This window comes from Eucyclogobius newberryi, unplaced genomic scaffold, assembly GCF_026437365.1.
Source record: "Eucyclogobius newberryi isolate DKJ021-1_F unplaced genomic scaffold, fEucNew1.0.hap1 SCAF_11, whole genome shotgun sequence".
NCBI lineage: Eukaryota > Metazoa > Chordata > Actinopteri > Gobiiformes > Gobiidae > Eucyclogobius > Eucyclogobius newberryi.
In genome coordinates, this window is record NW_027315735.1 from 18096365 (window position 1) to 18167042 (window position 70678).

General features: G+C 40.3%; 6 protein-coding genes across 10 annotated transcripts; all 6 read left to right on the forward strand.

Moving 5' to 3' along the window:
• Window positions 1-2300: 2300 nt before the first annotated feature.
• maea (macrophage erythroblast attacher, E3 ubiquitin ligase) lies at window positions 2301-11283 on the forward strand. The gene is made up of 9 exons (XM_072436439.1): window positions 2301-2446; window positions 5252-5434; window positions 5516-5719; window positions 6939-7061; window positions 7337-7413; window positions 7508-7616; window positions 9548-9681; window positions 9834-10029; window positions 10107-11283. The coding sequence occupies exons 1-9, from the start codon at window positions 2378-2380 to the stop codon at window positions 10200-10202; spliced, it is 1191 nt and encodes a 396-aa protein (XP_072292540.1). The 5' UTR covers window positions 2301-2377; the 3' UTR covers window positions 10203-11283.
• A 1547-nt stretch (window positions 11284-12830) lies between these two features.
• Window positions 12831-15349, forward strand: LOC140350886 (heterogeneous nuclear ribonucleoprotein A0-like). 3 transcript variants are annotated; one of them, XM_072436472.1, is made up of 3 exons: window positions 12831-13956; window positions 14738-14885; window positions 15117-15349. In XM_072436472.1, the coding sequence occupies exon 1, from the start codon at window positions 12906-12908 to the stop codon at window positions 13794-13796; it is 891 nt and encodes a 296-aa protein (XP_072292573.1). In that variant the 5' UTR covers window positions 12831-12905; the 3' UTR covers window positions 13797-13956; window positions 14738-14885; window positions 15117-15349. The 3 variants fall into 3 exon arrangements, with proteins under 3 accessions (XP_072292573.1, XP_072292564.1, XP_072292555.1); XM_072436463.1 differs by lacking the exon at window positions 14738-14885; XM_072436454.1 differs by having other exon boundaries at window positions 14738-15176.
• A 1500-nt stretch (window positions 15350-16849) lies between these two features.
• LOC140350902 (heterogeneous nuclear ribonucleoprotein A0-like) lies at window positions 16850-18408 on the forward strand. Its single transcript, XM_072436483.1, has one exon. It carries the CDS (start codon window positions 16929-16931, stop codon window positions 17823-17825), a length of 897 nt encoding a protein of 298 aa, XP_072292584.1. The 5' UTR covers window positions 16850-16928; the 3' UTR covers window positions 17826-18408.
• A 495-nt stretch (window positions 18409-18903) lies between these two features.
• Window positions 18904-24460, forward strand: klhl3 (kelch-like family member 3). Its single transcript, XM_072436495.1, has 15 exons — window positions 18904-18987; window positions 19583-19717; window positions 19798-19904; window positions 19992-20113; window positions 20725-20887; window positions 20988-21097; window positions 21549-21665; window positions 21774-21923; window positions 21997-22114; window positions 22180-22377; window positions 22476-22577; window positions 22646-22774; window positions 22853-22993; window positions 23075-23218; window positions 23298-24460. Exons 1-15 carry the CDS (start codon window positions 18962-18964, stop codon window positions 23324-23326), a joined length of 1791 nt encoding a protein of 596 aa, XP_072292596.1. The 5' UTR covers window positions 18904-18961; the 3' UTR covers window positions 23327-24460.
• Window positions 24461-27044: 2584 nt separating this feature from the next.
• ocrl (OCRL inositol polyphosphate-5-phosphatase) lies at window positions 27045-44741 on the forward strand. 3 transcript variants are annotated; one of them, XM_072436509.1, is made up of 24 exons: window positions 27045-27304; window positions 27734-27813; window positions 28745-28836; window positions 34256-34294; window positions 34634-34747; window positions 34941-35129; window positions 35216-35435; window positions 35521-35679; window positions 35755-35856; window positions 35948-36062; window positions 36139-36255; window positions 36335-36516; window positions 36624-36735; window positions 39222-39331; window positions 39486-39621; window positions 39740-39850; window positions 39947-40112; window positions 40250-40485; window positions 41043-41066; window positions 42046-42165; window positions 42518-42602; window positions 43018-43145; window positions 43225-43336; window positions 43433-44741. In XM_072436509.1, the coding sequence occupies exons 1-24, from the start codon at window positions 27257-27259 to the stop codon at window positions 43555-43557; spliced, it is 2922 nt and encodes a 973-aa protein (XP_072292610.1). In that variant the 5' UTR covers window positions 27045-27256; the 3' UTR covers window positions 43558-44741. The 3 variants fall into 3 exon arrangements, with proteins under 3 accessions (XP_072292610.1, XP_072292618.1, XP_072292627.1); XM_072436517.1 differs by lacking the exon at window positions 41043-41066; XM_072436526.1 differs by lacking the exon at window positions 27734-27813 and having other exon boundaries at window positions 27070-27372.
• Window positions 44742-44838: 97 nt separating this feature from the next.
• On the forward strand, window positions 44839-56232 carry vimr2 (vimentin-related 2). The gene is made up of 10 exons (XM_072436538.1): window positions 44839-45121; window positions 45252-45396; window positions 45479-45631; window positions 45804-45923; window positions 48380-48475; window positions 49470-49601; window positions 50304-50435; window positions 53259-53369; window positions 53482-53606; window positions 55376-56232. The coding sequence occupies exons 1-10, from the start codon at window positions 45012-45014 to the stop codon at window positions 55416-55418; spliced, it is 1167 nt and encodes a 388-aa protein (XP_072292639.1). The 5' UTR covers window positions 44839-45011; the 3' UTR covers window positions 55419-56232.
• The last annotated feature ends 14446 nt before the right edge of the window (window positions 56233-70678 follow it).

The window sequence follows — 70678 nt, forward strand, 5'->3', positions numbered from 1 at the left end:
GGGAGACAAAACAGAGTTTTGTACTTCATTCTAAGCGCTGTAACCAGAAGATTCTTTGTTACAGTGTTTCTGAACAGCAGTGTTATGAAACACACACAAGGGTCTCTGTGAGAGTTTCTCAATGTAGCTGTAAATATAATTTGCTGAACGATAACAATTATACCAAGATAACCAATGTCATTGAAGCATAACAGTGTTTCCACACACAGATAACTGAAGAAAAAGGTCTTGAACGCATAAAATGGGTTATTGCATTAAGTGTTGAAAAGGCCTCTTAAATGATATGGCTCTTTAGTGAACCTTTTTTACAAAACCAGGAGAGATGAGCAGTCTGGAGGAGTAAAGAGATGCATGTGCGTTGTCTGTGGCTCCTTAATTTGGACTAGTTGTGCTTTATAAAGGTTTTTTGTATGCTTTTGGGTTTTTTCATATATTGATACTCTGAAGAGTATCCAACTGTGTTACTAGTTTTGTTATTGATTAATGTCTGATGCTTTTGACCCTACTCAACATTTCTGGTGGCACCACCTGCTTTTGTCCTTGGAGATGGATCATTTTAATGCCATACTGTGAAACTTTTAAGGCAACACAGAAACAAAAAGTTACATAGTGCGCATTTAATGATAAAAAGCTTAAATAAAATTCAACCCAACCTTTGGGTTGAACTACTACCATCGATCTCCTGAATTGGAGTTGCCTGTGTTGTTGTATTATAATTCTATTACACTATTAAAATTATTTCTTGGATGACAACAAATATATACACACATTTATCTAATCTAATATGCAATATTGCAGAGAAAATAAGCACGCATTATTATTTGTGTTCTAAAGAAGTATAGAGAGATTCTGGCTTGTGCTTTTCTTTTTGTAGAGATACAGTACATTTGTTCAAGTCTCACCATGGCCTAGCACCAAAGTACATACTCTGAGGACCTCAGAGACCGGCCTCCTGCTGGTGCCAGAGTCAGGACTAAATGTGGGGAATCAGCATTTCAGTTTTATGCAACCAAAATCTGGAGCAGTCTTCCTGAAGATGTGAGACAGGCAATGTTCAAATCTAAGCTTATGTTTAGCTGTGCTTTTTTCTTTTTCAAAGTAAATTCATTAATGTTTTTGTCTGTTTATATTGTGATTTGAATATAGAATACTTGTTTTAATCAACTAAAACTCAATATGCACAATATTAATTTGATTTAGCTTATAAAAGTATCTGTTCATATCAACTAACCCCCTCGCTATGAACAAACAATTAATATTTGTATTTAACTTATCCCGCACAATCACATATTTACATGATTTCCTACACTGTGTATAGATTGGTAATGATTTGTCTTCCTGCAGAGCACATTGAGCGCTCCTCTACTTATACACATATCTGTTTGTAAATTGTCTCTCATCTGTTTGTTTACTCTGACCTGTCTTTATTCCCTCTTTTCCCAGTCCCTAAATCTTTGTTCTCTTGTATTTTCAAATTATGATGAATTCTTTCAGGATCTTCAGCTTTTCCACCCTTCCTGCTCTAGCGTACTATCTAGTCATTGGTTCAACTTCCTGTCAGCAAAAGTGGAGGCCTGCTGAGCAGTGGAGCCCGCAAACGCCTTCAGACTGTTGGCCTTATCAGGAATGACAGCAGCCTAGCCTAGAGCTATTTCTATCAAACATGTAGACACAGACAATCACAAATGTGCACAGCCTTCATGTGTGTATGATGAATATCAGCAGCTGCTTGAACCCACGTGTCATTCAATTAAATTGCAATTGTTGTAGCAAGATTAAGAATATCATATGGCACTCTTAAACAGCCAACCACCAATGCATGCATCTAAAATGTGCAAACACAGGCGCAGGCTCTACAGCACATAAATTAGATTTATGCAGACAGTGAGCTGCAATGAGAACAACTAGCTCTCTTATCTACTACAAGAGAAAGAGGACAGGGCGGTACATGGAAAAATAATCAACTCTGTCTAGCAAGAGTGCATGAAATGAGGCACTGTTACTTTGTCTTATTGTTACTTGTTATATGTTGCACCTTAACACTAGAGCAAGTTCCTATGTTTGTGAATTTTGTTCACTGACAATGGCAATAAAGCTTTCTCTGATTATGATTACCATACAATGAAACATTTGGATTTATTTTCACACTAAACTGTCAAACTCTATGTGTTCGCGGTTTATCAGAATCAGATTATTTTATGTTTTAATGATTACAACAAAATTACAGTCTAATATGATATATACTACTGGTACGTTAAAACGTTCAAGTTTATTCTTTATTTTGAAGAATCAAGCGGCCCCATGTCAACAGGGGGCGCCAGTGAGCGCCACCATATTCACAGATGGAAACACAAACAACACAAAGCACAGACCCAAGATGGCGGTGCATGAGACTGCAGCTCAACTCTCCATGGCCCTCAAAGTCCAAGAATATCCCACTCTAAAGGTAAACCGTTTTACGAGCTGCCACATTCTGACAGTTTGTGAATGTGTTTGTGTAGATAAAGGGCATTGTGTTTGAATATAGCGTGCTAATTGCTAACTAGAGTCAGGAATCGTAAAGTTGGCAAGGAGGCGAGCGTTAACAGATCTTAGCTTAGCTCTGCGAGAGGATGTTTACAAAGCACACGGCCTTCAGACGCGACAGCACACTCACGTTTGGTCATTTATCAGAAACCAGCGGGAAATACATGTTCAGCGGGTTGAATCACGGAGTTGGACATAAAGAGCCTCCAGGCCTAGTGTGGACGGACGGTAGAGCTGCTGCATCTCGTTTATTTCGTAAATCAAAATGTAAAATACGCTGTGTGCGGTTAGATGAGTGGCTGCCACGTTTATTCAGATGCTGCTATATATTGTCTGCTCCGCGAACCTTTAAACTTGCCAGTTATGAGCTTGAAGACAGTGAAAGTCAATCCGCCTGTCACAACGAGCATATTAAAGGGCAGGACACGCAACAACATGGTCGCTCGTGTCGACAGCTGGCGTCAGGGATGATCAAGGAAACGTGACTGTCGGTGCAGCGCCTCATTTCAGTTGCAAATCAAGGTGTAGCAGTGATCAGATGTAGCATTGATCAGATGTAGCAGTGATCAGATGTAGCATTGATCAGATGTAGCATTGATCAGATGTAGCATTGATCAGGTGTAGCATTGATCAGGTGTAGCAGTGATCAGATGTAGCATTGATCAGATGAAGCAGTGATCAGATGTAGCAGTGATCAGATGTAGCAGTGATCAGGTGTAGCAGTGATCAGATGTAGCATTGATCAGGTGTAGCTGTGATCAGGTGTAGCAGTGATCAGGTGTAGCAGTGATCAGGTGTAGCAGTGATCAGGTGTAGCAGTGATCAGATGTAGTAGTGATCAGGTGTAGCAGTGATCAGGTGTAGCAGTGATCAGGTGTAGCAGTGATCAGGTGAAGCAGTGATCAGATGAAGCAGTGATCAGGTGTAGCATTGATCAGGTGTAGCATTGATCAGGTGTAGCAGTGATCAGGTGTAGCAGTGATCAGGTGTAGCAGTGATCAGGTGTAGTAGTGATCAGGTGTAGCAGTGATCAGGTGAAGCAGTGATCAGATGAAGCAGTGATCAGATGTAGCAGTGATCAGGTGTAGCAGTGATCAGGTGTAGCAGTGATCAGGTGTAGCAGTGATCAGGTGTAGCAGTGATCAGATGTAGCAGTGATCAGGTGTAGCAGTGATCAGGTGTAGCAGTGATCAGGTGTAGCATTGATCAGGTGTAGCAGTGATCAGGTGAAGCAGTGATCAGGTGTAGCATTGATCAGGTGTAGCATTGATCAGGTGTAGCAGTGATCAGGTGTAGCAGTGATCAGGTGTAGCAGTGATCAGATGTAGTAGTGATCAGGTGTAGCAGTGATCAGGTGAAGCAGTGATCAGATGAAGCAGTGATCAGGTGTAGCAGTGATCAGGTGTAGCAGTGATCAGGTGTAGCAGTGATCAGATGTAGCAGTGATCAGGTGTAGCAGTGATCAGGTGTAGCAGTGATCAGGTGTAGCAGTGATCAGGTGTAGCAGTGATCAGGTGTAGCAGTGATCAGGTGTAGCAGTGATCAGGTGTAGCAGTGATCAGGTGTAGCTGTGATCAGGTGTAGCAGTGATCAGGTGTAGCTGTGATCAGGTGTAGCAGTGATCAGGTGTAGCTGTGATCAGGTGTAGCAGTGATCAGGTGTAGCAGCGATCAGGTGTAGCAGCGATCAGGTGTAGCATTGATCAGGTGTAGCAGCGATCTGATGCGTGTTGGGCTGGTGGTGTCTTCTTCATGATGACACGTCTCTGCTGATGTGACGTTCACAGAAGGCTTTAAGTTAAAGCCATGTGATCACGTGCTGCTGCCGCTGACCGTCCGCGCTTCAAAATGGCCCGTGAGAAAACTCCGTGTAGCCTCTGCCACTGCCGCACACACGCTGCTCCCCCGCTGCACATAACTGCACATAACTGCGCCATCACAAGCCAAAGCAGATGTGTCTGGACCTTTCCCGTCGTACAATAGAGACACACGCGTCAGTGAAAGGCAGCCGTGAGTAGCCCGCGTTACCTGGTGTTTGTGCGAACCGTGCGTCTAATGTGGCTCTCGATGCATATGTTATATGTTATGTTTGTGCCTGAATAGGCCGGCTTTTTGCTGCAGTAGTAAATGTAATATCGTCACCATTTTAGCATCTTCACGGGGTCTTTGTTATCAGTTGTATGTAGCATCACGTTTGACATTTAGTTTGATATGCAGTTACCTTAGTGTTTATTGTAATGACTACCCCTCAAGCTTTTTCAATTTGTCCGTTTGCTCTTCAGTGCATTTAGTATTTATGCCTTATATTCATTCAAGTATTAACAATATTCAGTTAATTTAATTAGACCACTTTAATACTATTGTAAATATATTGAGTCTGATTAAATGGGTAATTAAACATTTTATTTATCAGTTTATTAGTTTGTAAATTGCTTCAAAAATCTGTTTCACAAAATCTTTATGAAACATTTTTTCAAAAATCTTTATGCTTATGCATCATATTAATCAACTAATGACATGAACTTGTGTCTGCATACATACATTTCTGGAAATGTAGACATCTGGTTACTTAATGTGTGGCTTTAGTTTTAAAAGAAGAGAAAACATAGTGAGGGTGATCCCTTTTTAATCAGGGATTTCTGATGTTTTATAAACTGAATGAGGATTGCAGATGTTGACTATAAATGATCAATTACTTTGTTAATTCTCTGCGGTATGTTTTCCAGGTGCCCTATGAGACTCTAAACAAACGATTTAGAGCTGCTCAGAAAAATATCGACCGGGAAACGAGTCACGTCACAATGGTGGTGGCAGAGTTGGAGAAGACCCTGAGTAGCTTTCCAGTGGTTGATTCTGTGGTGTCACTGCTTGACGGTGTTGTGGAAAAACTTAGTGCTCTGAAGCGGAAGGTAAGGAATTACTAGAAACATTACATAAATACTGATTTTGACTTGTGAACATTGTTTTTCTCAATTCTTTTTATGACCAAGGCTGCTGAGTCCATTCAGGCAGAAGATGAGAGTGCCAAACTGTGTAAACGTCGCATTGAGCATTTGAAGGAACACAGTAGTGACCAGCCAGCCTCTGTCAATCTGTGGAAGAAAAAGCGCATGGACCGCATGATGGTGGAGCATCTGCTGCGCTGCGGCTACTACAACACGGCCGTCAAACTGGCCAGACAGAGTGATATAGAGGTAGTTATGGCCTTTGTTGCTTCCATGGTAGACGTCAACTGTTTCAGCTACTCTTCCCCGGTCCCAGTTTGGGCATCTCACAAAACTAACTGATACTGGTGTCCTGATATAGATGCTCTTTAGAAAACAAGTCATCATATCACCAGATACAAATGAGGCTGGGCAATATGAGGATTAAAGAATTGTGCTCGTGATCTGATTTGTGTCCGTATGCTATATGGATGTGATTGACATATTGTGCTCAGCCTTCTTCGTGGTGTGCTTTTATTTCACTTTTCCTTATTTATGTACGGTATGTGTTATATCATAGACACGTGTTGAAAATACAACAGGATATATACTGTATGGTAGCGAGTGAGAAGATCTCTCACTCCCCTGACGGCACATGGACTTACTTTACTTGTGTCCTAATGAAAAATACTGATGAGCTACATGAACGTCTCTTTAAGATAAGCTAAGATAATTTTTTATTGTCCACACATGGGGAAATTTCATTGTTGCAACGCAGGTAGATACAGAGGAAAAGAACAGATAACTTATAGGAAGTTTGAAAAACACTCTCAATAGAAGATCTCTTATAAACAAAAACTCCTATAGACAAAACCTCCCATTTCCCAACAAGGGATGGAGGGGGAAATAATCAAGATAAAATAAATAAATACCATTGCATGTGATCACGACAGTAATTGCATATGAATATGTGTCACGACAGTAATTACACATGAATTGCACAGTAATTTACTGTGACTGTAACTACTGAATGTGAATGTAACTACTGTACAATTAATTGCACAGTAGTTTAACCAACAATGCAGATGTGCTCAGTTACCCCTTAATAGCAGATAAATGAATCATGCATACGTGCATGAATAATGATACGGTTAAAATAGTGATCTCAGCTCTTTGCATATCACCCACCCATCAAAAAGATTTATCGCAATTCAAAGTTCATAAACAAGGACAAGGCATACTTTGAATCAACCTCTTGTATCGTTTTAACTTAAATTCCCTCATTACATTACCTCCTCTAAAATACTTTTTATTTTTTATTAAAATGCCCGAGTTACAAATATACTAATTATAAATGACCATGCAACAGCATAGCATGATAGACCATACCTTAACATGATGCTTGATTCTTGTTGCGTTCTAATTAAAACTAATACAAAGGTTGTACTGTCTGTTCTATCCCTCTGATAAGTCTGTTTGACTTCTACAGGATCTAGTGAACATCGAGATGTTTCTCACAGCAAAAGAGGTGGAGGAATCCTTGGAAAGGCAAGAGACGGCTACTTGTCTTGCATGGTGTCATGACAATAAGTCTCGTCTTCGTAAAATGAAGGTATTGAATTTTCTACTTGTCGGAGAAAGCAAAAATATCTATTATGACACTTGTTGGCTTTAATTGGCATGGAATAACAATTAGGTTCTTACATGTACCTCGGGGTTTGGCCTACATTTGTATATATAATGCAAAGTTCAACTCACTCTTTTGTTCTTACCATTTTTGATGCTGTAATTTTGTTTAAATGATGTATAATTTCCTTTAGCCATTTATGTATTTGGTTAATGGCCAAGATCTCATACTTCTAACATTTATTTACAATTATTTTCCAGAGTTGTCTTGAATTCAGTCTCAGAATCCAGGAGTTTATTGAACTTATCAGACAAAACAAGCGAATGGATGCTGTCAGGTGATAAATGCACAACTGACATACATGAAATAATTAAATGCATTCTGGGATCTCTTAAGTAGTAAAATTGTATGGGTTTTTGTGTTCTCTGTAGACATGCCCGGAAACATTTCAGCCAAGCGGAAGGAGGGCAGCTGGATGAAGTTCGGCAGGTAATGGGAATGCTTGCATTCCCATCGGATACACACATTTCTCCCTATAAGGTAATTATCAGGATGCCATGTGTTTCTTGGTGTTTCATGGTGTTTTATTTTGTTTTCGACAGGGAACCAAAGACAAGGAGAGTTTCTCTCATTTGGTTCTTCCCTGTATAAATAAAATATTCAGTTTTTTCTTTTTTATGTTTCAATTCAGTATTACTAAAGAAATGTGGGATTAGATACAGTCAGTCAGAGAGTATGGTCAAACAACCCAAATTTGTTTTAAATATTGAAGAATGCTAACAGTAGCTGCGGGCTAATTGCTACCACATTGGTGGCGTTGCCCGTTATTGGATTTTAACATCTACTAAACAGTCTGTTCACTTGTCTGTGGTAACACCACGTCAACAACCTCCATTCACACTCCACTGTGACTTGACTTGAATTATTTGTGCTTAAAATACACAACATTCAACAGGAAACGTCTTAAAAGAGGGAAACGGTTGCATTTCCCATTGAATCAATGGAGAGTATACACCCACTTCCCCACGCATTGCTGACTGTATCTAGGAACCAAAATAGACCACTAGATGGCGTTTGTTTCAATATGTTATGCTTATTGTAATATGAAATGTGCACTGCATGGCTGTTCAAATATTTTAGCTCAAAATTTTAAATGGTCACATTTATACAGCGCTTTTCTACGGCACTCAAAGCACTTCAGGGCAAGATTCACTCGCACATTCTTACCCCAGTATACGCAGACCCTGGTACTGAGGCAATTTAAGTGTTTTGCCCAAGGACACAAAGCCTGTTTCCTGTTTGTAGAACCAGTGATGTCGGGAGCAGGTTTCTAACTGATCGATCAGTCAGCACCAACCTAGCAATTATTAAATACTAAAATGTATTAATGTTGTAACTGTAAATTTGAAACCCTAATCTGGATTTCAATACCACCTTAATATCAAATGTATGCACATTTTCTTCAGTATAAATATTTTGAGTATCAAGTATCACATTTTTGTCTACTATGACTTCTTTGTTTGCTCTATATGGACAGGCCGTGTCATGTGAAAGCTGCACAAGCACTGATTTATGATTGGCTGAAGGTCCTGGCCTTTAGGTTGTGACCATTCAGATCAGAGAGAGGACTTTAGGATTAAAGTGCCATGACAGTGTGTGTATATCTGTGTACATCGATCGAGCAGGTATTTGTGGACAATATGTGGACAATGACAGGAAGTGATATCACACTAGGGACACTCATTCCAGTCAACATTTAGGCATCATTTAGACAGAGAAACTAAAATGCCTTCGGCGCGCGCACGTTATCTTAATACCTGGCGGCATCTTTTGGGCATGGCGGGTGCCGGCGGCCGGATGTCTGCAGCGGATGTCTGCAGCGGGTGCCGGCGGCCGGATCAGCGGGTGCCGGCGGCCGGATCAGCGGGTGCCGGCGGCCGGATATCGGCAGCGGGTGCCGGCGGCCGGATGTCGGCATCTTTTGGGCATGGCGGGCCGCCATGCCAAAAGCCCTCAGCGAGAACACTGCATACATATACATACACATTATTGCTATTTAAGTTATCAGTGCAAGTTTACCAATTACAAAGACAAAATAAGTACTGCTTGGCCAATATGCATTTTTTTTTTTGCATTAAAATTTTCAGTAGATTTTTAGCATTGTGGGCATATTCATTGATGTCATGCCAACTTTTGTTGAGTTTAATGGTTTATTGAGTGACATTAGGAATTCATGGAGCATGCATCCAGACAGCCCACAAATTCAACAGACTGAGGTGATGAGATCACATGCTGACACAGGAAGACACATGTTAATGTCTCGTGTGAAAGGCAGCTAAGCAGCCCCTTGTAAAACAAACATTTCCAGTCTGTCTGGTGTGAATTAAATTAAGTTAGTAGCTGTGAGGTCTTGGAAATGTATTCCACATACAAAAAATAACCATGTTTTTCTCTCCCAAATGTATTGATAGGACCTTTTGGATCCTGCTCGGTGGAAGATGTTGATCCAGCAGTTTCGCTATGACAACTACAGACTTCACCAGCTGGGAAATAACTCTGTTTTCACCATTACTCTTCAGGCTGGTCTTTCTGCCATTAAGACACCGTATCCTTTTCACTGCATCTGTACAGTCTTTTACTTGCCTTATTTTATTACATCTTTGTCACACACAAATGTACCCCATAGATCTTTAGTCCTACATATTGACATGTTTTTAAAGCTTTAAAAATATACTATCCATAATTTTAATGCAACAGACAGTGCTACAAGGAGGATGGAACCTCAAAAAACCCAGACTGCCCTGTATGCAGTAAATCTTTAAACAAGCTGGCCCAGCCTCTACCAATGGCTCACTGTGCCAATTCCAGACTAGTGTGTAAGATCTCAGGAGAAGTAATGAATGAAAACAACCCTCCCATGATGCTGCCTAACGGTTATGTCTATGGTTACAACGTGAGTATACTCAGTAAATTTAATCTACCTTACGAGATGATAAGTGCACTGTTTATCATGTTTTTATCTCCTTTAAGTCTCTTCTGTCAATTCGCCAAGATGACAAAGTGGTGTGCCCCAGAACCAAAGAAGTCTTCAATTTCTCTCAGGCTGAGAAAGTCTACATTATGTGATCACATCGATAACCTTTACGGCCATATACAGCCATTTGCCTTTCACCTGTGACAAGGCCTTCTCAGAAAGCCGCACATAGAGCTGTGATCCAATGCCTTTTCTTCCCCATTAACAGCCCTCACTCATCTTCAAGTTGTCCATATTCGGAAAAGACTTTCCTCCATGCCGTTTTTTTGTACAACATAAGTTTGATTGGTCATCTATCGACTATCAATATTGTCTGAAAAATATATTAGGATAATAGACATGTGTACAAAAATAAATGTTCAATTACACAACTATGAAGAATAAGTGAGATTTTCCAGAACTGTTTTAAAGTTAAAAAAAAAAAAAATTACACGTGAAGACAATTTGGACATTCTTGATACAATGGGGTACGTGGGAGCATATATTTCTTTGCTGCATGCTATATTTTTGGGGGGATTCAATTGATTCCATTTTACTTCATTTTATTTCATGACTGTAGCGGGAGCCATTTTCAGGCTCTTTTGGTTGTAAATGATAGATGATAATTGAGTGTGAAGTTAAAATCGTTCAGGGCCACACGATTAAGTTTTAAGTTTATTTTGTCTTAAAATGACATAGACATTTGACGTCAGTACTTTCCCTTGTGTAAATAACAAGTGTAACCCTTGCAATACTGAATAGGGATTTTTTGTATTTTAATGCATTTCGGGCTTCCTTGTTTTTTGTTAAATTTGGTATAAAATGCTCAAGATTTCTGTCTTTTATTCTACAAGATCCTGTAGGCCCAATTGTTGTCATTTATTTAAACCTAAAAATGTAGGAAGATTTTAGTCGGTCTGCAAATTATACTGTGTTTCTCTAACCCCTTTTTCAAAAGAGAATCTTGTTTTAACTTTTGCACAGATGGTAGTTTGACTTGAAAAGATTACGGAGCATTCCAAAGCTGCTTCCATTTTTTACTTGTTAAATTTGGATTATTCTATATTGACAAGTTTCTTTATGTGTGTCCTTGGTGGTTTTGTGCAAGCTAAAAAGACTGTCCTGTGTTTATTGGTAGAATAGATCAATGAATTGTTTCATGGGCAGTTGTCTCATAAAGGTTTAAGTGAAAAGCGATGTAGTGCTTCTTCATTTACATCTCTACGGTCTTTCAAATTACCATGACACTATCCTTCAGAGTTTGAAGGTCGATGCTAAACAGATCACTACGGCTCTGTTGAAATGAAAATGTAATGTCTTTCGCCTGAAACTTCTTGTCTTTTCAAAGGCCCCGTCTGTGGGGGTTGACAATCTATGTCGGGCGTGTTTAAAGCAAATGAATATAGACCACTTTTGGCAGGCATGTGCGCTTGTGAGAATTGGCCCAAATAGCATAAGCACTTTTAGCCTTTTAACTGCAATTTCAACAATTCTCTACCACTAACTTTATTTACAAGAATTTTGGGGAGTGATAGGTGATTAGGTTTCTATTAAGTCTGAAAGTGTCATCTCTGATCAATGCAGAAATTATTCACATTTTCCACCACTTGATGGCCTTTCTTGGACATGACATCCCTTTATGAGGTTAATATGGTGACAGACATTTAGGCCACTGTTCTATTATGTTCAATTAAATAGAATAAATTAATCAAAATATACATTAAAAGTGGGATTTATATAGAGACACGGATCTTATCTTATCTTATAATGTTCAACCTTAGAATTCAGACCTGCCCTCCGCCCAATTGTTTATAATGTGACATTACTTGCACAGAATCTATCCATGGCTTTCAGTATGATGAAGACATTGCATTGGTGCCATAGCAATTAACAATTAAAAACAAAATAGTATACGTTTTGGATGAATATTCAAAAAGGCATGTATAAACAGGAAGCTGAAACCCATGATGTGATTATAATCACTTTTTTGTACTAGTGAGGGACCCATTGCTATTCTGATCTGTGTTATGGCTGATAAAAACATCCAATTATAAAGTGTTATCGTTGGTGTTATATTGTCTAGCCCAATGGGTCGGGATAGCATTGATCATCATTTGAATTCTACAATTTCTCATAATCTTAAACATACAATACTTTACATGAAAACTACACCAATAAATAGGAAATGTTTGGAATTCATCTAACGTGGATATAAGCATGGTGCTGTGGTGAACATGATGTGCCATTGGGGGTCGTTGCATACCTATGCCCCCCCCTTTTCTATGAGCGGGGGAGTTTAGGTTACTTTTAGGTTCTAAATCCCCAATAGTTGTGCATAAATGTATGGTTTTACAGAATGCAATATAGCAGCACATAAGCCCAACCCAGGTCTCGGGGAAAATAGGGCTGACCCCCTTTGGGGATATTTTTCACACTGGCCTCAAAAAGTTTAGAACCGTTCATCTTAACTTCCTTGTGTGTCACCTCAACGCCGCACTTTAACACGTAAACCAGTCTAGACTCACACAGGCTGTACGAGCTTCATCTTTAAACTTAACACTTTTATTTATTCATGTTTTCAGGTTCAGACCATGGAAAGGGTTACTATATACAGTTTCAAACCATAGATCCATTGTTTAGGTTTTTTTTTTTAAAGGGAGAAAAAAACTGAGCACGCGGGAGGCGGAAAGGGCGGGGACCTTATATGACGTCACTGCTGCGCAGTATTTATTTCAAAGCCGCGTTTCTTCATCCACCATTTTGAGGAAAGCTCATTGTTAGTTCTCATCCTTAGCGAAATCCTTTTGTTCTCAAAAATGAGTGACCAGCTTTGCAAACTTTTTGTCGGAGGCCTCAACGTCAACACAGACGACGACGGGCTGCGCAAACATTTTGAGCAGTATGGTACGCTCACCGACTGCGTCGTGGTGATGAACAAGGAGCTGCAGCGCTCTCGCTGCTTCGGCTTTGTGACCTACGCATCCCCCGAGGAGGCCGACGCCGCGATGGGAGGAAGGCCGCACACCATCGACGGCAATACCGTCGAGTTAAAGCGGGCTGTTGCCAGAGAAGACGCCAACAGGCCCGAGGCTTTGGCCAAGGTTAAGAAAATCTTTGTCGGTGGCCTTAAGGACGACATCGAAGCCGATAACCTGATCGACCATTTTTCCACTTTTGGTGAGGTAGAGAAGGCTGAAGTCATCTCCGAAAAAGACACGGGGAAGAAAAGGGGCTTCGGTTTTGTTTATTTCACTGATCATGATGCTGCCGACAAAGCCGTCGTGGTCAAATACCACAACGTCAATGGTCATAAGGTGGAGGTGAAAAAGGCCCTCACTAAGCAAGAGATGCAGTCTACACGCGGCTCCATGACTCCTAGAGGCCGAGGCCGCGGCGGCATGAGGGGAAACCAAAATGGCTACGGTGGAAGAGACTTCGGCGGAAACTACGGCTACGGAAATGGCGGCGGCTATGGTGGTGGCGGCTATGGAGGCTACGGCGCGCCGTATGGGGGAGGTTATGACCAAGGCAGTGGCTACGGGGGTGGAAACGGCTACAACGACTTCGGCAGCGGCTACGGTCAACACTCCTCTGGTTACGGCCCGATGAAAGGACCTTTCGGGGGCCAGAGAAGCTCCGCTCCGTACAGCAGAGGGGGTGGTGGAGGCGGATATCCCAGGGGGGGCTATGGTGGTGGTGGTTATTAAGTCAGAGACAATGGAAGATCGATCGCCCCATCCCCCATCTTTCATCCATCTGTTACCCGGGATCTGGATTCCACAAGCCAAAATCAGTAATGGGGCTTCTGCTGTGAAACCACTGCAGAAAAGACAGCCCCAATGATCATCAAGACCTGAGACCAAACAGGTAGGAAGGTCACTTCCCGAAACCTGGTAGTCAAAGCAGATGTTTGCCGTTTCAACTAGGACACAAAATTACATTCAAGGATCCCTTTTTATTCTGTATATACGCTTACAATGGGTAGGCGTCGTTTATAGTGAATTTTATTTGCCGTCACATGTTTTTGCATAGGGTTGTTTTATTTTCGACAAGCTCTTCATTATTTTAATATTTGCATTTAAAGCAAGTAGTATAGATTTTGTTTCCTGGTGTGGTTTCAATGTATCAATATGGGCAAGCATGTTTATATTTTAGTTGTTTGCTATACTACTTCTACATGTTTGACTGCACTACACTGGTTCGTTTGATAAATGACAATGGCAGGATCGTTTCACTCCCATATTTTGTTCCATTCACATAGTGTAGATTTAAAATATTGTTAGTATTCCATGCAGATATATTGTATATTGTATACTTTGTCTGGAGATCAAAACCTGTTTACCTACTTGCTTATGTATGTTCATTTTAAATAAAACCTTATTCCACTTAGCTTAGTTATTTTACTTATTTAACAAGACTTCTAAGTTGTTTCACAGGTCAATTTAAGTGATATCATCTTTTCAATTAGTAGTTACATGGATTCTCAACAGTTTATTCATTACTTCCAGGTGGGTGAAACCTGTATATAAGTAGTCTACCCACAGCCAATGCATGTAGGCTTGGAAGGGTTTGCTTGAATTTTAAACCTGTATATTATTTATGTGGACTTGAGGGCTGTTATTTACCTTTTATTATTCCCTATATTTAGGTGTTCTAACTCATATTCCTGTAGGCTATTGCCAGCCAAAATAGCCGTAGGAGTTTTTTTTAGACTACAGGACCCTGTTGATTACCTGGGGTCGCTTGTGATAGCAGTCTGAAATATCTCTTTAGGATATCTACATCCAGCAATCTAGGTATGTAAATCAACCTGTCTTCACTCTGTGTTGTTTTTGAGATGGTGCACAAATTATAATACCATTTAAGTTATTTAATTGTCATTTGCGTTTTATGTAGCTAATAAAGTAGATGGGTATGTGCACTCTGCCTTTTTAATATCCTGAACTTAAGACACTAAATTTGCTTGGTGTCTGCACAGTTGCACCAAATGTGTTCGTTTTCTTACTCTGCCTCTCTTTCTCTCCCAGGTTGCTATGGTAACCTGGATACAGAGCATCACTCTGCAAATCGCGGGGTGTCTCTCCATGCACTGAAGAAATGGAGGGATTGTGTCGCCTTCACCACAGGTGAAGTCCATGTTACAGGGATTCTGCACGAGAAGCTTTAAAGAAATCAATATATATACTGTTGGTATGATGGTACTGATGGTATGCTGTACTCTGAAGCCATCACCCATCATTGATGTTATATTTTTTTACTTGGGGGAAAAAAACCCAAATGTATTGCTTCTGTATTGCATTTGCTTTTAAAACTAAAATACAATTATATTTTAGGTCTTGGGGATACTTTATAATGCATCTATCTTTTGTGAATTAAATTATTTCATAGTGTTTTGGTTCTTTATTATTGACATCCTCATAGTAACCGTATAACAAACTTAAGATGTGGTCAATGCGCAATGAGTAAACTATACCAAAAAAGGTGTACCAGCAGTAATGGGAGCATTTAAGTAAGATGAGTATTATAAATGAAAACATGGCAATAAAATACGTAAGCTGTGGTTTTGGGCCAATAATATTTTACATTGGGCATAATTTTACAGAGACACTTTGATTCTTTTCTGCATTTCTGATGACTAACTGGAAGACTCACATTACCAATTTAATTGTTCAGAGCAAATACAACTAGCCAAGTGACATTAAAGCACACTAACATTTTTATACAGGATGGGCTATTTTGTTTGGAGTGGAAATTATGTGCTCCAAATAATTGAAGCGGTTGCAATTTACCAATTGTGCCATAGTTTTAAAGGTTTGCTTATTACTTTTCTCCGTAGTATCAGTCTCTGAGGGATCCTAAGACTTCTTACTTAGTAACACAAATTGTTCCATTTTCATGCTTCTCAATGTAGTAGATGTAGGTAAACAAAATGTTAGATACACATTGTTTAGAGGCCGTAGATGTATTAAATGGCATGATTTTTATGCAATTAAAACTATGACAACTTCTCGAGCAATCTTCCAAACATGGGTACAACATATTGTTTGGTTAATTTTATGGTCCATTTATGTTTTGTGCTAGACCCTAATCATCTTGATTGGGGCAAATTTTTGCACATTCCTGGTGCATTAAGATATTTTTTGTCTATCACCCACCCCTAATATTCCAGCTTTTAGAACCCTAATGCAAGTTCTGCAAAGTAATGATGGAGACAGCTTGTATTTTGCTTGCCCAACTGCTACCGAGTTCATATTTCAAATCTTAAATGTTGTCTGTGGTAACACATTTGGACTGTGGAAGTTAATCCTCAAAGTTGTTGCTTTTTTAACAAATCAAACTTTATTTCTTTGTAGGCTGTTTATGGACATCTTGTACAGAAAAAAGAAATCTTGCTGGCCAGGATTTCTAATTTACAATAAATTTATATTTTTATAATATGTGTTTGGAGTTTATTTGCTGCATGTTTCAACTTACGAAAGTGGTTTCAAATGTGCTATAGTTTGCTAAAAGGTGCATGTTAAGTCAAATGCTTTGTTTTACTTAACCGTGTAATTGTATATCTTGTGAAAATTCTTTTGCGGTCATAAAGCCGTAGATCTAATGTGTTCGAAGACAGAAACCATGCTTTTTCAAAAATGAAACGGCGTTTCCCCCAGTCTTGAAAGCGCCACAGCCGCAGCCAATCAGCAAGCGCGTGGGGGCGGTGACTCTTTTGACACAACCAATCGCTGCTTGACACGTTTCTCAAAGGCGAGCGTGCAAACGGCCCGCCCTAACGTCTTTCATTGAAGAAGAAGAGGGACAATCTCCGTCTTTCGCTTTCAGGCTTATATTCAGACATGTCGTCGAAACTTTGTAAGCTTTTTGTTGGCGGTCTGAACGTTCAGACTGATAACAAAGGCCTCCGGGAGTACTTCCAGCAGTATGGCAACCTTACGGACTGTGTAGTGGTTATGAACCAGAATCTAGGCCGTTCCCGGTGCTTCGGCTTTATAACCTTCTCTACGCCGGAGGAGGCCGACGTAGCAATGGCGGTGAAACCACATGTCGTCGATGGAAACACCGTTGAGCTGAAGAGGGCCATTGCACGCGAGGACACGAACAACCCTGATATACACGCGAACGTAAAGAAAATCTTCGTCGGTGGGCTCAAAGACCACATTGAAAGTGACCATATGACCCAGTACTTCTCACAGTTCGGCACAGTGGAGAAGGCCGAGATCATCTCTGACAAGCAGACCGGTAAGAAGCGAGGTTTCGGCTTTGTTTACTTCTGCGACTGCGACTCCGCCACTAAAGCTGCAATCCCCAAGTTCCACGAAATCGAAGGTAATAAAGTGGAAGTAAAGAAGGCCCAGACCAAGCAGGAGTTGGCCACTAGGACGCGAGGCCGAGGAAGAGGAGGGATGCAGAACTATGGCGGCGGCCGAGGGGGTGGCGGCTACGGCAGTTACGGCCAGAGCTATGGCAGCGGATATGGCGACAGCTATGGTTATGGCGGAGGATACGGAACCGGGAGCTACGATGCATACAGTGGTTACGGTGAATACGATACGATGGGAGGCGGGTACAGCAACGGAGACTTTGGGGATGGCTATGGACAACAGGCCTCCGGCTATGGTCCCATGAAGGCAGCCACTTATTCGTACAGGAGTGCGGCTCCATACAGCAGAGGGGGCGCCTCTGTTGGGGCTTACACAAGGGGAGCTGGGTTTGGTAGTGGTGGTGGCTATTAAAAAAAAGTTTTTGTTTGGGGGGGGGGAGATTCATACAACGAACTGAAGTCGCACACGTTACAGTCAGGTGGGGAGAGGGGGATTTCCTTCTCTGAAACGGAGGGAAGGCCATCACCCACACTGAATGAATGACTGCCTCTGAATCCTTGGAGCCCCCACCTGGACACCATCTGTCCTCCTATTCCACACATTATGGACTTTATTACTAAGAATTGTGTATTATTAAATCCTATTTTGTGTTTTGGGGAAAGACTTACTTTGAAACCATTTGTAAAGTCGTTAATCAGTCAGTCACTGCTTCTCAACTAAGAACTGGGTTTGTTGAGCCACAAACCAGCTTGATCTGTTAAATGTTGCATCATGAACTCAGGGTTTTTAAATAAAGTTGGTGGCAGTGTCCGGCATCATGGGACATGATTGTGTTAATTTTGAAACTTAGTGAAATCGTCACTTGTGTAAATTTTATTTCATCTCTTTATAGTCCCATTACAGGCAATTGCTTTGATTTTGTTTATACAATGTGTTCAGTTCACATTCTGTTTTATTCTGCTTTTATTAAAGTTTTTAAATGTTTTCAAAAATATTAGAATAGTTTTTTTTCTTGTCTTGCTAACAACCAGCCTACCACCAGGAGGTGCAATAAAAGCATATCGGGAACATCAGAATTAAAAGGATCCAGCCAAACGTGCATCTTATCCCTTATGCATGTTCTGTTAAGGGCTTTATATACACTCGGGCGGGTACGATTGAAACATTGCTGTACATATTTTTAGGTTTTCTTTTGAAAGTGGTAGAATCTTCACCATTTCAGGTTCAAAGCTAGGGTTTTTCTTGTTCAGGGATAAAGTTTAATGTAATCAGCCTAAACATGGTAAGTGTGTGTTTCTTTAAACGACACACTGATGCGCCCTTTCGGCAGAACTCGACACCAATACACGGGTTTCAGAATTAGTCAGAACCGTTGACCTAGAGATAAACAATTGAGCACAAGTCGTTATATCTCGTGAATGGGGGAAATATCCTCACAATGTTGCATCTAGGCCCACAGGAAGCTGAGGCTCATGGGCAGCATCAGTGTCCGTTCCTGCTGCAGTGGTTTCCTATGGTCGTCTGCAGTGGGCGCAGGCTCCGTGAGGATGGACCATGATGGAGGGAATGTGGGGTGAGTGTTCTGCAGCGCCGTGTGGACTTATACACTTTAACATGACGATACACTGGGTTAGAAATAAATATATATATTTGATGCATACATTAAACAAATCCGACTGGCGTTGCTCTGCTTGTGAGCAAGACGAGCTAATGTTAGCTTAATTTGTGGCTCAGCTGATGCACTATGTTGTTTTGAGCTCCGATTTAGCGTAACGTTAGAATATATATTTATTTAATCGCTGCTATGCTCTCTTCATTTAACGAGCTGTATGTGATGGAGTTTAGCATCTAAAGCGATGCGTGTACCATAAATCAAACTCGCTGCTAAAAGTAACCCGTTACACATTAGCATTGCTGCAAACTAGCCAGCCAACTTCTTTCAAACCCAAAACTTACAACCTCAAGTGAATAATGAACTATTTTCAACACTTTTACCACCAAATATCGCTTATGGTTTATTAAATATGACTTCAGTGCTAATATTCATCTTGATTATGGCATTTATAGCCTGCATTGCTAAGATAGTTAATGCACATGGAGTTAATTTTGTTAGTGCCTAAAGCTTAGTTTTAACTAAATCTAATAGTTTAACACATTTTGTTGTCCAGTCTGGAGGCTACACTTGCCTCGCAGCGTCCAGTCTGCAACACTGATTCAGAGGAGGACATGATCAGTGGTGGGCTGCACACTTTCAACCAGACCCACATGAGAAAAGCCTTCCATCTAATGAACGACCTTAGAAGGTAAACCGTTATTTGTGTGCTATGCGGCCTTTGGGTACTTCATATGACTCTGTAATTTCTAATACAATGTGTTTGGGCAGTAAAAAGCAGCTGTGTGACGTTCAGCTTGTGGCAGGAGGAACTGAAGTCTCAGCCCATAGGGTGGTCCTGGCATCCTGCAGCCCCTACTTCTGTGCCATGTTCACAGGTACAGCTACTGAACAGTGGCACGTCATATGGCACTCTACATACAACATGCCCACTGTGCCCACTGTCGTGTCTTGACTATCTGTAGGTGATATGAGTGAGAGCAAGGCACATCGGGTGGAGATTCGAGAGGTTGATGGATCAACCCTACAAAAACTAATTGACTACATATACACTGCTGAAATCGAGATTACAGAAGACAACGTTCAGGTATCCACTATTTTGTTTTTATTGGTTGTCAGTTTGTGATTTTAGTGTCAACACAAACATAAACCTCACCTAATGTGAATGTGCAGTCTGATATTATTTTAAGAGATGACTTAAATTCTGGAGAGTTTAAGCATGTACAATAGGTCTCCGAACCCGTCACCGTGAACCTTAGAAAGAAGTTTAAGGCTGGTAGAAACTTTCTGCAGCCTTACACTTCCTCCGATTATTAGTCCAGGAAATGTGCATGAAGAGAGGCAGGAAATACCCCCTACTGTTCTGGGAGTGAATGTTCAATTGAGAAACAAATGTCACATTTTACACTTTATAATTATTTTTGTTTATTTTTTGAAGTAGATGGTGCATACGTCTTATTTCAGATATAACTGCTTAAAAACTGCTGTAGGTTTCAAGCTGTATTCCATTTAACAACGTTTTAGTTGAGCTTTTGTAGTACAACTAGTAACCACAGGGTGATCCTGTCTACAACCACTCATTGAGTGCATAAGACAAATCATCTATGAACATCTTGTTATAAAGCAGTAGCAAATGGACCATTGTGGCTGTAATGTATTGTTATTATATTGAGTTTCTGAAATGCCTGTGTTCCTTAGGTGTTGCTGCCAGCTGCCAGTTTGCTGCAGCTTATGGACGTACGCCAGGTTTGTTGTGAGTTTCTTCAGTCACAGCTCCATCCTTCCAACTGTCTGGGCATAAGAGCCTTCGCTGACCTACATACATGTACACAACTTTTGAACCAGGCCCATGCATACGCTGGTAAGTTAATATCCTAAATATTTTTTCCCTTTTAGTAATGTTAAAATAGTCATCGCAAAATGTCATTATCTTCTGTAAAGTTTCTTTTTCTGTCCTCTAGAGCAGCATTTCTCTGAAGTCGTACAAGGAGAAGAGTTTCTGAGTCTGTCTTTGCAGCAGGTCTGCTGCCTCATCTCCAGTGATAAACTAACTGTTTCCACTGAGGAGAAGGTTTGACTACTTAACATTTGTTTTGATCTGTTTTTGTGTATTGCACAAGGACATAATATTCTAAAAGTAATGATCTATCTTATGTTTGATTAAATTAATTCTAAAATAACATATTTTGGCTGTACTAATTTCAACCAAATGAGTATGAATTGCTGCTCTTTTAGCCACAAGGAGACGCCTAAGTGTGAATAATTTTAACATACATGCATTATTTAAGTTAAAGGGTGTATTGTGTTTACTGAGTCCAGAGGGGGTAAAGTTAAGTCTATTGCTATTTTGTTATGGTGATGTCCTACTGGCATCCAAATTGAATTGGAAATGTAATTCTTTGTTTGACTCAGTTGGTGTGTCCTCACCTGAGTACCGCTGGAAAGCTACTTCATGCAACTAAATCAATTGGATAACGTAGTCTCTTAAAGCCTTCTTGAAATGCAGTCTTTTTGTCTTGTAGGTATTTGAGGCAATGATATGCTGGATAAAACATGATAATCCATCTCGTCTTGAGTATATGTCCAAACTCATGGAACATGTCAGACTCCCACTCCTTTCAAAGGATTATCTTGTTCAGGTAACCACTTTAGTTATTTTGTTAAAATGAAAATATGCTTAGTTTTTACTTTAATGCAAATAACAATGGTCTGTTATACCTTACTACAAATGCTAATGTATGTTTTAGATTGTGGAGGAAGAGGCATTGATAAAAAACAACACCACATGTAAAGATTTTCTTATAGAAGCAATGAAATATCACCTGCTGCCCGCAGACCAACGGCACCTCATCAAGACAGACAGGACCCGGCCGCGAACTCCAATCAGCATTCCCAAGGTAAATGGAAATGCCCTCCAAGTCGAACGCACGCTGAGGCGAAACAACTGTGTTAAATGCAGCCTTTTATCAGGTAATGATCGTAGTTGGTGGGCAAGCACCAAAAGCCATCCGCAGCGTTGAGTGCTACGATTTTCAAGAGGATCGATGGTACCAGGTTGCTGACCTGCCATCCAGACGTTGTAGAGCAGGTAACGTTAGCTTAATAATGTATATGAGAAAACATGATATAATACCATTTTGTGTTTGCATGCAGGTGTAGTTTCTATGGCGGGTCATGTTTACGCAGTTGGAGGCTTCAACAGCTCTCTGAGGGAAAGAACTGTTGACGTCTACGATGGAGCGCTGGATCAGTGGAGTGCAGTGGCCAGCATGCAAGAGAGGCGCAGTACACTGGGGGCTGCTGTTCTGGGAGATTTACTCTATGCAGTGGGCGGCTTCAATGGAAGCATAGGTGCCAGTATAAAACAACACAGAATTTTTTAATTTTTAGTTTTTCAAATGCCACATGGACTCCAATGACTTTCTTTACTGATATTTCTGTACTTTTAGGCCTTGCCACTGTTGAAGCTTATAGCTACAAAACTAACACGTGGTTATATGTAGCCTCCATGAACACCAGGCGCAGCAGTGTTGGTGTTGGAGTGGTGGATGGTAAGACATAATTGTGCTGACTTTCTCTTTCATTATTTTCAGAGAATCATTCGCCATTTGTGTTCAAGGTAAGCTGTATGCAGTCGGAGGCTATGACGGTGCGTCACGCCAATGTCTCAGTACGGTTGAAGAATACGATCCTGTAACCGATCAATGGTGTTACGTGGCAGACATGAGCACAAGGCGCAGTGGAGCAGGTCTCTAAATCCTTTGATCTTTAGAATACTCTCATAAATATTGTTCCTCTTAGCTTCACAATGTATTCTTTTGCTCAGGTGTGGGTGTGTTGGGTGGTCAGCTGTATGCAGCAGGTGGACACGATGGTCCTCTGGTCAGGAAGAGCGTGGAGGTGTATGACCCCCAGACTAACACATGGAGGCTGGTCTGTGACATGAACATGTGTAGACGAAATGCAGGTTAGAATGCCTCTGTTGCCTGAGAAATTTGAGATGCATACATTGTGGTCTTCATGGGGAAATGGTTGTGATTGTTTTTAGGTGTGTGTGCCATTAATGGACATCTTTATGTGATTGGTGGAGATGATGGTTCCTGCAACCTCTCCTCTGTAGAGTTTTACAACTCAGCAACCGATAAATGGAGCCTAATACCTACTAATATGAGCAATGGACGCAGCTATGCAGGTTTGCTGACAAATTGTACCCTTTTTATATATATATATATATTTTTAATTCTATTGTAATCATATATTTTCCTCTTTAGGAGTTGCAGTCATTGACAAGGGCGTATGACTGTCTAAACTTTTATTAAATGTAATGAAGTCTGAGGCTCAACAAACTGACAAAAACATTTCACTGGATGGGAGGCCTCCAACAAGAGTCTTTGACACTCGTATTACAATGGAGGCATACTGACATTTCATGAAAACATTGCACTACATAACAAGCAATAGCCACAGAAAAGCAGGATTTTAAGAACTTCAGCTGCTAAGCACAAATCAAACTCATCTGTTTAAAGTATATTGTTTGAGGAATATCGACCAAATGCAGGACAATGTGAAGTACCTGTACTGTTGGTGTTCACAGCTCACTAGTCTAGTTCCTGCAGCTGCAATCATGGAGAATATTACTGTACCTGCGTGTGACCAAGTGCCAGGACTCCTCAGTGCGTCATGGGAGACAGAACTCGACTCAATGCAGTGTGCGATGGAGCCAAGTTTAACTATGCGGACTGGACCAAGCAAGGCAGCTTTGCAAACAATGTTTCTGTTTAACCTGGAAAAGTTATAGAATGTAAAAAATATATATATATATATTTTTTAAATCTTTTAAGAAGCCTGATGTTTGCTGCTACCATCATTTTGTAAGGAATGCACTACTGATGCACTTGCACTGATTGATCCTGACCTGTCCTTGGTTCCCAGTGCTATTTCCTGCTGAAACAGCTATTATAGCACCACTTTTTGGATTTTATTCTCGTAACTGTTGGTGACAGCACATTACCGCAATCATGTTTAATGCACTGTAGTAGTAGTACCTTAAGTATCTTTTATAAGATACTTAATGTACTTGATTTGTGGGATACATGTTGTATTTATTTTGTTTGGAGGCAATAGTCTCTAGAATAAATCATGTCATCTTTTTATAGTAAATTATGTAATTATTCTATTATTTTTTCTTCATGTAACTTACAAATATTACCCACTCTAAATTGTGTTTGTGCAAAGAGATATAATTACAGATGATACTTTCCAACCGCTGGAGTTTACATGTGCTGTCATTGTAATGAAGTACTGGTATTTCGGAATTTGTCTCTAATCTCTAAATGTTTTCTGTGTTACTAAGTGAAGTGCACTGATGCCATATTGTATGTATGTATAGAAATGCATTTAATGCCATATTTTCTTAAAGCCCAAACTTAAAATATTTGTGATTATTCCATCTTCTTTCTAAATATGCAGGTGGCAGAGTCTGAAATGTTCACCTTTTGGGGGTCAGAATGTTAGTGTTAGCGTACCCTACACTGAACACATTTGAGGTAGATGCCATGCCACTTATTTAGGCATTTGTCTGTTTTGTATTTAAACAAGATGACTGTACAAACTAATATTTGGTGCCTTCAAGTAAAATGACGAGATCATAAATGTGTACAAACTATTCTGAGGAAAATGTATACTCTTTGGTCAAGCCATTTTTAAGCTTTAAAAATGGCTTGTAAAATTAATTTAAATTACTGTCATATTGTAAGTGTTAAGAAATCTACTTAACTCATACATTCATATATATTCTATATATTCATATTGTTAGAATTTACTGTTTTCATTAAATTTGAAATATTTTTTTTTCCTAAAATGTTATTTTCATAATTTACCCAATTTGTTTTTCTCTGACCTTGGGTTAGACTAGAGAAAACCCTTGTTTTTTTAAAATATATTTTTATTCTAAGAAAAAAAGATCCATCACCATATCTAATGTCATTAACAATTGCGTTCACGTGAACATTATAGAATCCCAATAGTTTAAAATTCAAGTTGAGAATTATAGTGGAGTTTCAGATTGCAGATTTGTTGACTTGGTTTATGGTTCATACCGTGCATCCGGGTATTCACAGCGTGTCATATTTTCCACATTCTATAATGTTACAGCCTTATTCCAAAATGGATTACATTAATTATTCGCCTCAAAATTCTACAAACAATGCCCCATAATGACAATATGAAAGAAGGTTGTTTGAATACAGACGTATTGACAGCCTTTGCTCAGTACTTAATTCACTTGCACCTTTTGCACTAATTACAGCCTTAAGTCTTGCCTATAATGCTACAAGCTTGGAGCAGATATTTAAGAGCAGTTTCTCTCATTCTTCTTTGCTGAACTTCTTCAGGTTGGATGGTGAATGTCGGTTCACAGTCATTTTCAGATCTCTCCAGAGATGTTCAGTTGGGTTCAAGTCTGGGCTCTGGCTGTGCTCAAGGACATTCACAGAGTCCTGTAGCCACTTCTCTGTTATCATGGCTGTGCTTAGGGTCCTTCTCTTGGAAGATGAACCTTTGCCCCAGTCTGAGGTCCAGAGCAGGTTTTCATCAAGGATGTGTCTGTACACTGCTGCACTCCTCTTTCTGTTGATCCTGACTATTCTCCCAGTTCCTGCAACTGAAACACATGTCCACAGCTGATGCTGCCACCACCATGCTTCACTGTAGATACAGAACTGACCAGGTGATGAGCAGGGCCTGGTTTCCTCCAGACATGACTCTTGTTATTCAAACCAAAGTGTTTCTTTGTTTCATCAGTACTTCCGGTGCCTTTTTGCAGTTACTGAGGAGTGGCTTCTGTCTGACCAGTGGCCACACTATCGCAGGTCTTCAAAGGCCAGTAAGGACACTCTGAATATCATTCGTCAAGGCATTAAAAAGAGATCTTCAGCCACTTCGAAGTGCCCAATGCTGGGTTCTGGTGCATCAATTGACCAGTTCGAGGCCTACGGTGAGAGCATGCAAATTCTTGGAGATTCAAGGAGTTGTTAGCACTGATTGGTCACAGTGTCTGTGGTAAAACCTCACACTACTTTTATTTACTCTACTCATTCTAATCCACACAATTATCAGAATGAACAAGCTTGTCATATTTTCCCAAGCTTGTCATTTTTCCCAAGACAGGTACTGTTACTGTATTATCTACAACAGAAGAAGATTATTATTTTACACTTTCATTTTAAATCGCAATATTGATCTATTCCATTCAAAACTGCAGAAATGAAAAGTCCCACCTCTACACAGCGACATCTCATCATGCATCTCACTAGCAAGCTGTGACCTGTCATTTACATTTTTACACTTTATTTTTTAAATGCTATATGACATTTTAGAACCTACATGTATCATCCAGTCTTACTCTTTCAAACAATGGCAACAACAGTACAGGGATAGGGGGTAGGGGGAAGTTTTTGAGCCCTAGAGCCTCAGTTGCAGGACGATTACTCAAACATGTATCACTCAATCAATCAATCAAGCAAGCAAGCAAGTAATCGATAGGCCCCTGATTTGAGTACGTTGATGATGAAGAAACACTATTTTAAAGAGGGTTAAAACCTAATTAAAGCCCGTTAAGGGTCTTTTTGCATTGAGCTCCATGGCAGTGAACAATACAATGTGTGGCAAAATGTTGTTCCTTACTCATTAGCTTTTCATTGCACAAATAAATCACCTTTAAAGTCTGATCAGTTTTTGGTTTACCAAAGAAGTCTATATGATTTGTAGCCTTGTTTAGTGCAACAGCATAAAAAGAAACGTATGAATAAAATGTGGCACAATTTGTACTTTATCCTCCGGCCACAAGGTGGTGGTATGTGCCTTATAACTGCATCTATGAAGTTTAAGAAGGCGGGCAACCAACGTCACTAACTGTTGGATATGTAGTTTGAACACAACACAAACTCTTCCAGTTAAGATGTGTATGGGAAAGAGTGTAGTCACTTTAGGATTTTTAACCATATTTGGTTCAAATTTTGAACGATTTTGAACCAGCCTTCAACAGTAGAACAGCAGCTGGCTAATATTAGCATCAGTCGACTAAGGCGACGCTAACAGCTGGCACCCGGAAGTAAGGCCGCAGCTGCCGGGTGGGGATTTAACTTTCTCTCAGCACGTCTGGATTAAACGGCCGTCCAGTCTTTAGCGCTATGTGATAATACAAACGACTATTTGTGTAGTCTTGGCCAGAATGGATTCATCAGTGAGCTTTGGGATAAGTGACGAAGTGTGCCTTGCAATATCCTTTTTGTGATGAGCCATGTGTAGCAATCTTGATCTTCTTGGCTAATGTTAGCATATTAGCAGGTAACTAGTGTTGTCAGCAGATGTTTTTCATGTGAATGATATGAGTGTTATTGTGCAATATAACACACCTGCACTGCTTTCAGTTATTCTCTCAATAGATCATTACCGTAAGTTTTTACATGCCCAAACCTGTCTTTATGTTGAATACTATTAATACAACATGTAAATACTCTGGTCAGTTTTCTTTTTTTGTTATTCTCTGAGTGGTTGGCTTTTTCTGCATGGCTTTATGCCTTCTACCTCATTCTCACAATATAACAGTTTCATGTAGAATTCATTGCATTGCCTTTCATGACAGTAACCCTGGTTTGATGATCACACATCCACATCTGTCATATTGTTCCTTGATCACACTGCTCACACAGTGAGAGGTCAAGAGGTGAGGTCTGGCCTGAAGGAGCCCAGACTACTGTCTCTCATTGAACGATGTGGTCACTTTTTGTAAGTATCACTCAGCTTGACATGCACAGACTTGAAGTTTGAGTCGAAAGTTCAATATTTACAATATTTTACAAAGTAAACAGTAATGGGATGGTAACTGTTGAGCGTTGGCTTGTATAAGGATTTCAGAGTTGTATTCTGAGAACGGTGTGTTCTAGGATGCATTAAAACTCAATAAAAACCACTACCGACTTGCTCTCTGCCCAATATTCAGAATTGTCCACTAAACCCAGGCACGTAATTAGACTCACATGGATGCACAAGCCCATGCTTTGCTAACTGTGTTAAAGCCATGCTGCCTTCAGGGGTCATTGTGACCTAGAGTATGAATAGCAGAGGCGGGTAGCAGGCACGGTTTATTTGTATGGAAAATCTACAGTATGCTCTTTTAATTTCTTTGTGTGTCACTGCTGTAATGGCAACAGTCACACTTGTAAAAGTGTTCATAAGCCATTTGTTAATATAAGCACACATTTTGTTGCATACTTAAGATCTTTTTTGTTATTAAGCAAGAATATAAATTGTAGAACCGATATCTGTAAGTGAAAGACTTTCTGCCACATTTGGATCTGGAAGAGCTGAATCATTTTCCTGTTTGCAGCTGTTATCACACTTTGCTGAACATTCTACACAGACCAGAGCTCTTGTTAAAATATCGCTTTGTCCACACACAACACAGTTTTGTTTATAGTGTAGCTTCAGCAGTACACACAATCACATACATAACAGCATTAATCAACTCACATGGCAGTTTAAATATTTTTAACCACCCTAATACTTTGCATGTCTTTGGCTTTATTTCACCACAAGCTGTGTGTCTAATACGTCACTAATTTCTCAGCTAAATTGCTCTGATAACTTTGATCTTGCATTATAGTAGGGACTTTACTTTTTGGATTATTTAAGTGTTGCTTGTGCCTCTCTTATTCAGACTGTGTGTGTTGGCCACTCCTGACGCTGTTGTCTCTCGACCAGTAGCCCAGCTTTCAATACCTGTCAATGCCAATTTTGAGTTTCTACGAGGTAGGTTCTTTTAAGATATTATATTAATGTATTTTTTATTATTAGATGAAAAGTGTGATCTATTAAATTGGCCTTCTGCATGTCAGAGTTAGTTGTACTTAATATAAAACAGTGGAACAGTGGCACAGCAGGTAGAAGGGAGAAAGACTGTGAACGCTGTCGGAAATATCAACAAGAAATTAATGAGCTGAAAACACGGATATTTGTTTTGGAATCTGAAAAAGTTCTTCACGATACCATTCCTGTGTCAACCGACGGTAAGAAGAGCACACTTTTTACAAGAAAAACTGCTACTTTCAACCTAAACCGCAGTGACTCTGTCGTTTCCAAAACTGTCTAAAAACCAGAAAGACCAGGCTGTTTCTTGGAACAAACTTGGAGCAAAGCCTAAACGATACAAAGATAACGTGAAGTCATCTAAAATACAGCTCACCAACAGATTTTTACCACTTTCAGAGATGGAATTAAATGAAAAAAGGAAAGATGACGTGGCCAAAATACAGCAAGGAGGAACTGTGCCACAAGCCAAGGTCACGCAGATTGTTTTAGTTGGGGACGGCGCGATAAGTCACGTGACGCATAAAAAGATAAACACACATTCTTTTCCAAGCGCCACTGTTTCTGAGATAACGTCACTCCTTCCAAATATTATGGCTAAGCATGGAGGAGCTAAACAGCTGATTGTGCACGTGGGTGCAGTGGACATGCGGCGGGAACAGACTGAAGTTTTGAAAAAAGACTTCTTGAAGTTATTCGACGTGCTTGATAAAATGGAAATCAAAACATTCATAAGTGGACCTCTTCCAAACATCGACAGGAGGATAAACAAGTTTAGCCGGCTTCTTCAGCTGAACACATGGCTGTCCAAAGAGTGTTCCCCGAGAGGACTACACTATATTGAGAACTTCTATCTATTCTGGAAACGAGAGGACCTGTTTAAGAGAAATGGCCCCCACCTATGCAGAGGTGGAGTGAGGGTGCTGACAGAGAACCTGCTCCATGCTCTGAGGCATTGGACTGGGCCTGGACAGGGTCCTGAGCAGATAGTTAGAGAAGAGAGGAATGAGAGAAGAATTCCTGCTCCATCAGCCAGAGACCGAGCCAATGTTTCAACATCAAAAGCACCACAACCTCAGCCTCCACCAAAGGATTCATCAGCAGCTGCTCCACCACCACCAGCAAAGGATTCAGCTCCAGCTGCTCCGCATTCACCTCCACCGCCTCCAGCAAAGGAACAATCTTCAAAGGCCTTGGACCCATCTGTGACAAGCCCAACAACATCCCTGTCATCGCCCCTGCCTTCACACCAGCCCTGGGTTCCCCCTGCAACATCTACTCCCACTAAAGATTCATCATTCTCCTTCTCATCTCCACTCTCACCCATGGGCCTTCCCAGCCATTTTGAAAGTCTGATCAAATCAGGCATTAAGATGGCTCCACTCACGCCCAATATAGCAAGGGCTATGTCAGTACCGACTACACCAACAAAAGCCCCACCACCCATCCCCCCTCGCCTCTCACCTGGTCTCAAACTCTCCTTGGCTACAAAAGCCCCACCACCCATCAAACCTCGCCTTTCACCTGGTATCTCCCATAGCTAGGATGCACTGGGTCTCAGCGTTGCCGGGACTTATTGTCACATTAAAAATCAAACCAACCCGGGGCCCTATGTAAAAAGAGCCCCCCCTAGTGCTATTTCTGTAGTCACATCATCACAGAGATGGAAAAACAAAATGCGAGTCAGGCCCAATCTGAGAAATGTGATTCATATTCCCTGTGAAAAGATAAAGCCCAGTCTCACTGAAACTAGTCTGAAACTTGCTGTGCTAAATGTCAGATCCTTATGTAACAAATCTCTCTTAATTAATAATTTTATTTCTTCTTATAATCTTGATTTTATGTTTTCAACTGAAACATGGCTTGACAAAAACACAGGAAATGTAGTTCTGATAGAATCTGCTCCACCCAACTTTAAGTTTGAATCTGAAACACGAGAAAACAAAAAAGGGGGTGGAGTCTGTGCTGTCTTTAGAGATGAAATAATTACCCGCAGGTTGTCTTTTGGGGTGTTTTCATCATTTGAGTATGTATCCTTTTAAAATGGAGCTAAAACGGTCTCCATCCATTCTCTTCATTGTTTTATACAAGCCTCCCCAGCACTGCCAAAGTTTTATTGATGATTTTACTGAGATGCTTTCAGTCATATGCACAGACTTTGATGGTTTGGTCATTACAGGTGATTTCAATGTGCATGTTGATAATATTTGTGACAGAAACGCTAAAGAGCTTGATGCTGTCCTTGAAACCTTCAGTCTTACTCAGCATGTGAGAGGCCCCACCCACAGCAAAGGACACAGTCTAGATCTCATAATTACAAAGGGGGTAAATATTTCAAATGTTAATGTGATCGATGTTGCTCTGTCTGATCATTTCTGTGTCTTCTTTGACCTGTCTGTTTCTCCCAAACCTCCGGTTGGTCCTGCAGTTGTTCAGAGGAGACACATAAGTGATGGCACAGGTGCACTGTTTATGGAAATGATAAACTTTGAAAATGTCTCATGTTCTAATGTAAATGATTTGTTGAACTCTGTTACATCTAGTGTTTTGAATGTTCTGGACACCATCGCCCCTATAAAGGCTAAAATGGTTAAAAATAAGCAGAAGGCGCCGTGGAGAAATGATTCGGTCAGGGCACAGAAAAGGGAGTGCCGCAGGGCCGAACGGAAATGGCGCAAGTCAAAGCTCCAGGTTCAAAAAGAGATTTACAAAGAAAAGCTGAACATGTACAACCTAATCTTATGTAGAACTAGGGAAAGATATTTTTCTGAAATAATTGGAAGCTGCACTAACAACTCGCGTGTCCTGTTTGCCACAGTAAACGGATTAACAAACCCTCCAGCTCAGCTGCCGTTAGAACTCATTTCCACATCCAAGTGTAATGAGTTTGCATTATTCTTTAATAACAAAGTTCAGGGCATTAAAAATGCTATAAATCCCACAATGCAAAAAATTACCCTAAAACCACCAAGACACTTAGAGCTAACTCACTTTGCACCAGTAACTGACAAAACTGTCCATGAGATCATCACCAGTCTGAGTTCATCTACATGCTGCCTTGATGTGTTACCCACCAAATTTCTAAAGTCTGTGCTGAACAGTTTGTTAGCACCACTCACTCACATAGTTAACATGTCGCTTCAATCTGGAACATTCCCAATGTCTTTGAAAACTGCGGTCATAAAGCCTCTCCTAAAGAAGAGCAGTCTTGATGCCGCAGTACTGAGTCATTACCGGCCCATCTCTAATCTGCCATTTTGGGGCAAAGTCCTTGAAAAGGTTGTTTACCAACAGCTCACAGATTTCCTCTTAATAAACAACTCATTTGATGTTTTTCAGTCAGGTTTTAGACCTCATCACAGCACTGAGACTGCTCTTGTCAAGGTGACAAATGACATCCGCCTGAACACTGACACGGACAAAGCCTCAGTCTTAATTCTGTTAGATCTGAGTGCTGCTTTTGACACTGTCGATCATGGGATCCTCTTACAGAGACTAGAGGACTGGGTGGGCATCACTGGCACTGCCCTAAACTGGTTAAGGTCCTATCTGGAAGACAGGAAGTACTTTGTTGAAATTGGTAGCTGTGTCTCAGACCACATGACCCTGACCTGTGGAGTGCCCCAAGGGTCAGTCCTGGGTCCCCTTCTGTTCAACCTCTACATGCTGCCGTTGGGTCAGTTGATACGCAGTGAAAATGTGTCCTATCACAATTATGCAGACGACACTCAGATCTATGTTTCACTATCGGCAGGTGACTATGGACCAGTAGATTCACTCTGTCACTGCATCCAACAGATCAGTTTGTGGATGCAAAACAACTTTCTCCAGCTGAACTCAGACAAGACTGAAATAATCGTTTTTGGCCCACAGAAACAAAGAGAAAGTGTTAGCGATCACCTCCAGAGTCTCGCTCTAAAACCTACAAACCAAATTAGAAATCTGGGGGTAATAATGGACTCAGACTTGAACTTTAATAGCCACGTCAAATCAATAACATCAGCAGCTTTTTACCATCTAAAAAACATTGCCAAAATCAAAAATATAGTGTCAAAACCAGATTTAGAGAGACTTATCCATGCGTTTGTCTCCAGTAGATTAGACTACTGTAACGGCCTGCTCACTGGCCTCTCCAAACGAGCTGTAAAACAGCTGCAGTACATCCAGAACACTGCTGCTCGGGTCCTGACTAGAACCAGGAAGTATGATCACATTAGTCCTGTTCTCAGGTCTCTGCACTGGCTCCCTGTGGCTCAGAGAATAGACTTTAAAGCAGCTCTGCTTGTGTACAAGTCTCTCCATGGCCTAGCACCAAAGTACATCTTGGATATGTTAGTGCCATATGAACCATCTCGGACTCTGAGGACCTCAGGGACCGGCCTCCTGCTGGTGCCCAGAGTCAGGACAAAACATGGGGAATCTGCGTTTCAGTTTTATGCAGCTAAAATCTGGAACAGTCTTCCTGAAGATGTGAGACAGGCTTCTACTCTGACAATGTTCAAATCTAAGCTAAAAACAGTTTTGTTTAGCTGCGCATATGACTGAAGGGATTTTTTCTTTGCACTCTTCTCTTTTGTTTGTGATTTTATTAGTTTAGAAAATCAGTTGGATTGATAATTTTTAATTTAGTTAATTTTATTGTATTTCTGTAATTTCTTTGTGATTTGAATGCATTTTTCCTGCTGTGTGAAGCACTTTGAATTGCCTTGTGTATGAAATGTGCTCTACAAATAAACTTGCCTTGCCTTGCCTAGAGCTTAAGCCTCAAAACAAGAAGGTCGATTCGATTCTCGAGTGAAAATGGTACTGGGTGCTCTGGTTTCAAGTACACTTTATTGTCCCCATAGGGAAATGTGTTCTGTTTTTGACACATCCTTCAAAGCCACTGGGGAAACTTGTCCGGGGCAGTGGTCTCTTCTGCCTCTTCACATATTGTGTTATTGTGCTAGTCTTGATCAGGACATAGCTGGAGGCTAGCGCCACAGAAAGGAAATCCAACCCACAACCTTCTTTTTGTGAGGCGAGAGTATTAGCTACTATGTTGCACTAATCTACCACTAAAAACACCTGGGCTCACCTGAAAATGATTCAATTTCTCAGTTAAATAAAGGTAAAAAAAATGGCAGATATGACAATAGTTCAGTGGTTTGAGCATTTGTCCAACAACTCTTCAGAATCAGAAAGGGTTTTTTCCATTGTCAGTGAATTCCCAAAGTAGTATCTTGGTTTGGCGTTAAGGAGCAACATTGACGCAGTGTTAATAAACAATGACTTAAGGTGTAATGCTTTGGGACGGTTGTCAAGCTTGTAAAACCCAACATTTCTGTCATTATTATCTGTGCTGCTATATTTCTGTTTTCAGAAGCTGAAGAGGCTCTTCTAATCGATCTTTCTGTAAATTGTAAGTATTCATTTTTGTTCTGAAGTATCTGTATTTCCCCCCATGATGTCTGAAATCTGTGGCTACAACAAAGAAACACTGTTTATTACACTGTAAATATTATGGACTGAGCACTCACTGAAACAGTCCCTTTTGTTAATCACCATCAACAACTGAACATGCTTTGCCTGTAGCCAAATGTCTACCTCTGTATGTGGCAGCAGGCGTTTGTCATGAGTTACCATGGCCTTCTGGAGGAATGTCCGATTGGCTGATGCAGAACACTGTGCTTTGGGTCTAGTCTGTGTTTCCAGTTTGACCAAATGTGTGTAAACCTCTATGTGTTGTGTACCTGCAAAGCCTCTGTACGAGTACGAGTTAAGGGAGACAAGACCCCTGAACTACTTTTAGAACTTCAGGATGATGAACGTACCCAGCTCTTTCTCACACAAGTGAAGAGCGCTCAGGAGCAAGGTAAGACTATTTACAGTCTCAATTATCCAATTCCCAATTTAACTTTGATCTTAAAGAGTGAAATATGTTGATTAGTCATTTTGTTTAAATGACTCAAATGGATTGTTTTATCTTTATTGATTAAATCGCAATTTGCTAACTTGCACAATCAGACGCATGAACATATTTTCTGAAAGGATACATCTAATTTCAGTTCAATCTAAAGTTGTAAAACCAAACGTGATGGAGCCTCTTGCACCGGCTGCACCGAGAGGTCCTGTGCCTATTCCTCCTCAGAGAGGAAGTAAGGTTTCAAATTCTGTGAGTTCCGGAGTTGGCCCGCCAAGAAAGAACAGTTCTCTGCCCAACCTCAGTAACTCTATGGTCCAACAGAAAAAAACAGGTTTGTTTGACTATATGTGGCCTAAAAACATGCACTTATTGTTTACACATTATGTTGTCTTTTCACATGATCAGATCTTTCCTCAGAATTCGGTTTTGACGGCAGCATTAACCACACACTTCAAGTAGAAGAAAAGAAGAACCAGCAGAATCGGTTGGTGGCCACCAGAGACCCTCCCCCCATTCCTCCTCTCCCACCTCGCAAGACCGCCTTCTCCCCGTCCAACCCTCTCCCTCCACCACCAGTCACCAAGGACCGAGCTGCCTCGTTACAGACCAAAGAATTTTACGCAAACACTAAACCAGAGTCAGTTAAAAGCCAATCCAATATCCTCTAAACAACCTGTGATTCCAAAAACCATAACACCCCTTTTCCATTTGTCTCTACCAAGCTTTGACCGTGTGGACAGATCACCCTCTTGGTCTGATCGTCCGACCACAAACACCATGAGACAGGCCATGAGCTCTAGTCTGGCGGGACAGCGCGAATATGTCATCAAACACAGGCTGATAAAGAGAGAGAGTGAGTATGTGGACATCAAAAACTTCAGGTGAGACCATTCAATCGACATAGTCTATAATGTATTTACTTTCAGGGATTGTAACAATAATTGTGGTTTCATTAGATTCTTTACTGGTACATGGAACGTCAATGGCCAGTCTCCAGACAGCAGTTTAGAGGCATTGCTAAGCTGTGATCCCGAACCACCCGATGTTTATGCACTTGGGTCAGTCATTTATTAAGTCATTCTATGTTCTCTGCCTAATCTAGCTACCTTTTTTTTTTTTTTTTTATGTTTTTTTATGTTTTGGTTTTAGTTTTCAGGAACTTGACCTTAGCACTGAGGCTTTCTTCTACATGGATTCATCTAAAGAACAGCTGTGGCTTGATGCTGTGGATAGGAGTTTGCATCCCAAAACAAAGTATAGAAGGGTGAGTAACTAACTTGGAGTGTACGTTCAGTGATAAAATATTAGTTTCGACATTTTCATCAATTGTTCTCCAACAGGTGCAGGTGATTCGACTTGTAGGAATGATGCTGGTTGTGTATGCTAAAAAGTCTCATTTAATTCACATCAAAGAAGTAGCTGCTGAGCATGTGGGCACGGGAATTATGGGGAAAATGGTTGGTATCAGTTGACTAGTGAATGTTTTTTCCCAAAGAGATGACAAATAAATATATACCTTGTATTTCCTTATTGCAGGGAAATAAAGGAGGCGTTGCCATAAGGTTTGTTTTCCACAATACGAGCTTCTGCTTTGTGAATTCACATTTAGCAGCACATGTGGAGGACTTTGAGCGGCGCAACCAGGACTACAAAGACATATGTGCACGCATGACCTTCCACTTACTTGAACACCCTCCGCTCAATATTGTCAAGCACGAGTGAGTTCTCTGTGATCTAGGAGCATGTACAGAATTGAATCATTTGTTTAATTATTGACAAATGACACTTGATGCCTCCTAATTCAGTTTGATTCTTTTGTGTTTAGTGTTGTTATCTGGCTTGGGGACTTGAATTATCGTCTCTTTAAGAACGATGCATCTGAGGTTAAAGATCTTATTGCTCAAAACCAATTAAAAACCCTCCAGAAATTTGATCAGGTGAGGAATCAACTAAAACATTTTTAATGGGGCTGTCAAGGTTTTTACTTAATATTTTAATTGATTGACACGCACACACGCACACACACATTATTATTGAGTGACAGTTACTATTAGTTCTAGAAGTTCTTTATTATTATAGAAACGAGTATTTTGGTCCGTTTCACAGTTTGCATAATGACACCTAGTTGATGATTTGTATCATTAAAGGTTCTTTTTGTAGATGTTTTTGGGTGATTCTTGCTATTTCTCTTGGTATTTATTGGTCATGTAGTTTTTTTTCGAAATTTCTCGTCAAAGTTGCTATTTTCTTATCTTTTAGAGTGGGTTGGGAATAGTAGTAATGGTACTTTTAGTACTTGTAGTGTTTTCTTCAGTCAAGAAGAAGATGATGCAATGATCATCAGAACTACTAGAACTTATTGTAGCGTTCGCAGCGTTTTCATCATTGAGTGATTGCAGAGTTTGCAAACTCATTACTAGAACTACTTTGTATTAATTGTATTTGTAGCGTATGCAATGTTTTCATTAATCAGTGATCATGATAGTATTAATTTTGGTGTTTGTCGGTCTTGAATGACAAGACAAAAGTTTCCCTATTAGTTTACATTTCAGTTTTACGTTGAGTTTTTTAGACTTCAGAGATTGTGAGATTGTGTTACTTTTAATGGCGTTTAAAAGGTTCATTTACCGCCACCTACTGTAGTTGTACATCTTCAAAGTACGTTCTACGCTATACCATTTATAAAAAATAAATAAAAAAAAAGAAAGCGAGAGGAGAAAGAGCTGCTTCTTCTTTAGTGTCTTATGGCGGTTGGTGTCAAAGTGTTACATTACGTCACCTACTGCAGCTGTACGTCTTAGACTGTAGACGTTGGACGTCATAGATGTAGATTTTACGTCAGACGTTAAACGAGAGAGAATGTTTTGACGTGGAATTTTGAGTTGTTGGAGTTATTGTTGTTGCTGGCGGTTGGCTTGCAAAAGGTGCATTTACCGCCACCTACTGTAGTTGCAATCGGCCGAGGGAGGTACGATTTTTCTTTTTCTGTGGTGTTTTATTGCGGTTGGTATCAAAGTGTTACATTACCGCCACTTAGTTGTACGTCTTTGACTTTATTCTTTAGACTCTATTCTTGAGACTTTAGACTTTATGTTGTTGTTGTTGTTGTTTTATGGCGGTTGGCATCCGAGTGTTGCATTACCGCCTTCTTTGGGGTTTTATGGCGGTTGGTATCTTAAGCGTTACATTACCGCCACCTACTGTAGTTGTACATCTTATTCTTTAGACTATTCTTTAGACTTTATTCTTTAGATTTTGTTCTTTAGACTTTGTTCTTTAGACTTTATTCTTTAGACTTTAGATTTTAGTCTTTAGACTTTATTCTTTAGACTTTGTTCTTAAGACTTTGTTCTTATACAAGCGTGTAATGCAAAAAAAAAAATGTAATATTGTATAGAAGGCCAATAACAAAAAGTGGGCGAAGCCCACTCAAAAATAACGAAAGTGCCCACCAGTGACCAGGGACCCGGGACCCACACCATGACATAGGAAAGTAAGAAAATTTATAGTTTATGATATTTGAAAAATGGAAAACATTGTTTTCGCATCGGAATATTCTTCTTTCTTCTCTGGACCACCCCTCCCTATTTTTCACCTAACGAACATTGACGAAAAGTCACAAAAATGTGCACGCCTCTCAACCTCCTTTTCCTAAAATTAAAAAAACTGGCGCGTCAGCGCCCCCAAATTATGATGGATAGGAAATGGCCAAGTAAATAATATTATATGTGTATATATATATATATACAACCAAATGTCGCCCATATTGGATCAAATTTGTTAAGCATGATTATGTACTTTTACAAACTCCTCCCAGGGTGTTGGCCCAAAAAAGCTGAAAATGGTGTTGAGTAGTGGGACATCAAAAGTGATCCAAATTACTTTGATATCTTTCTCTGTGCGGCGAAGCCGCAAACTGTAGCTAGAATTTCAGGAATTTCCCAAGTCTTAAATTTGCTGCCGTTTGCGCATACAAAGTCTGTAATTTAGCGCGACAGCGCCTCCTACATGGTGGAATAAATGTTATATTGAGACTAAGATATTTATTTTTTCGAACTGTTATGAAATTTGGCACAAAATTCCATTTTACAAAAAAGTCAATGAGACCCATGACATATTTGTGCGATGACCGAATCCTCCCATGTTATTCCAATGGGGAAATCAACTAATCTCTGAAATTTGAACATGTTTACACTTTTACAAACTCCTGGGACGTTTGCCCAATTAACCTAACATTTGGTGGGACTCAAAAGGAGTAATAAAAGGAGGAAAAAAATGCGCCCCTCCGTTTGTTTTGCATGGCGGCAGCGTGGCGAGGGCCGATCATTGCCGCTTGCAGCTGTATTTATTATAATTATTATATTTAACTATATTGTCATATTTATAAGCGTGTAACATGATAATTGATTGTTATGGTTTTCAGTTACACATTCAGCGATCAACCAAGAGAGCCTTCACTGACTTCTTGGAGGGAGAGATCAATTTTCGTCCTACCTACAAGTACGACCCAAAAACGGACCGTTGGGACTCGAGGTAAAACATTTTTTAAAAAGTTGATGTTTAAATCCGATTTATTGCTAACGATGGTCTTCATAAACTATAGTTGAAGGACCTTTCTCAGCACTGACATGAGCTCAGCAGTGGTGTATGTATGACTAATGGCTGACCCCTTGTTGATTTTCCACAGTGGGAAGTGCCGTGTCCCGGCCTGGTGTGACAGGATTCTGTGGAGAGGCAGCTGTGTCAAGCAGATTAAATACAGGAGTCACATGGAACTAAAGACGAGTGATCACAAACCTGTCAGCTCCCTCTTCAACATAGGAGTAAGGAATCATGTGTTCAAGTGAAATACTCCCAAATACAGCCTCAACCCTTTGTGTCGTGGTGCTGTTATCCTATATAAAATAACTAGTACAAATATTTGTAACGTTATTGTAATAGGTCAAAGTGGTGGATGAGAAGCGTTACAAAAAGGTGTTTGAGGAAATTGTTCGAGAAATGGACAGAATGGAGAATGAGTTCCTTCCATCTGTATCCCTGAGCAGGAGAGAAGTAAGAAACACTATACATTTGCTCAAATAAGCAACATATTTTAAATGCATTAATGAACAGTACTTTTAACACTTCCTTTACCTCTCAATCCTACAGTTTACATTTGAGAATGTGAAATTCCGACAGCTTCACAGAGAACGCTTTCTGATTACTAACGATGGCCAGGTTACTTGTCATTTTACTTTCATCCCTAAACTCAATGACTCTCAGTACTGCAAAAACTGGCTCAGGGCTGAACCGAGTGATGGACTGTTGGACCCCAGTGAGTGATTTCCCATTTCTTATTTGAGCAACAAACCCATATTTGCATTTGATTTTAAACAAAGACTTACCATCACAATATAAAGACTGCAAACGGCATCATATTTAGGAGCTTATTATAATATCTGTTTTGACCAGGTGAGACACTGGAGATTTATTTGGAGGTTTATGTGAGTAAAGACTCGGTCACGCTGCTGAACTCGGGGGAGGACTCTATTGAGGACATTCTGGTCCTCCATCTGGACAGGGGCAAGGACTACTTCATCACCATCTCTGGCAACTACCTGCCCAGCTGCTTCGGGACCTCACTGGAAACACTGTGCCGAATGAAGAAGCCAATCAGAGAGATTCCCATCACTAAACTCATCGACTTGGTAAGAAAACTCACAAATAATGCAATATAAGAACAACTTGTATGTAAGTTGTACTAATGGATATTTCAGCTTGTTTGGTTAGACCAGTTTTTCTGCAGTTAATGATCACAAGTGTGGCCCTCCTCACTTCAGGGAAACTTGTTGGGCCTCAAATACGATCTAAATTGGGACAGCATATCTTATCTTTCCATATATATTTTTAGGTCTGGGTTATGGTGGCTTGGAGAATGTCAATGTGGAAGTTGCAGGGGCAGTAGAGATTCCAATTGTACATATATATAATTGAACACATTGTTTGCATACATTTTACTCTTCCTTCCTTAACCTTGCATCTGTAGTTCTTTTATGACTTCCTGTGGTTTTGACATACACCTTCTGTCATTTAGTGCCCATTTTACTCTTAGATTTCCTTTTCAATTACAGTCTGAAGTTATAAATTCTTTGTTTTGATGGTATCCTGCACTTTTTTCTACTTCTTCTTTCTCTCCACCGCCTTTTCTTGGCTTGATCATTCATTTCCGACTCTCACTGTGGTTGTGGGCTGACTTCTTGCTCAGGGCGAGGACAGCTACATGGACAAGGTAAAATATTAACTAAATTTACAACTGCTTTATGGTCCCAAATATTGGTTTTGTTCTTCTAATATGTCACTTATTGTCTCTGCGTTGTATGTGGGTAGGCGCATGTGCTATTGCTTCAGCCTTCTCCTTTTGGGCTCTGTACATTATTCTGTATAATATAAAATTGCCCAAATAGACGTAACTTTATTTGATCTTTAACTTATTAAGTTTTGTTTATGTATTAGCAAGCATAAAGTATCATTTTAATACCAATTTATTGTTCTGCCTGTTTTAGACTATGAAGGCTCACCATAGTCTCCTCTGATAAAGTGAGAACCTCTGTGTTTAAATGAAATGCTAACAAAACATATTTAAAGTACATGACATGTTCAAGATGACTATCTGTCCCAGAGAGGTTCACTGATATAGGAAGGCATGAGTATTCATACCAGTTCAGGTGTCTTTTCTTGTTTCCTATTGGAACCTCATTGCCTCGTTCAGGTCATACTGGGAGTGTAAAACATGAGAGGGCTCAGAGATCATTTACCGCACCTGCTTGATAATGGTCTACTCAAATATCTGCTGTAACGATGGATGTTCTTTCACTCTCATGGCTTTGAGTGCTACACACACTAGTCTGTTCAATTCTGAAACTGAAAGCTGTGAAGGTGTCTTACATATTACTCTGTAGTTTGTCATAGCTCTAATAACTATTGGGTTTCAAAACTGATTGGTGACTGATTTTAATTATTTTATATGACCCTTAAACATCATTAAAGATAAGTATCTATAATGATTATGTTTTACGGGGAAGACGATAGATTCATTTGTCTGATGCAATCCCAGGTTATTTTGCGTCTCAGTTGAGTTTGGAACTACTTTGAGAAATTGTTCTATTCTGTTGTTTCACGTCATAATTGTGACGGTCATGCACACACATTATGTCTTTATTTGTCCATTTACAAACGACTAACTTTACTAAATTATTCACTTCCACCAGGAAAGGTCCAAGGCAAACTTTCTGATTGTGGATGGGGGAAATAGTGAAGATCGACCTCTGAATATTCCTAAAGAAGTCTGGATCCTTGTCAACCAGCTGTTTACAAAGTCATGTGATCAGGTAACAACTATTGGGGAGAAAATTACTCTTAAGCATTTTAGTTGAAGCTTTTCCTACCAATGTTCGATACTTTCCTTTTTTAACACATATTCTATAGGATTCACAAACCTCTAAATAAACTTCAGTTGTTTTTTAACATAAACAAAACATAACTCAAAGGTTTTATCTGTGTATTTATATTAGCCCACTACGTTGGTGGGCAAAAGGTGATATATTTATTGCACCCAAAGATTGTTCCAGACAATGTGGATTGGCTAAATAATGTTTATCACTTGTTTTACTGGAAGAGGCTGGAGGCTCGTTTGCCTGTATTTAAATGTAATAAAAGGTGATGGGGTTTTATGTTTCCTAGGAGGACCTTTTCCAAACGCCTGGTTTACAAGAGGAGCTGCAGAGCATCATTGACTGTTTGGACACCAGCATCCCAGACATTGTCCGTATCCTTATGCACAAACATATCAAACGCTCTCCTTTTTTCTCTCACAAACTAAAGCTAATTTGTGGAACTGTTGATTAATTGCAACTCATCGATTATTGAAATCATTGTTGTTTGCCATGCCATGTGCTAAGTGGAGCGGTTTTATGGATCAGAAAGAGCATTGCATCCAAATGTAATGTGAAATGTGTAAATGCTGCTTTTAACTTTTTTGTCTGTAAATATACTCTACAGGATGGCCTCAAGCGGCTTCTCTTTAGCTTCACCTGGGTCAATTTCTGTTAAAATATCAAATTCACAGTCCTCCTTTTGTGATACAAACAATTATTAAAAATGATAATCACTAGATGAATTTATTAGCAAAATAATGGTTAGTTGCAGCCCTACATGTCTGTTTTCTTTAACTTTGCCTGTAGCTGGTTGTAACCACTCCATAGCTGAAGCGCTGCTGATTTTCTTGGAGGCTTTACCAGAGCCAGTGGTTTGCTACGAACTCTACCAAAGGTGCCTGGAGTGCTCTCACGACAGCCGGCTCTGCAAACAGGCAAGCCCTTTTGTTCTTCCATGTCACATTAAGGATTAGCTAATACAAAATATGACATCACTTCTGTTTTACTCTTCAGTTGATATCCCAGTTGCCCCGGGCTCACCGCAATGTGTTCCGCTACTTGATGGCTTTCCTGAAGGAGCTCCTCAAGCACTCTCACAACAACAACCTTACAGCCAGTCTATTGTGTATGGAGACATCGTGTGCCCCTCGTGTGGTATTGTAGGATTGTGCGCAGAACTATTCATTTCATTCCCTGATGTTGTTCTCTTTTTGTGTTTCAGCCACACTCTTCGCCAGCCTCCTTATCCGGCCCCCTCCCAACCTCGTGGGCCGGCAGACGCCACACGAGCGTCAGAAAGCCATCGATTTTGTTCTGGGTTTTCTCATGGCAGGGGAGGAGGAGTGAGACTGCTAAGAAACATGTATTGCGTGGAACGTTTTAATTTAACACTTTCAACCAAACGAGTACAGGTACTTTTGCACCCGTCTCCCTTCTCCAACTGATAACGGTACTTATGTTAGCTTCGGTCCAAATTCATCCTCAAGTTTACCTGCTGGAGCTGAATGTGCTGGATGCCCTGTGGGAGGTTTCAAACTGATGCCTATGCACTTTCAGAAGACCTAAAGGAACTGTGCCTCCAGACTAGAACGCTTTTTGTTTGGTTTTGGTCTTGCCTAAAAACATTGTAAATAGTGAGCGGTTGAGTGCGAAAACACTATTGGTGAAGGATAGAGCTTTCTCTTAAGTAGAATAAATGTTGCTGAAATCTTTTGTCAGAAGATATAAGTTTAGAACAATAATAATGATTTATTTTGACAATCATCAGTTCCCAAATAAGTATATTGGTATTGTACCTTTACATGTTATTTATGCAAATCCATCAAATGGTCCATTTACGTTGCTTGTTTGTGTAATTATTAATGAGAACACTCTTTAACTGTTTGCTGTGCTTGTGGATAATATGTATGTTGCAAGTCCATAACACACTAATGTATTTCAAAACACACTCCTCGTCACAGTTGGTCTCTCTTCAATGGTATGTCTGCAGTGACTTATTTCAATGTTATGACATGTGATGCTGTCGGCAAGAAAGTGGTACTGTTAGTTTTTTTATGACAAATCTTAAGTTTCAACACAAATGCTATAAACTTTGTTATGTCAAAACGGCTGGATGGCAAACTTGTGACTAACTGCTATATCTGTTTGTTGGGTTAACTGTAACATTTTGTTTCATACTACATTTTCTAATTTAGATTGAATTTAAACTCACTTTTGACAATCACACTTCTCACGTTTTCTCATGTTTTTAGACTTGTATTATCTTATTACCTAGATCAGTAGATGGCTCTCTAAATGCCTTGGTATCCACAATAGTTCAATCCATTTACAAGGACAAATAAGTTTATCTGAAACAAATCTGAGTCTTATAAATGAGTTTGGGTCAAGACTTTTAACACTTTTAGCCATCTCCCAGTGAAGTTTGTTGTTGTATCTGATGTAACTGTAGTTTTGTGTCAGACTGCCTTCACTTCAACTTTTGTAACATTTAAATTATTCAACTGAAATAAATAGCTATGTAACTTACTGTTCTTGGTTGTAATATAGATTTTATATATGTATATTATTGCAACTTAGTTATGATTTTATAGCCTCCCATTTCACAGGCTTTGGCAGCTCACTCTTCATGTACTTGTAAAATCCTCTCTGGATGATGTTGACTCTATATCAGGTCTATTGAATGTGCTGTGAGATTTACATCACTGTGCCACATTGTTTAGTCCCTGAGATTATAAAAGTCTCACATCTGACCTGCTGCTACTGTTTGCCTGTGGTGAACTGGTTTGAATCGATTCAAAGCCATGGCCATGCTCCGAGTGTCTTCATACCGAAAGCTGTTTGACGAAGAGGTCTGGGCACGCAGTGGAGGGGCCAGTCTACAGTGTGGGGGACAGTACCGTTCCTCTGCCAGGTCAGTGTTCTTTTTCCTTCAGTGTATAAATCTTGCTCTGTTGTTATGTGGAGTATTGAACATATCAGGCATCAACACAAACAAAATATAAACAATGAGTTAATCTCTCTAATAATGTATCTTCTCCTAGGAGTCCTGCCATTGAAAATTGTGATTGTGACAAGTTGGACTTTGTAGCTTCCAGAATACTTAACAAAGAGGGTTTGACCAGATTTGTCCAAGATCGGAATATCATTGCTGCTCTGAATGACCGCTTAGTCAAGCTTATTGAATTGGTGAGGATGAACTAACCATTTAAGGTAGTCACAATAATACTTATACTTGTCTTAACCGATGCTTCTGCTGTGTCCCCTTCAGGCCCATTGTTTTGAGGAGGAAAATGAATCTCTTGAATGTCAGATTGTGGATCTGGAGAACAAGCTGAGCAGAAAAGAGGGGTCCATTATTTCTTCTGTGGCTGTGCCTGACTCTGGCCTGGATGCAGTGGTGCAGAGGCTCCGCACAGAGAGGGTAGGGCCCTGCTGGATGTTTCCATGGGCAGTGGCATGTCTAAATTAGGCTCTCACTTAGAAACTCCATGGGAATCCACATACATGTGCCCAGGCATTCTAGCATCCTTGTCTCTATTGCTTTTCACAGCAGAGAGTGATCGTTCGCAAAACAATCTGTACTGTCTGTTCAGGATGCCCTTTTGTGCGAGTGCGAGATACTGCAGAAAGAGCTGCATCATCTGAAGCTGGACTCTGAAAAGGCCACACAGCAGAGGATACTGGTCCAACAGGAGCGCCAGTTTGTCTCAGAGGTATATGAACTGAACTGCTTTGAGAGAGTTTAAATACTATAACTATGATAAGTTAATCAGGCAAACATGAAAATGAAGTTGCATTAAATGCAACCTCATTCTTTATTTTAGTTATGGCCATAATAAGATGAAAAAAATATTTCAATATGATTAAATGCATAGTTACAAGTCATATTTTTGCCTTATGATATTGCAATATACAGTAGGCATTTATGTTTATTTTTTTAATTAGGGAGCAGTCTTTTAAAAAGCCTCAAATCAGTGTGTTCTCACACTGATCTCCCTGTGTGAATGTGATGAGTGAGTGGTGATGGTCTGAAAGTCCACAGGTGCAGCCACATTTTTTGTCCGCAGTGTGGGTAATGCATTAAAATAATACTTAAAACAAAGGCGGCCCAATAGGTAAAATCTTCCAGTTATATAGTTGTATATTTATATAGTCCAGATCAAGTCAAGCTGAAGCTCTAGAGGTGCACTGAAGAATGGGAGAAATGCAGAAGACAAACAATACACTTTACCTAGTATATTGTAAAAGCAGTAAAAAATATGAGACCACTGCATGCTGTCTGTATTCTCTCTATTCTTTGTTAACCCAGAAATAAGAGCTGAATGCAATACTCTGATTGGCTGTGCTTGGGGCAGTCCACACAATTCACTTTGCCATCTGGGGAAAAAAAACTTTCTAAATCTGAGCCTGCACCTGGAAATCAATGCTGGTGGATATTAACAACAATAATATCCACACGGGTTTGTGAGAACTAGACACATTTAAATACCTACTTTTGGTTTTGCAGTGTGAAAATCAGGTACCCCAGCTTTTACTCTTTGTGCTTTGAAAAGCTTGTCACTCTTTGAAAGCACACAGTATATATTAAAACCACTGTATTAGTTATATTATTAAGTCTGTGTTAAATCTGGATTAGAATAAGCAGTTATTTTCTATCAATTGTGTAAAGTAACTAAAATATGATGAAATAGCTTAGTAATACAATCTAAAAGAACTACACTTTTGTTACGTGTAATGATGCTTCTGTACCACTAGATGGCAGCATAGTAATTCATCATAAAGTTCCTACAGGTCCACTGTCAGTTGCAGTCCCACACTGTGGCCTTGTAACCCCTGCACACCCACATTATAACGTGTCTAGATCTTCCTCTGCCCCTGCTTAGTGTACTCAATCCTCCGCACCTCTCCTCTCGGGCAGTGGGGTTCAAGGGAAGTTTTAATATCTGGATTGCAGATGTAACACAGCCTGTAATACACTCTGTAATCTTCCTTCTGGCTGAGAGCGCTGTATCCGTATTGGAAGCAGGTGGAGGGTGACATGACTTGGTGGGAAAGAGCAGCACAGAGCAGATGAGCTGATCCTGCACAGTCCACAGGCTCATTACCCACTGTAGGAGACAGGCGTGCATGTGGCTGTAACCATTTACCGCTATTTGTAGTAATCTCACTGGTACTAAACAGGCAAAATCATGCACTTTTCTGTAATGTGTGTCAGCTTGTTGTGTTCTGGTTCTTTTCTTGTGTGATGTTTGGCATGTTTGGATGACACAAAAACAACAACAGCATGTTGAATTGAACTATCGTGTAATTCTTAGATCAATACATTATTCTTTTTCAGGTGGACAGTGTAGGATCTTGCTTTGACGTTTAGGACAGTTGCCGTTCATCATCTAAACCCTGTAATTGAGGCCCGAGACAAACAGTGTAACATCTTGTGGGAGGGTTCTATTTATTTGAAATGAAGTTTTATTGCTTTTCCTGGAATTTCCACAGTATGTCGCGTTTAACTTATTGATCTACCATAGAGACAAGCAAGTTACATTTCAGATCCGTGGAGTGGTGAACCTGCTCACTGCAACGATGAACGTTTTTAAAGTGTTTTTGAGCAATAATAACACCTCTAATAAATAGACAAGATTAACACTATAGAGCGGAACTTTTTAGACAATTTCTCCATGGATACAAGCAGGTGCTGGACTCCCCCTCCCCACTAGAAAGTTACATTGTGCACCTTTAACCATACAGCCTTTTGATAATTGAACCACACCACAATCAGCAAAGCATTACTGCCATTCAGACCGAACCATCCTCCCCAACTTCACCACCAAACCCTCGTTGCATGGGGTCCAAATAGTTTTTAGCTGCACTGTGTGATTGCATTCGATGTCGATTAATCCGCTTCTTTTAAGAGTGGATGTGCAAAGGACCCCTGCTGGTGAGTAAATTGGTGGACAGGGCTTTTGTGTCTAGTTAGCCTTTGCAAGCCTCCCTCTCCTCCCCTTTTTCCTCTGCATTGCGGTGGATACCTGCACTAAGGGAAACAAAGATTGGAAAAATAGCTGTTTTTATTCATGTACAACTTTATTAGTAGTTCAATACATCAATGCAACCCCCCCTTATTTACCTTCTCTATTTGCTTGTAAACTTTGCCTCCCATTTCTCTGTGCAGGAGGTGGATGCTGTGGCTGCTGAATGTCTTGCTTTGAGGGAGCAAGTGGTTATCTATGAAGAGCAGCTGGCCAACATGGAAGGCCAACACAAGACGGTAAGAGGGAGGCCGCATTTAACACCATGGACCACGGAAATATTTTATAGGCGTAAAGTTTCTAAATATCAGGTCAGGACAGGAGTGTTGGAGACGGGCCCTGGCTGGCAGGGACAAACATGACCCCGCTCACCTTGCTGAGGAACTGAAGCCCAAACAGCCCTGTTGACACTAACATATGTGTATATATATAGAGAGAGGATTAAATCACTATTTAGTCTTAAACCATATTAGGGATTCATGAGGCTCCACAGCACGTTAAATGCAAATCCAATGGCATACAAACTGTTTTTTTCTGAAAAAGTGGAACAGAAAAAAGTATATTGTACATAAAATCTATTACCACAATACCACAAAAAATCCAAGGTTGATGAGTTTCAAAATATGTAAACAAATATCTAAATAATCTTTTCTTCATCAATCATTTTCTTATTGGCGAGACTAAATCTATTTGTATTGTGTTTTATCTGGCATGTGTTGGAGGCCCTTCTCTTGTTACCAGAAGTGCTTTAATAAAAGACAGTCCTGGATAATCATGATTTTATTTTTATTTTTTCAGAAAACAGACAAGCTCATACACAGGGGTTCGGATTGTTCCTTTTGAGCTTGTTTGAAACAATCTTCCCGGTTCCCATGTCAACCCGTGCTGCAGAGAGAGGGAGGCAGCAACATCTCCATCACGCTGCGTGTTCCTCTGCAAAGCACGGCCGCCCAGTGTTTAACACACTCCCTCTGGGACACGCTCAATAACTCACGGTCCGGGAAGTGCGGCTGAATACTAAATGAAAACAGAAGTTCCCTTTGTTTTATCTTGTGTAGTTTTTATCAGCACTTTCAGATAGTTACATTCTCCCAAGAAGAACCTGTGGACCTGCTGACGGCTTATTTTCTATCATAAATGGGGTTTTAATTACACAAAGGTGCTGTACACAAAACCCTCACAATAAGCCTATCCTAATATGTAAATGCATATGTTTGTGTATTATATGAGCAGACAGTGAAGAGTCTTCTGGAGCCTGCGGAGGGGACCACAGGAGAAGTGACAGCCATTCAATTTGGCATCCCTGACATCACTTCAGCCTTGGATGTAAAGGAGTACTACTGCCAGCTGGCAGAGAGCCTGCAGGTACAGTGTAGCATAAAACACATGAACATGTCAGGAAGGCCAAGTACTTCACACTGCATCTCCTGCATACAGATGTAACTGCTGCTTTCACAGGGTGAAATCATGTTCCCATTCTTACATCCTAACTCATTCAATAATTTTGAATTGTATGTAATGGAGTAAATTTAACATTTGTGATTAGTATTCATTGTTCCATCTCTTAAACAGCCCAGTCATATCCACATGCAAATCTCATCTCTCACAAACTGTATAAGAATATAAGAAGTCCCTTGTTTTCTTTACTTCTTAACACAACATAAGAGGAAAAACCTGAGAAACGGAGCCCCTCCATTTTGTCTTCCTGTACGTTTGAATGTGGGAGTAAAAGAGGCATATTGGGGTCAAGTCTCTGCACCGCTGGGTCTGACCCCTTTGGGATGACTGTGTCTGTCCAGTTCAAAGGTCAAGGGTGTAATCAGACTAGGGGCCGCCTTCCCAGACTTGACTGCAACTGGTGGAGACGCTGCTTCCTCATTTTACATAGGGAAATTGTAAAATTATTAAACATTTATTTGAGTGTTGTAGTGGACGTCTTCTAAATAGCCTTGCTCCGTCTTGCACTTGTAATAGCACACACTCTGCTCCAGTTGTCTGTCTGTTATAAACAACATGTAGAGAATTCAGAAACAATGACACCATCTGGGACACTTTTTCTCCTTGCAGTTTGAATGTGGAGTTTCTTCCTCTGCCATGGTCAGTAGTGATGATGGAAAGCTACTGGAAGCTGGGAGAGCTGCTGGGTCAATGGTCAAAAGCCCGCTTCAGATAAAGGATATCAGTGAAATGAAGGCTCTGGTGAGTGGGCTTTCGTCTCACTCCCCATCTCAAAAGGTCAACACACAATTTAAAATAACATGTCTGTTCTTCGGGCGTTTTTAGTGTTATTTCACAGCAGAGGAATAAAGCCAAGTTTGAACCTTTTTATAATGGGGTTCATGTAAGATTCCCTTGGGCGGGCTTTAACAGATAAGTTGTGGCATTATTGCAGAAACAGTGTAGATGCCTTACATAACTCTGCATCACACGTTGGTTAAACATTTTCAACTTTCTAGTGCGATGTTTATAGCGAAATCAAATACACACCACATGATTTAAAATTTATTTTGGTGTCCACATGAGACAATTACTATGACATCCTTACTTACATCCAGAGTGCAAACTATGAAAAGTGAGTATTTAGTAATAAATAAACTGTACCTAACCCTGATCTCTTACTGTTTTAAAAGAGCTATTGCAATTGGACCTGTGCTCTAACCTTCATACAGAAGAAACATAGTGTGTACACATAAGTGTTTCTCCTTCTCAGTTTATGGACAGAACATGGCTCACCTCAGCTCAGAACCTCCAGAATGCTGTCACTGAGCTGTAGCGGCTGCACCAGCACTGATTCAAGATTGGTGCAGGTGCTGGGCTTTAGGTAGGGACCAGTCACATCAGAGGGGCCATTTCTTATTGGGTAATCAATTCATCAAGACATTAAGACGTGCACAAAGATGTTGCATTTCCTCTAGTGGAGTAAGACTATGGAATACTATAAGTGAGGGAATAAAACATTTTACAAACTTAAGACCGTTTAAAAAAGTACAAATGCACATCTTCAATACCTACAGTGAAGAAATTTAATTCTTGTTCATTGTTTAAATCCTGCAGCAGACTTTATCTAGAGAAGCTAAACCACAGGGAGCATTAACTGAAAATTTGTGTTGGAATTAGTGGGGGTGGGATTTAATATATACAATACAAACTCATTGAGGGTAGGTGAAAAAAACATCATGAGCACTCGAGCCTTGAACGCAGGTTAACACAGAATTATTCAAACACGCATGAAACAATCAAAGAAAGCTAATGAGGAAGGAATCTCAAATGAGCGAAGGAGGACGTGTAGCACATTGTCGAAGTCGGGATTCGAACTTGCAACGTTGCAGCCGGCTGCATATGTGCTGCCATCTTAACCACTCGACCCCTGAGCAGCTCCATTTTAGATTTAATATATTGCCTTAAATCTTGTTTTGAGTTGTTTTGACATTGTTTTTTTAAATAGAAAGTAATGTCTAGATTCAAGAAACATTTTTAGGTTTGATTAATCGATAAACCTAGTCAAAGCTGCATATTCTGCATTCAAGTCATTCTAACATGCATTATTAATTTTCTGCAGTGTAGAACGCAAACCCAGGAGGGAAAGCTGGTGTGTATACTTTATGTACTGTAAATCGTACTACCAGCAGATTTAGATCTTCCCATAACACTTATCCCACCTCACTACTTACCAAGACAAGAGGGGCCTTTCCGCCCACAAATGGCTCTGTGTCAGACATCAGCCCTTAAATCAGACTTTAATGGTGAAAATGAATGGATTCCCACAGCAGGAGGAGGGAGCGGATACCATTGAGTGACAGTGGAGAAACAGAATGGAAGATGCCACTGACCAGTGTGTTTATTCTGTGGACACTTTCAGCCAGAGATGTGAGGGGCTCAGACTGGATTTATTGCCTTCCTTGTCCGCAGTTATTAAGTACAGCCCTGCACACTGCCTCCAGTATTTTACAACCTTCAAAACTGCACATAACGCGGACTGGAGAAATAAACCTTCATCAAGTCTTTATAATTGTAAATATATAAATAGTGTTTTTAAAGTTAGTCGTCAGGAATTACAACAGTATGTGACAGCGAACCTCCCCGGGCGCCATTCGGAAAAAAGCAACTAACCTTCTGCGTTCGTGGTCAGGCCGCAGCTGTCACCTGACCACATGTTACAAACAGGAGGGTTTGGTTCTCATTACTGCACTTCCAGCCCCACTTTCAGCTATTTAAATAAACATCAGCAACCACAGTGTGGCCCTCACATCATCTACTTCTCTTCTAACTCCTGCGCCAATGAACAGCTCGGCCTGATCCGCTCTGTTTCCTCCCTCTCCTGCCTGATGGACGCCCCGGGACTAGTTTCTCCCAGTGAAACAACATGGCCAAACAAAAGGATTGCAGTAGAATTAGGTCTGACATGTGTGTGTATATGCACGTATATACAAGGCAACAGGTCGGATGGGAGAGCAATGCAGACCTTATTGACTTTTGGATAACTAGTGTACACACTGGACAGAATTTATTGCAACTGTGCTCAACAGTGGATTAAAATGGCCATTTCCTCCACTGAAGAGTTTGAATAGATTTTTAAATTTCAATTTTTCTGCCAGAAGCAGAAGTGTACATAAAGCATACAACATAGTACACATAGTGCAATAGAATGCAATAGAGAGATTTGCATTGCATTCAAAACTCATTCATTGACCCTTTCAGAAAGCAACAGAAATCAATGCTTAACACATAAAGAATTAAATTGTCCTAATGTCCATGTTGACCAGTAATGATAAGCTAACTCCCAAAGCAGATCAAAGGGATGTCCTGGTCAGGTTTTGAAAACAGAGGATCACATGAGCTCGCATAAAGACGAGCGCAGTCACTCAGATCCTCATCCGCCTCTGACAGCCGAATGTTCTATGTTGGATTATTCACCAGAGAACAGACGAGATTGGAAAAGGAGATGTTTGTGTTTGATAACTTTCTTTTTCTGCCTAACCTATTTTACAGTTGTGAACTATTATAATTGTTGTTGTCTTAAAGGTCTCAGAGCTACAAAAGGAGCTTGTAGGATTGGAGAAGTACAATGAGGAACTGGAGGAGCAGGTTGACGTAAACAAGACCTCGTATGCCGAGGAGATTGCAGAGCTGGAGGTGAGATGGAACTGATTGTAGTAATCATAGGATGTAATGGACCACTGCCTTCTACTGATTCTGTCATTTAATCTCGTGCTCTGTGTGTGCGCACTATGGCCGTGTTGCTCAGTGCTCTATAAATGAGATGAAGCACCAGGAAGCAGAGCGGCAGTTTGATATGAAGGAGCAGTGTGAGGACTACAGGGAGCTGGTGTGGGAGAAGATGGCCCTAGACATGGAGATCTCTGCCTACAGGTCAGTGAACATCTGCACAACAGTCACACTGTGCTGAAGAAGGCTTATACTTAGGTAGGCCTGTGTGGCTAAAGAACAAACGATTGCAATTAAATCCAGAGATGTGTCTGTTGTTGATCAATGTCTTGTGGGACTTAATCAGAAAAAAATATGTTCAATTTCAAGACCACATTATGGATTTCTATAGGCTTTAATTTTCTTTCAAGACGGGGGTGGAGGTGACAAGTCGGATTTGATCACTGCTATTTAATTTTATTAGATATCAAACTCTGCCTTTACTTTAGTGCAGCAACTCCTCCCCAATTTCCATCTTTAAAATATATAGTCAAATATGCTTGCACGTTGTCATTATTCTCCATGACCCCTGACATTTTACCATACTCTGACCATATTCTATAGGAGGATCATCACTCTATCGTTTAATTAATTGTTAGTGAGAGTGTCACTCAACAGCCTGACCAGAACTCAACCTTCCCTCCAACAAAAACACTCCATGATTATGAGCAGTGATCAAATCCGACCTGTCACCACCACCCCCGTCTTGAAAGAAAATAAAAGCCTATAAAAATCCATAATAAGTTACATTTTGATTATTTTGTCCAGGGTCAAATGAAAAGGAGTAGATTGTTAAAGGAAATGCCACACATGCAGATACACTTTGTGACGATGTGTTTACATGAGAGATTATATATAACTGTGAGTGGATAAGAGCACCAACAGCATCATTGTCTTTGGCCCCAACAGTGACTTGGTTCAAGAACATTTCCTTTTGTGTATCTAATATTGTTTGCTCCATCTGGACATCCGCCAGCTCGACAGTAAGATATTTCTGCAAACAAAAGGCTGACATCACAGTGTCACAGGAAGCAGCTTCTGAGTATGAGACTGTTTCCTGTATTTGACCTTGAAGACGACTCGTGCCATGCAGGGTTTCTTAACCATCTGTCTTTGTGGTATGTGGAGTGACGTCAACCTGCAGCCAAAGTCCTTCTACCATTGTCCAATCATCCACAGTGTGACCCCCAGGGCCCCTCTGGTCTGAGCCTCTGTAACCTCATTAGAATGGACAAACAGGACCTCACACTGTCTGGACTGAGCTGGACCAGAGCCAGCACCAGTTCACTCCAGACAGTTAATGGCAGCTTCTGCCAAAACTCACACATTCACACTGTTTAGATGCACCGCAGCAGACACAGACAAGCACCTGGTCAACGTGTCCTTCTCTCTTTATTTACTCTAGATGTTTTCAGCCGTGATTAACAGCATGAATAAGAAATGAAAATGTCCCTCATTTACTTTTACTGAAGTGTCTGCACGATATAGCATTAATGACCCTGGTTGCCATTAGCAGGTGCTTTATGGCCTGTGAAAGCATCTCAGTGTCTGGGCTGTTGCACATGGCTAATGTAAGACTGTCATAGAACTCGCTTATTTACATCTGAGAAAATGTAGCTGTGCTCATAGGTATTTGATATATTGTTTTCATTATGGACACAGTAGTTTGAATTAGTAGAAGTACTAGTAGAAGTACTAGGAACAGTTAAGTTGAATTTTATAAAATATGAGCATAATGACAAAATATTTTGTATTTATGTCAATAAATTCACTAATGGTTCTGGACCTTCTGTTCAGTCTTCTAACATTACCTAAGTGGTTACAAACATGTAAAGCATTAACTCTACAGTCTACAATCACATGATATCAAAACTGTCATTACCACATTTGATCTAGATTGAACTTCTGCATTTGACGTCTTGCCTTTTATACAGGAGTCTGGTGGAGGAAGAGGAGCAGAGACTGTGCATCCTGTGAGCTGTGCTGCGGAGCTACGCTTGCTTTGTAGACCGAGACTTCAATACATCCACACATCCCACAAAACGTCAAGTGAAAAGTAACATAAAACTTGCCTCCATTAATGTTTTGTGACAATGCTGCAGTTAATAAACTATGCACCAGTTTATGCTGAAGTCATCACAGATTAGCTGTTTACCTAAACTGGGTCATTCATCATTGGGCGACGGCAGATGACCCCTAAACTCTGAGAGCGATGTAGTTGTCTTGGTCTGTTATAGTTTGGTGCCATGACTGTGTGTCCATCTAACGTCTGGTAGTGATATGTTCTTCAAGAGCCTTTATCTACATAGGCCCACTGATATGATTCATAATAAGTTTTGTCCAGTTTTTTTTGTTAAAGGGGTCACACACTGCGACATTCTGCGCAGATAAGATGCAACACAAAGCTCAGTGGCTCCAAGCTTCACAGTGGCCAAGATACGGCCTGGTCCATCAGTCAAACAGGGCCTGATTACTGCTCTTAACCCTTGCCCTCTCCAGTGTTAACCAACACACTGACAGCTCTCTCTTGGCTCTTACAGCAGTTTTTTTTGCACATACAGTCATAAATCCAACTTGCCTTCAAGTGTTTGTTTTGTAAATGGTTCATAGAGCTCATTTTCCTGAATGTGCACCTGGAATTTTCTGTTTTCCACCTTTCGCCAACAGTTGTTGGTCATTACAGGAATGCTTGATACTATATTATATTGAAATGTTTTCTGCTTGCTTGATGTTAGGTCATGTCTTATTTGGCTCAAAGTAAAATGCTGTAGTTTTTAATCCAAATGGAATAAAGCTAATAGATATCTGATGTAAATTTGTGATTATTAAAAAGTTTGTACCACGTCCCACTACAAAAATATTCAACAGACTAAAACGTGGTACTACAGACACTACACAGGGACTAAACTACTAATGTGAAAGCTCAACATGGTCTAAATGATTACTAATGCAGAAATCCTGGACCTACATGAAAGTCAAAGTACAAAGTCATTCAGAACTAATCTAGGACTAAACCAGCTATAAAACTAGTCATCACCAGGAAAGGACTAAACTGGATCTAAAACTAGATTACAATGAATCTACTCTAATGTCCTAAACCAAGATCAATCCTTGAAACAAAAGACAATATAATGTATGAAAAACATTGTATAAAAAACAGTTTTTTAATTACATTTTCACACGTTTGTACTTTGTTAACCTTTATCCTTCCTCTAAGGCCTCAAAGAGATGTCATAAAGATGAAATGTGTATCTAATAGTAAATCAGATAAGATTAGATTAGACATGCCCTGTCTCAAGCTCGCTGTGATGAAGAGTTGGCCTGGCTCATAAGGGGGTCCAGTGTCTGCAGTGAGCGGAAAGACTGTGCTGAGGCTGTAATTGTCCCGAGGTGGAGCATGACCAATGCAGGGGGAAGCCAATGTGTCTGAGGCAGCACTGTTCAATAGACTGCAGAGCAACACACTCCTCGTGCCCTCCCTTCAAAACACTGTGTTCTCATCCTTTTGGACACACACACTTGACTAGACTGTGAGCAACAACATTTGCACATGTGGGACAACATGAGACATCTTTAATATTAATGATTAAAGACTAAAATATGACCCAAGTGAAGATGATGCATTTGTCTGAAAAAGTAGGAACATGGTCAACAAAAAGAGAAACATGCAATTTCTAATGGCAACATAATATTTTATCCCTATAAAAATGGTAATGGTAAAATTTCGACTTGATTATTCTCACGCTTCAGTCTGGACACCACCAACATGATCTAATGCCACCTTTATACTATATGCTGAGTGTGTCACAACATATTGCGTGATACAATTGCCTCAAGTTACACATTATTTTTCCAAAAAAGAGAGCTACAATGACTAAAAAATACAACAATAAGATAAGATAAGATAAGATATTCCTTTATTGTCCCACATGGGGAAATTTCATTGGTGCAACGCAGGAAGATACAGAGGTAGATACAGAAGAACAGATCACTTATAGGAAGTCCGAAAAACACTTTCAGTAGAAGATCTCCTATAAATAAATAAAAACTCCCATAGACAAATAAATAAATAAATACCATTGCATGTGATCACGACAGTAACTGCACATGAATATGTGTCACGACAGCACATAGATTGCACATGAATTGCACATGAATTCCAACAGCAATTGCACATATGACAGAATTGCACATGGTTAGGTCAGTATTGCGAGTGTTCAGTACTAACAGTTTTTGTTATAAAGTCTGACAGCAGCAGGAAGGAAAGACCTACGGAACCTTTCCTTCCCACAGCGAGGGTGGATCAGTCTCTCACTGAAGCTGCTCTCCAGAGCGGAGAGAGTGTCCTGCAGGGGGTGACACTCATGGTCCAGCATAGATGTGAATCTAGCCAAGACCCTCCTGTCCCCCACCTCCTGCACCGAGTCCAGAGCACAGCCCAGGACGGAGCTGGACTTCTTGATGACTCTGTCCAGCTTCCTCCTCTCCCTCTCTGTGATGCTGCTGCTCCAGCAGGCCACACCGTACAGGAGGGCTGATGCCACCACAGAGTCGTAGAAGGTCTTCAGGAGTGGCCCTGTCACTCCAAAAGACCTGAGTCTCCTCAGGAGGTAGAGCCGACTCTGGCTCTTCCTGTACAGTGCGTCTGTGTTATGAGTCCAGTCCAGTTTGTGGTTCAGATGAACACCCAGGTACTTGTATGAGTCCACTCTCTCAATGTCCCGTCCCTGGATGTTCACTGGTGAGGGGGCAGTGGGGTGGCGTCTGCGGAAATCCACCACCATCTCCTTGGTCTTCCCTGCGTTGATGAATAAATCAGTTGTATGTATAAATTCAGTCAAAATCTTGTCTTGTGTTGTTCTAATGGACCCATTCCTGTGTCGCGTCTTGTCTCAACCATATAAATGGAACCTAGTTCTATTATTAGTGCATAGGAAGCCCTAAATAACATTTAACAGTTTTACAATTTTTGTTGCTTAAAGGTAGAGGAGTGTTTTCAAATTCTACATTGTTGGATCTCATACAAATACAAATTAGCCGTGTGTTTGCTATATTCAGTTTTATGTACTTAAATCTGTGCTCGATCATTACATTGTTCTGAAAACACTTCAGAGAGTAATTTTCCACGAGTAGCTTTTGGAGCCAGAAATCGCAAATACACAAGAAATTTAAATAACGTCTTTAAAATTCACTTTTTTCTAGAGCCAAAACAATTACAGCACTATTTTAATCGGCTATGATCCTTTTATAAGCCATTATGCGAATAGAGAACACATGTCTGTAAAAGTAATAACTTGCATGTGGATTAAAGTGCAGTCTTCTTAGAAAGCCCCTGACAATGGCATGTTTCTCTGAGCCTGACAAAGTGCCCAGGCGACCCTTATACCCCTGTGCCCCCATCTAGAGATCATGACAACTGAGAGAAACGCACATTAACCTATGAGCTGGCCTGTGACATGGGGTGGCCCCAGGCAGGACCAGAGCAGCTCTGCCCCTTCAACACCCACAATTTGAGGCTCTACTTTCAAAAGCTAAGTCATGGACCACTGATCGAAGAATGCTTGTGCCATTTTATTTCCTCTTTTTCTTTCATGCCATTTTAGATTGGATAGAGGAGAGGGGGAGGGCAAAGGCGCTAGTCTGCCTAACACCAACAAACAGAAGTCAGAGCTGGAAATAAATGAAAGGTTGGCTCCACGGCACGTGACGGTGTGAGACTTGTGTTGAAAGAATGGATTCAACAAAACCAGAAAAGATAATATAATATAATATATGATTACTTAATGTAATTTGCAGATTGACATTTTAGCTGCTACAATAACGTAGCTGGTATTGGCACAGTAGTATTATAATATTTAATAGTATAATGTATATAGGTCTCAAGACTGAATAAATTAATTGGCCAGTGTAAGTTATAAAATTGTAACAGAAAAATTACAATTTGAATGTAAAAATATTGCTTTGGTTTTGGAATAACCTTTTCCATCTCTGGACTGGTCATCCTGAGATGAACCAGTGGAATCAGATTAGGCCTGAGGTAATGCTAACCCTGATCAGCTGTTACCTCCACACAGGTTCATCTAAAATACACTTTTCCCCCCAGGTTCACCCACACAAATAAACACTGTCTTCTACCAGGACATAAGTCATTTATTACAGTCTCTTCGAGGCAGCGACGACATGTCCAATTGGTCCAATGTTTAGAAAGCAAATAAACAAGAGGGCGAAGGGTCGAATCAAGGAACAAAATAAGAACAGTACAAATATACAAAGGAGAAGGAGCTATTGAGAAAGTATTTCCTTAACAAGAGGGGAGCGCATAATAAATTATGGGGCCCCTATCCCCAGAGACGGGAATGGCACGCCTAAGGGTATTCGGAAGTAGGCATCCTTTACTTTTTATACGTCTGAATATTCTACTGTGGGAGCAAACTCACTCTACAAGTCCCTTAGGAAAAATGTGAATTCACATTTTTTACAATGTTTTATTCCTTTTGCTATAAAAATACTGTTAGTGTGACGGTGCCTCCGCCAGTCGTCCATCTTGTCATCAGCGCAGCTACAGCCCTCCTTGTATCTACAGCCCCTCGCTCTTGGCCCGGTGTAACTGACGACCCGCTGACAGGACTAACCCCAAACTTACCCCACACTCCCTCATGTCTGTCCCAAAGCAGGTGGCCAGCACACTCTGCATCCTTAGGCTTATCTTTGTACCAACATCTTTGGAATAATGATGAGGTTCTGACACTCAAAAGTCTTGAAGTGTAAAACTAATACGAGCACAAATACATGTGTGTTGGTGGATCTGTTATCTATTATCATCAATACACTCGTTCTGTCTCATAATGATGTGGCTCTCAGGCCACAATAGGTCTAAAAATACACATCTGGTGTAGAATTTGCCAAAACAAATGAAATTGTTCTTTTAGACAATTTCATAAACCGCTTATGAACTTGTCCAAAAGAGCAATTTCATTTGTCATGGATTCTATACCACATAGAGTCCATGACAAACATTCCTCAGCCCCCCAAAATCTCTATTCTTTTTATTAAAACATCACAACTGGAAAATAAAAAGCATACTAACTCTTGGTTAATGACATACTTGAGCTCGAACTTTTTGCTCAGTGCTGTATTTCTTGGCACGCACTTCAGTAGCGTCTTGTGATGGGAGTTGAAGGTAAAGCTGATTTCACAAGACTTCTCTCACTGGCCAAAGTTGAGGCAAGTTTCCCCTTTTTTGTCCCGAAGAGTTTAATTAACTCACCTCACGGGAGCACACTGGATAAAAGCCGATAAAAGTCGAGGCTCCGGGGAACACAAGGAAAGGGATTTGTATTCTGGCAGTATAGCTCAAAGCCCATTAAAAGATGTTCTTGTCTTCGTGGACATAGTGACTTTATTGTCAGGGTCGAGCAGGCACGGATTTGACCACTGGATCTGGCTTCTTGGCTGACAGCCTGGGCCGAGCGGTTTTGGCCACCCCTGAATGTGGTTCTCATGTTCAGCTTCACCTTGTCAGGCCCTGGGCTGCTCCCTGCACTTAGCTACATGTAGGGACTGATGTGCCCCTTGTAATGGTTCCTTATCAGGTTAAAGAAAATACATATCACGCACTGGTCCTCCCACATGAGCACTTTAGATGATTGTTTTCTGTGGTGAACATTCAGGCCCTCTTCAACATGGTGAATTCCTACACCCCAAATATCAGTTTATAAGTGATGGTGGAAAGATGGCCGTTTGTAACATTTATCCTACTTTACTTGCCATATATCCAATGTTTTTCTCTGTAAACTGCAATATTGGTAGAAAGCGAGTGACTTCTTTTTCAAATTGGCAGAACTGTGACATTTCACTGTAACAAGCAGCTGATTTTCATTTACTTGTTTTTATTCCTGAGATTTTTTTTAACAATTGCAAGGAAGGACAGAGTCGTGGGCAGGGGTAGGGGGAAGGTGAAAACAGACAGGAGCAGAACACCCAAGTCTCAAATCAATCATAATAGAACTCTGAGTTAGACGATGATGAGGAAAGACCGTTCTAACAGATTTTACATAACATGAGAAGAGGTTCAAAAGTTCTTTAGACCACCACCATTACAATATTGACATCGATGTATTGTATTGGTAGATAAGCCTTAGCAATCACAGATCGGAAGTCAGGGCAGATATTTTTTTAATGAACTTAGTTTGTCTCAAAAATAACGAACAATTTCAAGGCATGTGTGATATCCATTTATTTTGTTATTTGTTTGTGATGTTACAGTAAAGGCATTTTTTTGTTAACATCGTCAGCAGCACTGATGAAGGAAAAAAATGACACTTAATGGACACAAGCTGCATGCATATACACCAATTATTATTATTTTGTATTTTAAATTTTCTTTTCTTACATTAAAACTTGCCCTTGGTCATTTCCACTTGGTACCTCCATCGTCACCCTCAGAGTCCAAAATCCAGATCCGCAGTAGTCCAAACCATGACCATAATTTGCACACGGAGTGAGAAATCACATGTGTCACAGTTTATGGGCAGTTGTAGCCTGGAGCCACGACTGCTTCTGGATTTGAAACAAACTACCAAATCATTTTCTTTGTGCCGCGCTCATTCATCTTTTTACCCAGAACCAGACATCTCAGGTCTGCTTCCTCTCAACTCCGACAGGTAAGCAACGTTTTCCGTTCCCCAACTCCATGTAGGTTTTTCAATTGTAACATAACATACATTAAAATGCAATCTGGCTGTATATAAATTGACATGAGTTCCAGATCTTGAGGTGAAATGTGTCATGGTTGACATAAAGCGTTCCGTGTCATGCTTAGGGCAGCTTCATATGGACTCATTTAAGATTATACTCTTGTGTTAAGCAGGTTAACCACAAATTTAATCACAAAACTGTCCACTTGATTAAGCAATGAATTACTACTTTGTGGGTTGTCTTATCTTCAAGCTTCAACGTTACATGTCATTATTTCAGATGCCTGGAAGGGACCAATGACTCTGAGTGCTGTTTTTGAAAGGAATAACCAAACGAACGCACTGGCCTTATTATTTTATGGGAAAGCCGATCAAACTTTTCTGTGGGCGTTTCTACACTTTTGAACAGTGGTAACAGTTTTAAAACTGTATTTAGCTTCTGGGCTGAGCATGGCAAAGGTAAGATTTTCAAAAGTAAATTTGAAATCTGAGCTCTTTCAAATGATCCATAACCAAGGAATATGTAGTGCTGATGGTAAGTGCACAAATACAACAACAAACATGCTTTCTATGTATCTTGACTGGGATCTGTGCTGGGTCAGCCCTATTTCCCTGAGACCTGGGTTAGGGTTATATGCTGCTATATTTTATGCTGTAAAACCATTCATTTATGTGCAACTATTGGGGATGTGGAACCTGAACCAGTAGCCCTTTTCTATCATTTGAGGAGGTACCTGTTCCCCCGCTTATAAAAAAAGGGGGAACATAGGTACGCACACTGTTAGGCCCGGATCAGGTATGTACCTATGTTCCCTGGTACCTATGTTAAATATAGCAGCATATAACCGTAACACAAACCCTAACCCAGCTCTCGAGAAACATAGGGCTGATCCCGCCTAGCAGTACATCATGCACGAGAAGTGTGGCCATTTGCATTCACTTTTGTTTTGAATGCAAAGATTGCATCCAAAACAGCCCAATCTGAGCAAAAGATGCTTCCAATGAGTCATTGGCTTAAAGCTATAGACGCGTAGGAATGAATCTACAGGTGATTACGCACGCCTTCTCAACACACCTGTAGAACATGATGTGCAAAGCACCGTCCTCACATTATATTTAGAATAATAAAGGCACATGAAACAGGCTTAAGTTACAATTTAGAGTCAGTGGTCGAAGAAAACCTCATTCTATATCCAGGAAATAACTTAATCCTCCTCTTGTCTGCATGTGTAGTGTGCTGAGAATTCCATCAGGTCTATCCTATTGGAGATTGTCCTGCATTTGTCTGTGCTTTTATACCTTCAAATGAGTGCGATGTGTAGCGGGGATAAAACACAACACCACCTGTGTCTGCTGCTTTGTTTGAATCAATCTCCTTTTTTTTACCAGACTTTTGCTTTTACCAATACGCCACCTCATCTCCGGGCACAGGTGTCAAATGCATGTCAAATATTTGATTCTAGGTTTACAGACCTACCGCAAAATGTGATCATCAGGATAAAATAAGTGCGTGTGATAAACATTAATGTATCTCAAATTTTGTTTTGTGCTTGAATGTTGAGCGCCTTTTATTTTTGACCAAACCACAATAAATACAAAAAATAATCATTTGCAGCAGAGAAAAGAAACGTTTTGGCCCTTGTTTAGTATGGTTGCATAGTAACAGTTATGAAATCAACTCATCGTCACATCTGCCACCCATGTCCAGCCAGGAAGTAACATTATAAACTTCACCAAATTGTCAGACAAAAAAGGCAAATTGGTGGTTGTACTTGGCAATTTTAGTAATGGATCAATTAAATAAAACTGTATTAACTGCACTCTTTTTTTTTTTCATCCCACTTTGCAGACTTTCAAACATTCCCTCTTGATTCAAATTGAAACCCACCCACTGACATTACATGGATGCTTTTTGATCCTTTGCCCTTGTACCATTTCACCCCAGAGCTCCACCAGAGGAGCTGTCAAACCGGCGATGTTTTACAGCTCAGTTTGCAGACAAAACACTTCACCGCCAAATCTCCTCAGCCACATCTGCAGCCAATTTGGTGCCGGCATTCCTCTGGCCTGCTTAATATTCACCGGGGTTAGGATCTGCCAGGACAGGGGGGCATGGGGCTTACAGGAAGGGGGTGACCAAACACACTCCCAAGTCCAGACCTAGTGAAAAATGAAGGGTTAACAGGGCTGGAGCAGCAGCAGGGGAAGGTTAACCGGGCTAATTGGAGCGGTATAATAATTGTGTTCGTGGAGGAGTCTGTGGAGCACAAGGTCTGACACTACAGCCACAGAAGGTCTTCAAGATGGCCTCCTCATATATACTCACCATGATACCTAACCTGTTTTTAAGGCGGACAATTCTTAATATTTGTGGTTCATCTAAAAATAAAGAAAGACTGAAGGAGAGGAGCCCTGAGCTGCACTGTAAAAGGTGTAGAAAAAAGTCCATTGGAGTGCTCTAATTGTATTTCAAGAGTTGGCATTATCAGAATAAAATAGTTTTTGTTCTATGGCTTGTTTAAGAAAAAGAGAATTATAGTGCATTTTGTTGATGTTTACATGCAAATAAACCACATTTTCAGGGTTCTCTACTGCTGTATTGCCTCTAACCTTAACTTTAACCTTTTGTGAAATGGATGCACCCATTATCCCATCAAGATGAAAGTTATATTTACCTATTTACTCATTTAAAAAGAAACTCGTATGCCAGTAGTGTTTTTGCAGATTCATTAGGTGCCGTTACTGTATACCAAGGCTTCAGACCACAAAGATAGGCCTACACTAGATTGTGAAATACAAAAATATAATATAAACTTACTTTAAAAATGTACTTTTCTATCCAAAACAGTACTTAAGCATGTTGAAGTATCTTGTTACTTACTTTTTAGAACTCTTTTCTTATTCCTTTGTGACCTGTAAGATTAGATCGCTTTTCCAAATTTCTGATTTGCCAACATAACTTGAGAAACATAAATGATATGTTGTCATAGGGTTAACTTGACACACCTTTATACACTTAAGTTGCCTGGAAATACTGAAGTCACCAATGTTTTTAATCATAGGTGTAAATAATGCTATTCCAAGCAAGGAATAAGGAATAAGCAAGCTTGTTCCAAACCCTTCTTTAATCTGCAGACCACAGCCTTGTGTAATGCATCCAGCAGTGTCCCAGGCATCACTAACATTAGAAACTGAAACCTCATACTTCACGTTGATCTGTTTATGCCTGTTTTTATGAGAATATCTATTTTTAGTGTTGATTTAGGAAACGCAAACCTTCATATGCATGCAATAATACACATAATCTCAAATCCTGAATGTCTTCTCAGTGGGAATATTTATTTTCCATCACTTATTGAAGCTATCATTACTTTCTTTGTTGTTGAAAGTGAAATCGGAGTATATGTCCAAATAAATGTCATCTTTATTTTGCCCTCAGTGCCCTCATTCCCAAAGCACCATGCCCACCCAGGGGTGAGGATGCAGCTGACACGACCAGGACGGTCTGATGACAGAAGGTGACCCGCATTGTGCAACACCTCAGTTTTTCTTTATCTAAGGGACACAGCTTGCCATGACAACCGCATAAACATTTGTGTCGGGTCTCCAGGAAAATAGGGCTGCAATTAAATGTAGGGAAAGATGGTTGCACGCACAAGAAATGGGTGAATATCCTTACATATCATGTCATAAACTAAATACACAGTAACAATTCAGCTACACCTTTTCAATCATTATTATTAAATACAGTTGAGAGGATACATATTTTTTGACTTGTATATGAAATGTATAGGTAGGTGAATAGATTGTAGATTGTAGATTTCATGATATTAATCCTAATTTCCTTTTTCCTCTTCACCTTTTTGACCTCGAAGCCCAACCTTTCCTCTACAAAGAAACCTGTGGCCCAATCTCATATTATTATATTATTATTTTATTGTGTGGTGCTCGCGACTCACTGAATCAGGATCTATTTGTTTGATGGACTTAGCTTATTTACTTGTTTCAAATTGTTTCTGACTCATTTTAATACAGCACTTCCTTTGTACTTCATGTTAAATTGTCTGCCAATGCGTTAAAAACATTCTCACTCCATTGGTAATGTTGTTGTATTTTTTTTAAAGCTAAGTGACCAGTCAGAAATACTTTTAGGCAAAGTGAGATGGACATTTGTATACTTCTTTAGCTCTAGTGTAAGCTAATATTACAAAGTGATTGATTTAAATGACACATATTAAAATGTTTGACATTTTTGAGCATTTAAAGGTGGAATGGACGATTTTTTTCAAACATTTTTTTATATTTCATCATGGCGTGGATAAATCATTTCACCCTGGAGAGACAAAGAGACCACGAGAATGGACTGTTTAGCAAGCTTTATTCGCGAGTTATTTGGCGCTCAGACCCCGGCGGAAGACGTTGCAATCATGGGCACTCCTTGATCTATTTGTATTAGATGTCTCCCCCCGGAGCCTGGAGACTGGTGGTGGTAGATGTGAAGAGAAGGTAGAGGATGAGGGGAATGTAGAGGAGGAGCTGGGGAGGTGGTGGGTCGCAGTACGGTTTGAGCGGCCGAGCCATCTGCCTGAGGGCTTAAATGTGACCGCCTGGTGCTGATTGGGAGCGGGGAGGAGTCACTGAGAGCGTTGATTGGGGATGAGGAGCAGGTGCGAGGGCCATGGTGCAGACGTCCCCCGTCCTTTCACCCTCCTTCTTGGCCGGGAAAAACTGCATAACCTCTTTGGGATAAGCGCAGAAACCTGGAAGAGTCCATGTTGAAGTGAGGGATCTGACTCTCACAGACGGACAGGCGGGCGCCGCTTGAGTGCGATGATGGCGCTGGGGAGAGGGGTCCTTCCATGGAGGCCTTGACGTAGATGGATGGAGTTAGGTCTTCCAGGCTGAATTTACGCAGGCTTCATTTGTCCTGCCACGTATCAATCATAAAACGCACCTATCGCTCACCTGCAGCCGCGTGCGGTTCGTCCCCACGTTTCCGCGTGCCTAAGCGCATGGATCTATCATAATATAGTTCCCTCAGTGTACGGGGCAAAATGAAGTCCGAGCTGATGCAGAAGTGGACAGAAATCTACGGGAGACGAGCGATGCGATGCGCTCCGTTGCGCTAATAAACAAACGCACGTGTGTGTTGTATCAGTCCGCACGGGGGAGTGCGCATGCGCACTTCCGCCTGCGTTCTCAAATCGCCGAAAAATCGTCCATTGCACCTTTGACTATGATTAAACATTGTTCCCTCATCAAAAACATACCCGGAGTTGTATTTAGCTTGTTTGATTAATCCTGTTTAGAAAGTCTCTCCCTTCCGAGCATCAAAAACACTCCATTGTGAATTTCATGGTTGAGCTTCGAGATCTTCTGCGCTGTTTTTAAATCATGACCAGACTTTCTGCCTCAAATCTCAATCATTACAACTGTGTGGCTGTATTATCATGACTTGTTTATCTCACTTATGTAATTCTCTCTGGAGCCCAAAGTCAATTCCTCATGTGGGAATAGTTATTTTAATCGATCCATAAGAAACGCCAGAGGGACATTTTGTTTTTTGTAAACTTTTGTTCTTGTTCTAAAACACAAGATGCCAAAGTTTTAAATGCCAATAACAATACAATGCATAATATATTTCCTTTAAAGACAACACATCTTCACTCATCTGTTTGGGAAACATTTCCTGTAATAGTTAAATGAATGCTGTATCAAGATGATAAAGTCCTTTTCCTCTGAGAGACATCTGCTGTACAAAAGTGTAGGAATAATCTGTTTAATAAACGTGTTTCTAATTCCCATCATGAGCAAGCAGCGATCTGCCCAACGCTGACAGAAAGACTGAAGACTGAACTCTTTCAGTCTTTCTGTCAGCGTTGAGCAGATATTTTGCTCTGGAAGTGAAACTGGTGACTGAAATGCACTGGCCTCCTTTTAGAACTACCAAATATGATTTATGACAATATTATTTATTTAAAGAGCTTACTCTTAAAATAAGGCAAGTTGGGAACAAATAGTCTTTACTGCCTCAGGAGCACAATGCACTTTAACTGTATGGGAACTGCACGTCACAGGTCTACTGTACAGAAGATTAATTGCTTCTGCTGACACTGAAATAATGACCGATGTTTTGTTTACAGAATTGAAATATGTACCTACCTCTTGTGTGACAGTTGAATAAACTCACAAAACACACAGGGAAAGCGGGAATATCAACTGTGTACTGAAAATTACAAAGCAGCAGCAAAGCCTACTGAGAATGATCATTTTGGTTTCAAAAAATGTATATTTTTGTTGTCATTGTAGCAGCCTCTCCTGAGTTGTAACTCGCCATCAGCTTTGACCCTTTTTTGTCCAAACCAAGTAAACACATGACAAAAACAATCTCACGAGACCATTCTCCTCATGTGCACAATCCTGCAGCAATTGGATCTTGCGTGCTCTTATGGCACAAGATCTTGTCCAGTCACCACTGAATATCGTATCATGTTATGCATGATCAATCGGATGATTTTCAAACCAACAGAATTACAAAAGTATTTTGCAGTTTAAGGTTATGGTCCTGACACAATACAGGAGGTGACAGGGCCTGTAAGCAGGCGTGTTTCCCTGGATGTCATTCACATTTTCTACAGGGATAAAAAAGTGACAATAATATAATATTACACGGAACAGGGGGTTAAGCGATGGGAAATGGAAAGGATCAGGCTTGTCATATTATTCTATGTTGTTTCCACTGTATGTAATGAAGGAGGGATTACTGCAGACATGAAGGTTGAGGAAACTGTGCTTTACTAGATAGTCCCCTGCATAACATGACAGGAAATAGAAGCAGGATGCGGATGAGATTGTAAGCTACTTCAGAACCAATGATGGTAAGAACACATGGTGCTTACCTACCGCTCACCCAACCATACAAACCATAATTTATCTTTAAGCTCAGGCTGGGAACATGCCACTAACTTTCTCTGCTAAGCCCATGTGTTTGGCATTGACATTGTTTGGGGATTTTCAAAGTGCTGCTCTGGTTTTATAGTGAGTCTCTTTGGAATGGAAATCTCGTTGTTAGTCTAACTGAGGTCATGTTTATGTGAGCGGAGAGTAGCTGTTGAAGAGGTGGCCCTGTGTGGCTCAACTTGGGCCAAAAATGATCCAAATCATTCAAACAATGTTCTTACCTCACCTCTTCTGAGGTCATGAAGATGGAACTGATTCACTTGGAATGAATGCTGAATGAAATGGTTTATAGCATCCATAAATGTTATAGTATGCTTAATTTCTGTGGAACAGCATAAGCAAACAAATCTCTATTACACTTGTGGCAGTTTTGGCATACGGTTTACTATTTTCAATCACTAATTTCCTTCCTGCATAAACGATAATGTAACCACACTTTTTTGCAGGATTCAAAGAAGTAAAATCCTAAAATCCGCCATCCCCAATTACAAAATCTTCACAGTACAGAATAAAATAGCCTACACACAATTTCCACATATTTATCTTTTCCTTTGTCTTTATCTTTAAGCTCAATTTAAGTGTTATTGTACTCTTTTAATTGAATTGAGCAGAAGCAGTGTAATTTTGGACCTCTTGTTATTTGGAGTTTTGCGACTTTTGTGATGCTAGCAACAACAAAAATGCTGATTATGTCATTGTGTTATCTACCGGTATTTGTAATCACATTGTAATAGAAATTTCACAATCATAAAAATAACCTGAGGATTTTTAATCTACACCTTTCCCATAACGTACACACACATGCTGAGGAGAGAGATAACTGCAGATTGTACCCTGTGGGGGTAGACTAAACTTTACTTTGATCTCGATATATGTCAATGAGCTCATTTGTGCTCGGAGCTTCAGCTATACATGTTAAGCGTTAGAAGCTGTAGCCTAGCATACACTTAGGAAATAAATAAAACTTGACGATTACAGATATAAATAACTACATTTTTGCACAAATCATTGCATCAATTTCTATATCATGCATTCAGACTGTCCTAACACCAAACATACATATTTGGTCATTTTGCTGGATCTCAAAATGACCTAAAATAAAATCATGTTTCATGTATTAAAAACATGAGCCACGACTTCATATCATATGATCCATATATATTATGCTTTTATTTAATTTGTTCTTAGAATAATTTCGTTGGAATTTTAAGTTGCCAAAAAGGGCTTGAGTGTAGTAAATAGTAGATAGTAAAAATATATACCGGTATTTAAAATGGGTTTTCATTCGTTCAGATTTCATTCCCGCCCTCGTGATGTCATTTCCTGTCAGGACGTAAACAAACCTGAGATGCTCTGTGATTGTGGATTTCACACATGGATGTATTTATTTCACACCATGTTTTTGACCAGCATGGGTGGATGTTATCATCAGAAAAGACGGTTTTGCTGGATCTATGCTACAAATGGGACAAGTCTGAAATCTCGTGGTAAGTCCTGTTTTTGACGTCTCCATTGGCTTCTAAAGAGTGTATTTTAGGCGAGGCCTGCAGGGGCGCTGTTCTGGCACACGAGGTACGACTC

Excerpts from the sequence above, each read along its gene's own strand:
- LOC140350902 (XM_072436483.1), top strand. The coding sequence starts at position 16,929 with ATGTCGTCGAAACTTTGTAAGCTTTTTGTTGGCGGTCTGAACGTTCAG.
- vimr2 (XM_072436538.1), top strand. The coding sequence starts at position 45,012 with ATGGCCATGCTCCGAGTGTCTTCATACCGAAAGCTGTTTGACGAAGAG. Across the intron at positions 45,632-45,803 it reads AGAGGCTCCGCACAGAGAGG|GATGCCCTTTTGTGCGAGTG; the intron begins GTAGGGCCCTGC and ends CTGTCTGTTCAG. Across the intron at positions 50,436-53,258 it reads TCAGTGAAATGAAGGCTCTG|GTCTCAGAGCTACAAAAGGA; the intron begins GTGAGTGGGCTT and ends GTTGTCTTAAAG.
- klhl3 (XM_072436495.1), top strand. The coding sequence starts at position 18,962 with ATGGACCATGATGGAGGGAATGTGGG. Across the intron at positions 20,888-20,987 it reads CCAGGCCCATGCATACGCTG|AGCAGCATTTCTCTGAAGTC; the intron begins GTAAGTTAATAT and ends TCTGTCCTCTAG. Across the intron at positions 21,098-21,548 it reads CTGTTTCCACTGAGGAGAAG|GTATTTGAGGCAATGATATG; the intron begins GTTTGACTACTT and ends TTTGTCTTGTAG.
- maea (XM_072436439.1), top strand. The coding sequence starts at position 2,378 with ATGGCGGTGCATGAGACTGCAGCTCAACTCTCCATGGCCCTCAAAGTC. Across the intron at positions 2,447-5,251 it reads AAGAATATCCCACTCTAAAG|GTGCCCTATGAGACTCTAAA; the intron begins GTAAACCGTTTT and ends TATGTTTTCCAG. Across the intron at positions 10,030-10,106 it reads GTTATGTCTATGGTTACAAC|TCTCTTCTGTCAATTCGCCA; the intron begins GTGAGTATACTC and ends ATCTCCTTTAAG.
- ocrl (XM_072436509.1), top strand. The coding sequence starts at position 27,257 with ATGGATTCATCAGTGAGCTTTGGGATAAGTGACGAAGTGTGCCTTGCA. Across the intron at positions 27,814-28,744 it reads GAACGATGTGGTCACTTTTT|ACTGTGTGTGTTGGCCACTC; the intron begins GTAAGTATCACT and ends TCTCTTATTCAG. Across the intron at positions 36,256-36,334 it reads CGGGAATTATGGGGAAAATG|GGAAATAAAGGAGGCGTTGC; the intron begins GTTGGTATCAGT and ends TCCTTATTGCAG.
- LOC140350886 (XM_072436472.1), top strand. The coding sequence starts at position 12,906 with ATGAGTGACCAGCTTTGCAAACTTTTTGTCGGAGGCCTCAACGTCAAC.